This window comes from Monodelphis domestica, chromosome 1 (assembly GCF_027887165.1).
Source record: "Monodelphis domestica isolate mMonDom1 chromosome 1, mMonDom1.pri, whole genome shotgun sequence".
Lineage (NCBI taxonomy): Eukaryota > Metazoa > Chordata > Mammalia > Didelphimorphia > Didelphidae > Monodelphis > Monodelphis domestica.
In genome coordinates this window covers 399938092-400010180 of record NC_077227.1, presented here as the reverse complement: position 1 = coordinate 400010180, position 72089 = coordinate 399938092, and the positions used below count along the sequence as shown (strand labels likewise).

The 72089-nt window shown below is 37.9% G+C and overlaps 1 long non-coding RNA gene across 3 annotated transcripts; it reads left to right on the top strand.

Annotated features, from left to right (window-relative positions):
- The first annotated feature begins 25694 nt into the window (after positions 1 to 25694).
- Positions 25695 to 71573, top strand: LOC107650764 (uncharacterized). Of its 3 annotated transcripts, none has more exons than XR_008915222.1 (3): positions 25695 to 28823; positions 50193 to 50284; positions 70732 to 71573. It is a non-coding gene; the product is annotated as an uncharacterized LOC107650764 (long non-coding RNA). The 3 variants fall into 3 exon arrangements; XR_001626720.2 differs by lacking the exon at positions 50193 to 50284 and adding an exon at positions 49939 to 50013; XR_008915221.1 differs by lacking the exon at positions 50193 to 50284.
- Positions 71574 to 72089: the final 516 nt, after the last annotated feature.

The window sequence follows — 72089 nt, the reverse complement described above, 5'->3', positions numbered from 1 at the left end:
TTCTACAGAAGTGCCAGATTGGGCCATTTTACTTCATAGACTATACTCCTAAAGAGAGTACACCCTCGCTCTAAGGCAGAAGAATAGTAAGAAGAGCAGTAAGAAGAAAAATGGGGGTTAGGTGACTTGCCTAGGGCCACACATCTAGGAATTGTCTGAGGCCAGATTTAAATCTAGGATCTCCTGTCTCTAGGCCTGGCTCTCAATCCATTGAGCCAGCCACCTAGCTGCCCCATAGCATTGAAATTCTACTGTAACTTCTTTACATATTCTAAAAATCTGGGCAAGGTAAAAGATGTAATTGTAGGAACTACAATGGAAGAAGAAGCTGTGTCCAAAGCAATAATAACAATATTTTTATACTCATTACTATTTGCTAGACACTATACAAAGCATTTTATAATGATCACATTTGATTTTCTCATAACAACCCAGGAAAGTAGGTGTTATTATTATCCCCATTTTATAGATAAGGAAACTGAGGCAAATAGAGGTTATTATTTCCCCCTATAGCAGAGGAATGGGAATAGTCCCTTAGCTGCCCTCCAGAAAGATGAGACTTCTTTGTTCTTAGAAAAGATCCCTATTATTTTTAATAATCTGGTATTATATTTTTCAGCAGAGTTTAATGTATTGTTCATACCGTATTAATTTTGTCTGTTAATAATGTGATTTAAAGGGAAGTCTTATTGTCAGGGTTTTTAAAAAAAGGTGTCTTGGGATCAATTTTTCTAATTTATCTATGTCAATCAGAAGGAAAGAATGATTTTATTTATGCACAAGGCTTTGTAGGTCTGCTTCTACCTGTCTTCCATAAGAACAATGTATGTGAAAGATATGGTGTAATAAAAAGTGCCCCAGTCTTGGAGGAAGGAGAGATCTGGTTTGAGTTCTGCCCTCAGCTCTTACTATTTATGTGCCTATAGGCAACTTACTTAACTCCCCTGTCTGTTTCCTTATCTGTAAAAGAGGGATAATGATATCTGTACTTACCTCCAAAATGCTGTGGTGAGAATCAAATGAGATGTGCAAGCCACAGGTGGCACTGGCAAACAAGACAGGCTGAGCTATCAAATGATCTCTGAGCTAAAAGACCTATTTGATCAAGTATTTCTGGACAAATTGCTCTCTCCCTCCCTCCCTCCCTCTGTGTGGGTTGAATATCTCTAGCAGCTCACTCCTTTTTAGGGGTATGGCTTTCTTTCTCTTAAGCAATTCACTCTCTCTTGTCATGGGGGATGTGACTTTCTTTTTAAAAAACTGGTTTGCCATTTAGCAGCCCCTGGGGGAAAAGAGAAGTTAAAAAAACTCCTGTACTATAGCATTGGGTACTTACCAACCTGCAGCTTTTATTTCAAGGATATACCTGAAGTTGCCAGACTTATTCAGTCCCATTCTGGTTTTCCCATTTTGGTCTTCTACCTCTAACCCTAATCCTAACTGGCAGGCAATATAATTTCTCATGTCTGAAAATGTGAATCTCTGCCTCTCTCTCCCACCCAGGATCTAAAGTATGATCTGAGATGCAATGCACAGCTTTGAATTTGTGTTCACCAACAGTTTTATCACATTTACTAGCTTAAGAAACAAAGTAAATAATGTAGAACAAAGGTTAATGCTTCCCAAGCACAGAGAGAAGCAGGAAGTTTAAAGTAAGTCAATAACGAGTAATATATTTGACCCTCTCTAGTGAGATAGAAAGATGAGAGCCCCCAGTTTCTTTCCCTGTTTGGAGAAGGAACATCTGTTTAGGTTTTCCTCACCTCCCTGGCTCAGGACTTATTGCAGCCAGTTATCTCTGTCAGCTCTCAATGTCAGGTGCTGCATTTATGTCTCCTTCTCAAGATGATGCCAGCTTCCTCCTTCCACTTCAGTTGCCTCCCACACTCTCCTACTCATGAAGTCTTCATCCACAGATAGGTCACAGCTGTTCTGGGAAGTTGACCTTCAGGTCAAATCTGGTCCCATCAAAATTATCAAAGATTACTTAACTGCCAAATCAGAGGATCTGTTCTCAGGCCTCACCTTGTTGACCCATTTGTGGCATTTGATTCAACACTTTTCTCTTCTCTGGGATTTTGTGATACTACTCTCTCTTTATTCTTCTCCCAAATGACCATTCCTTCTCAGTCAACTTTTCAGGATCATTGTGCAGATCATAGGGTGTCCCCCAGGGTTCTGTCCTAGGCCCTCTTCTTTTTTCTCCATATAATCCTTCTCTTGGTGATGCCATCAGTTCAAATGGATTAACTATCATCTTTATCTAGATGACTCATAGATCTTAATATCTTGTCTCAATCTTTTCTCTCATCACCATTTCAAACTGGATAACCCTGATATACCTTAAACTCAGTAAGTTTAAAATAGAATTTTATTATTTTCTCCCATTCCCCGCTCCAAATCAGCCCTCCTTCCAAACTTTCTTCTTCAAAATAAAAAATCTTATTAAAAATTTTTATTTTCAGTTCCAAATGCTCGCTCTCTCCTCCCACCTCCCCTCCCATGGAGAATGTAAGAAATGCAATGTGCATTATACATATACTGTCTTGCAAAACGTATTTCCATATTATCCATGTTGTCAGGAAAAAAAGGCAAGAAAAGGAATCCTTCAATCTGCACTGAGTCCATCAGTTCTTTCACTGGAAATGGATAGCATTTTACATCAAACTCTTTGGAATTGTTGTGGTTTTAAACAGAGTAGCTTAGTCTTTCACAATTGATCATCATTATAATATTGCTGTTATTGTGTAAGTATTCTCCTAATTCTTCTTACTTCACTTGTATCAGTATTTATAAATTCTCTTAAGTTATTTGGAAACCATCCCCTTCATCATTCCTTACAGCATAATAGTATTTATTCCTTTACAAATCATATAGCACAGGGTGTTTAGCCATTCCCCAATTGATGGGCATTCTCACAGTTTCTAATTCTTTACCACCACAAAAAGAGCTGTTATATTTTTGAGCCTATGAATGCTTGAAACTTTCCTATTTCTATTGAAGATGGCACCATTTTTCCAGTCTGTCAGGTTTATAATGACCTTGGCATTCATCCTTAACTCCTCATTCTCTTTTATAAAGACCTTTAATCAGTTATCTAAATCTTTCTATTTCTTCCTCTAAAATATAATCCACATCTACCAGTCTTCTCTCAACCTCCCCACCCCAAACCATGATATTATCTTAAGCCTTTTATCTCTTGTCTGTGTTATTGCAATAGCCTCATAATTGGAAGTGTTTAAACTTTGGTTCTTTCTACATTTGTTCAGTAAATATCTTTTTATAAAAACTAATTGCTGTCAACAGAGTAAATGATATTGGGACAGTAGTAGCTGGTAATTGATATTTTGGAGAAGACACTGGAATGGGGGCACGAGTTAGAAAGACATCTTTGACATCTCAGAGTTATTCATAATGTTAAAGATAATAAACTCAGTATCTGATTGTTGTTAATCAGATACTCTAGATACAAGGGCCACAGGTAACAGTAATGGGCCCTGGTTTTAGGCCAGCACAATGGAAAACGGAGACAGATGAAAAAAAATTCCTAATTTATTAATACTTATAATGTTTTAAGAAGATGATAAATAAATAGGAAACCCTAAAAGACTAAGGGGTACTAAACTTTTACCAGCTACCAAACTAGACCTCACGGTCTGCCTTCTTCTGGAAAACCAGGCTACTCTATCACTTCCTATTTCTAACTAAAAACCCAAATTTCCTTATCAAAATAACCCATTTCTAATAACTTATAAATAATATATTTATCTTTCTTATACTAGGTCTCCAACAGTGATAAGTTCAGTGTTTTCCAGTCAGAGTTGCCCAGACTGAGGCTTGGCCTTAGGCCGTCCCCAATCTGGGTTAAAAGATAGAAGAAAGATCTTTTTCTTCTGTTAAGTTTAATACTGATCACGAAGTCACTTCTCTCTACAAAAGATGTTACTTCAAGTATTTCCAAAGATTTTAGAGGGAAAGTCTCAGAGAAGATTTGAAACAGCTCTGTCTTGAGCCAGACTCAGTTCAAAGACTAGACAGAGAACTGCTGCTTGGAATTTCCAGAGCTCAGTGTCAGTGAAAAAAAACAACCTTAACCTGAGGATTCTGACAGAATCCTCCTGCTTTCTGTTATGACTTCCACTCAACTTATCAATCAATAATATTATTGCTCATATTAGAAACTGAGGAGTCATATAGCGAGTCACCACCTGGATATCAGACTTATTAGTGTGTATACAAAATGACATAAGGACCCCCAGAGACTTACTACACACATTAAGCAAATTCAAGAACATCTTAGAGGTGATGACAGTAGTAGCATGAGGAAAGGCCTTATGAAGGAAGGTAATGATTGTCTTGAATCTTGAAAGAAACCAATATTCCAAGAAGGGGAAGTAAGGAGGTTATAGCCATCTAATGTATGGAATAGGAAACAGAGGAAGTCATACAGAGATGTAGCATAAACTTGCATTAAAAATAGATTTTTATTGATATATTTGATATCTTTGGGTATACATGGAGTCTTTCTTTTTTGAGCCAATCACCTTGGGGTTTTTTTCCTAGTAGTGGAATCTCTGGGTCAGAGGTTGTAGCCACTTTAGCCACTTCATTTGCATAATGCCTGGGCATTATTCTTACTTAACTCTTCATTTTCCTTTATCTTAATCTTTTATCATTTGTAATTACATAAACACTTTACAGTTAAAAATGTGCCACAGGCAAAGTCCACCCTTGCTGGAGACTCCAGGGTATCCCAGCTGGTGGCAAAGGCAACAGCTTAATCATTACAGCCATGGGATTGTTTTGCATCTGACAGCTGCTCCATTATCCCAATGTTTGATCTTTATTTTTTTATTTTATTTTTTTTAATAAACCCTTACCTTTCCGTCCTAGAGTCAATACTGTGTATTGGCTCCAAGGCAGAAGAGTGGTAAGGACTAGGCAATGGGGGTCAAGTGACTTGCCCAGGGTCACACAGCTGGGAAGTGTCTGAGGCCAGATTTGAACCTAGGTCCTCCCATCTCTAGGGCTAGCTCTCAATCCACTGAGCTACCCAGCTGCCCCCTGATCTTTATTTTTATACCCATTTTCTTGGCATGCAAGTATACAAAATCAAAGAGAGATAACTGGAAAAGTGATACATTAACTTTTAACAAATCACTTGATTAACATTCTATATTTTTGTATTGTGATTAGACAGAATACAAGATAAATGATTTCATCACAGGTGGCTTACTAGGGAGTTTGAGTTACTGATTTGTGTAATTGAGGCATATTGAGTCACTGAGGCACATTGAAGCTTAGTGTACCTGTACTGTACCTGTATGTATTGTATGCGCCTCTATGACTGATTTGTGTGCTGGCTTCATGAGAAAGTTTTGGGCTTGGCCTGTAGCTGCGGTTTTGCTGGGAATGTTGTATCTAAGTAAAAGTTAACCCATGATAGTCTTTTGGGATTGGGTTTAAAGATCTGACCTTTTGGTGATGTTTTGGGGAATAAGGGTGCACGCGTTTTGCTCTTGCATTATTTCTTTTGAGGCCAGGGGGAATAATAATCATGTCAATTTATAGGTAAGGGGCATTGATGAAAGAAGTCATGCAAGGGGGATAGAGTGGGCAGTCACATGTCGCCAAGGACCACTCTGTGGTCTCCCCAGCTACCATGCGTGACTCTGTCAAGGCATTGTGGTCTGATGGCCCCCAGCAAAAATGGATTTTCTACCCATAGCTATGAAAGGTATAGAATTTGTTTTTCCTCTATTTTTTTATAATGAATGATCTTTGATATTCAGATCATGTATCCATTTTAAATTTATTGTGGATGTGGTGTAAAATGTTAATCTAGGCCTAATTTTTTCCAGATTGCTTTCTAGTTTTTCTAGTAGTTCTTATCAAATAAAGAGTTCTTTTTGGGATTTATTGAACTGGAGTTATTGAGTATAATTATTCCCGAATCTTTCTTTTTATATTAGTTTTGTTGAACTACCTTTCTATTTCTTAATTAGCAATAAATGTTTTTTTCTGATGATTACTATTTTATATTATAGTTTAAAGTTGAGAAGTTTTAGTACTTCTTAATTCCTATCCTTTTTCATTTCCTCCCTTGATATTCTAGATATTTTGTTCCTTCACATGAATTTTGTTATTTATTTTTCTACCCTTTGCTGCTTTGATTGGTATATGATGGAAATGCTATCTATAAATATGTTTTGGTTATATTGTCATTTTTATTGTTTTCGTATGATCCAACAATGAACACTGAAAAGCCCTCCAACTATTTAAGTTGGTCTTTATTTCTTTAAGGAATATTTTGTAACTGAATCTATATAAGTATTAAGTGTGACTACAATAGATGCACTCTCAGTCTTTTATGTATTTTGTAGTTAATTGAAAGGTATTTCCCACATTCTTTTATTGTTTAGACTTTGTTATATAGAAATGTTATTGATTTTTTTATTTGTTTTATAGCCTCCTTTCCAAAGCTATTATCTCAAATAGCTATTTTGCTGATTACCTAAGATTTTCTAAGTAAAGCATCGTTATTGGCAAAAATGATAGTTTCCCTCCATTTTTTTTTGCCAATCTTTGTCCTTTTAAGTTCATTCCCTTTTAACTTTTACTTGCATTTCTAGTATCAAATAATGCCAGGGAGAGGGAATGTCCTTGATTTATTCGTTTATTTACTGAAAAGGCTTCTGGTGTATCCCCATTGCAAAATGATGCTTGCCTTTTTTTTTTAAACATACTTTAAAAAAATCATTAAAAAAAGATGCAAATGTGCTATACTTTGTAGTTTTCTTAAAGTTTAAGTAAGCATTGTACTTGTCAAAGGCTTTTTCTTTATGTATTGAGATAATCATGTCGCTTAAATATTTTTATCTTGAATATGATTGTTTGTTTTCCTAATGTTAAATCATCTTTGTATCTCTGGCACGAATCCAGTTTGGCCATAAACAATTATTTCTTGGATAAATTGCTATAATATGACAGGATTTTATTTAAAGATTTTGAATCAATATTCATTAATGTTATTGGTTTATGGTTCTTTATTTCTTCTTTTACTGCTTTAGAATTTATCTCATAAAATGAGTTTGGTAGAGTGCTTTCTTTCTCAATCTTTGAGAATAATTTTGTAGTATAGTTACAATCTGTGGATTTGCAGAGAAGTCCAATTAATCTGATTAGACGACTGCTTGGGCTCTGTAGCAATAATAGGCAATGATTTCTCCTGACCACAAAACTTCTAGTGACCTCCTGTTGACTCATCAGACTTTAGGTTTTTCTTAGTGATTGGCTGGGAAGTTAGTCACCTTCCTTTGTAAGTTTATCCACTTTGCAGAAAGACTGTATGGGGTGATTGTTGGTGTGTGAGTCCACATACCTCCTTTGACCTTTGAGCCTTCAAATGTTTGAAGGATGATCCCTCTACCAATAGAGTACCTGTGAGTGCATCTGTGAAAACACCAACCACAGATAATTATAGATAAAATATTTTCTGAAAATGCCTACTATGTGCCAGTCATTATGCTAAGTGTTCAAGATACAAATAAAAACAAGCAGTCTCAGCCCTCAAGTACCAGACACGCTAATGGGGAGAATAGGAGAATAAAGATATACACACCAAGAAGTGTGGTTTAGAAATGTCTGGGAACTAACAGGGAGGCGGTTCCAGCCAAGATAAGGGGAAAGTACACCAATCACAGCCCAGAATGGTTCCAGAGGTGGAACCCAAGGCGCCGCCTCCAGAAGCAGTTGAGGATGTTGGTCACAAATGACATGGTTGACTTACTAGGAGCAGTCAGATACTTCCATGAAAAAACAAACAAACAAACAAACAAACAAACAAACCAAAGCTAACCTTGTTTAAATTTATTTCTGCTTCAGTAAATTGACATTTAATCCATATGCAAATCTGTAGGTTTTCTCCTCAAGTAATACAATGTTGCGATTAGAAATTTAATGCACCTGGAGGCTCAAGCCATGTTGGTAAATTATGAATTATTGTTGGAAATGCTGAAGCTTCATATCTTTGATTAGTTGAGTCAGAAACTGAAGATCGGGAGACAGAGAGGAGCCAAGCAAGTCCCACTCACTCATGTGGAACTAACTCTAAGGGAGTTTAGCGGGGCAACGAGCCTAATGTACCACCTAGTGGCTAACTCAAATATAGCAACGTGAGTGTTACCTCAAGCCCCGCTCCTAGAGCTCTTCATAGATAAAACACTGCTCCTGCCTTTGTCAAAGTGAAGCACAATGTATTTTATATGAGTGTTTCATATAAAATAGGGGCAGTAATATCTGTAGTATATACCTCACAGTTTGCTGTGAGTTTGTAAGTTTTAGTGTGCTCTATAAATATATTGGTTATAGTTCTAATAATCATAATTTTGGTAATTATATTTATTTGTAGCCTGTTGTCCCAACAGGTTTGGACCCTCAGTGTCTCAGGTTCAAGTAATGGGGGACTTTGAGAGGACGTAGTTCTTCTGGTTCTTTGAGAGGTATCTAATGTCTAGGAATCACTTTTCTTCCGTAATAGTTAGAAAACTTATAATTTGTGAAGTTAGCTCAGGCCTAATATCCAGTTATTCATCATGCTAAATGACTCATGCAAAGACAGCATAATAAAAGAGTAAAGACATTTAATTGCTTATTAACCAGTAAAATAACAGAAATTGTGAAAGATTTAGGTACTCTGATTAATACATTGATTCAAGACAATTCCAAAGGACTCACGATGAAAATTGCTATTCACTTCTAAAGAACCAATGAACTCTGAGGGCAGATTAAAACATACTTTTTTCATTTCATTAATTTTTCTTGACTTTTTTGCAACTTGGCTAACATGGAAATATATTTTGAATGACTTCATATGTATAATGGGTATTATATTGCTTACCTTCTCAATGAATGGGGGAGATCAAGTGAGAGAATTTTAGAACTCAAAAATGTGAAAAATGTAAAAAAATGAATAAAACAGTTTTTAGAGTCTAAAAAAATAAAAATTGCAAAGCATTTAAAAAAGAAAAATATCAGCTCCTAAATTATTATTATAGTTTTATATTAATTGCATTAATATAATTTGTTATATGATATGTAATACATTAACTGTATATTTTCTCAATTTTAGTTATTTATTATTTTCTTTTAAAATATTTTTATTTATTTTGCTAAATGTTTCCCAATTACATGTTAAAAAAACTTTTGAGAATCATTTAAAAAAGATTCTAATTCTGCATTTTCTCCTCATACCTTCTCTCCTTAAGAAAGCAAGCAATTTGATTTTGATTATACATGAGAGGTCATGCAAAACATATTTCCATATTAGCTATGTTGCAAAAGAAAACACAAAAAAATCAGTCATTAAAAATAAAGTTTTAAAGTATACTGCATTCAGAGTTTATCAGGTCTCAGATCACTATCTTTTAAAAATTTATTTAATTTTTAAATTCAGCCTCTCTCTCTCTCTCTCTCTCTCTCTCTCTCTCTCTCTCTCTCTCTCTCTCTCTCTCTCTCAACTCTCCCTACACCATAGAAGGCAACATTTGGCAAAATATGTAGTTTATGTCTTTTGTGTTTCTTTTACTCAGTTCATTCTCTGGAGGTGAAAAATCACAAGTTCTTCTTCAAATATTAATCTGTCATTTGCCCTTTTATTATTTTAGCCAGTCTGATGGGTGTGAGATGATACATCAGAGTTGTTTTGGTTTGCATTTCCCTAATCAATAGTGACTTAAAGCACTTTTTTTTGTGTACCTATTTATGGCTTTGATTTCTCCAACTAAAGACCTTTTATATCTTTTCCCATTTATCAATGGGAGATAGCTCTTATTCCCATAAATTTGATAAAGTTCTCTCTCTCTCTCTCTCTCTCTCTCTCTCTCTCTCTCTCTCTCTCTCTCTCTCTCTCTCTCTCTCTCTCTCTCTCCCTCCCTCCCTCCCCCCAATCCTTACCTTCTGTCTTAGATTCAATTTTGTATATTGGTTCCAAAGCAGAAGAGCAATAAGGGCTAGGCAATGGGGGGTTAAATGACTTGCCCAGGGTCACACAGCTAGGAAGTGTCTGAAGACAAATTTGAAACTAGGGTCCCCTATTTCTAGGCCTGGCTCTCAATCTCTCTTCTCTTAGTGTAGTCCTCTTTTTCACTCTGATTTTTTTTTTTTGTGGATATCATGCATCATAGTCAACTTACTCCCACACCCTCTGTGTATATATACTCCTTCTAACTGTACTAATAATGATAAAATTGGGGGCAGCTGGGTGGCTCAATGGATTGAGAATTAGGCCTAGAGACAGTGTTACGGATCTTTGGCCTTGGAACCAATACATAGTATTGATTCTAAGACAGAAGATAAGGGTTTAAAAAATGATAAAATTCTTAAGAGTTTCAAGTACTATCTTCCCATATAGCAATGTAAATAGTTTGACCTCATTGAATCTCTTAAGTTTTCTCTTTCTTGTTTACCTTCATTTACCTCTCTTGATACCTGTATTTGAAACATCAAATTTTCAATTCAGGTCTGATCTTTTCATCAGGGATGCTTGGAAATCCTCAATTTCATTAAATGACCATCTCTCCTACCCCCATCCCCCCATAGGATATACTCAGTTTTGCTGGGTAAGCAATTCTTAGTTGAAAACCTAGCTCCTTTGTCTTCTGAAATATCATATTCCAAGTCCTCCAAACCTTTAATGGAGAAACTAAGCCCTATGTAATCCTGTGTCTCTACAATATTTGAATAGTTTTCTTTTCTGGCTGTTTGCAGTATTTTCTCCTTGGCCTGGGAGCTCTGGAACTTGACTATAATATTGCTGGGAGTTATTACAAGAGGTGATTTGTGGATTCTTTTCATTTCTATTTTACCTTCTAGTTTAAGAATGCCAGGATATTTTTCTTTGATATTTTCTTGTAATATAATGCCTAGGCTTTTTTTTTTTGTGTGTGATCATAGCTTTCAGGTAGTCCAATAATTCTTAAATCATGTTTTCTGCATTTCTTTTCCAGGTCAGTTGTTTTCCTAATGAATCATTTCATATTTTATTTTATTTTATTTAATTCTTTTTGAATTTGTTTTATTATTCTTGATGTCTCATGAAGTCATTAGCTTCCATTTTCCCAATTCTAATTTTTATGGAATTATTTTCTTTGGTGAGTTTTTGAACCTGTTTCTATTTGACTAATTCTACTTTTTTAAAAATTCTTCTCTTGAGTGGATTTTTGTGCCTCTTTTTCTATCTGGTCAAATTTGCTGTTTAAGGTGTTATTTTGATCATTGTTTTAATTTCTTTCCTTTTTTTTCTTTTTTGTCTCATTTGATTTTCAAAATCTTTCTTGAGACTAATTTTAATTTTTCTTTGAAGTTCTGCATGTAGCTGCTTTTATCTCATTGTCTCCTGTGTTTGTGCCTTGCTCTACCATATCTTCAAAATAATTTTCAATGGTTTCTATAATTTCTATGGTTTTTTATGTTTACTCATTTCCCTAGCATTTATCTTGACTTTTCCAGGGAAGAAGGAACATTCTCTTGAACTTCAGTATTTTTTTTCTATTACCCTGAGATCCAATTCTGGGTATCTGCACATTTCAATTCTTCCAGGATAGTATGATGGCCTGTGGGTTGAGAGCTCTGGGAGCTGCCTTCCACTGCAAATTCAGTCTTCCTCAGGGTCTGCTATTGCTTTGCAGGGCCTGATGCACTGTCAAGGTTCAGGGCCACACTATGGGCTTCACCTCAGGCTTGAACTGGGAAGTTGCTCTGTGAAGCAGCTATGGAATTGTTCTGGGGCTTGGAACTTGGAAGGGTAGGTATGGGTGTGCTCTGCTGTTGGTCTAGGCAAGGTGTTAGGGTTTTGTTGCTGGCCTGAACCCAGGTTCAGAACCTGAAGCAGTGGGAGAAGAGTTCCTTTCAATTAGTCTAAGCTATTGGTTCAGCTTTGTTGAGAACTAACTCCCCTCTCACTCCAGTAAAATAGACCTTGTTTCTCTATCTTCCAAGTGGTTTTCTGCAGAAAAAGTGCCTCATACCATCCCTTGTTGGTTCTGTCATTCTAATATTTATTTTAAAGTTTTATTTTAAGGTTGATTGAAGGAAGTTTTCTTGCCTCTACTCTGCCATCTTAACTCTGTCTCACCCAATTCTAATTTTTAAGGAATGACGAGAGAGCTTTTGTACTTCATTTTCCATTTGGCCAATTTAAGGTACCACTTCTTTAGTATTTTAAATGCCTCTTTTACCAAGCTGTTAACTGTCTTTTCATAATTAACAACTATCTTCCTTTATTTTTATTTCTTTACCTAATTTTTCTTCTATCTCTCTTATTTGATTTTGAAAAGCACTTTTTAGCTCTTCTAGAAATTCTTATTGGGCTTTTGTCCAATTCATGTTTTTCTTTGAGGCTTTCCTTGGGTGTTTTGACTTTCTTGTCTTTTTCTGAGTTTGTGTTTTAATCTTCCTTGTTGCCATAGTAAATTTTTATGGTCTTTTTTTGTTTGCTTGTTTGCTCATTTTCCCACAATATTACTTGGTTTGGAACTTAATGTTAATTGTGGGTTCTGTTCCTGACTTGTTATCAGAGATTCTGTCTTAGGCTTCAACCTTTTTCAAAACTGATTTTTTTAGAGTTATTTCTGGGGATTTGGACATTTTTGGTGCTTCCCAGGTATTGTGATCTGAGGAAAGGTATGGTCACTGCTCTCTCAGTTTGCACTCTGGTCCTCACCAAGGAAAAGTTGCTGATCCTTTAGGATTATAATGATACTACTCCTCATGGCCTTTCCTCCCTTGTCATTAGAAATATTACTCCTTCTTGGGGTTTCCACTCTCTCTTGTCTGAAAGTGCTCCTTGATACCCTTGAACCAGAAGTGAACCTTGATCCAGAAGTGGGCATAGGCTGTGGCGTTGGCAAACAGTATCTGGTCCTTTGTCTAGTGCTAGTACAGGGGGTACCTTGGGATCTCTTTCTGACCAGTTCCCAGGTTCCCTAACCATCTCTAGTTTGAGAACTCTCAAAGCTGCTGCTGCTGTTGCTGCTTTTGTAATTACAACCTAATCTCACCACTGGTGCTGCTCTCATGTGGGCTCCAGGTTAACCTTTACTTCCATGCCATATATATCTTTTTCTGACCTGCTAAGATGTCTTGGAAAGGAAAAATGTTTCACTCTGATATTTTGTTGACTCTGTCATTCCAGAATTCAATTTGAGGTCTATTATTTTCAATCAAAATGAGTTTCTATTGATGAATTGACTATTGAAGCCAATACAATTACTACACACACACACACACACACACACACACACACACACACACACACACACAGAGTAATGGAAAACAGTCAGCCACAATTAGAGTTTTTTTCTCCCCTTCACTTCCCCAGAGAATTTGGGACTCTTGGTTTTGATAGAGAAGGCATCAGTAAAATCTCAATAGGCTAAGAATTATCCTTGTCTGTCCTGAATTTAGTAGGTGTCTGAAGTCATTGATGTCTAGCCTGCTTTCAGGTCACAAATGTTTTGGTACAGCCCCCAATTTGACTAGCCTTGGGCACTGCTTGTCAGTTCTAATCATAATGACTCTTCCAGCTTTTCCCTAGCTGTTAAGTTCCTCCTTCTTGTTTTGTTTCAGTTAAGACTCTCTCTCTAGGGTTTAAAAACAACAACAACAACAATCTACTATTGTTGCTATTTATTCACTGAAGTCTTCATTGTTCTGCATGCTGGGTACCTGGTATTGACCACCATTCCTTATCCAGCTTTCCCTAAAAGTCTTTTGTATCAATCCTCTGATGTGTTATGGGCACATGGTCTCATGGGAAATAAAGTCTTAGTTCTCTTGCAAAGAGGATTTATGTGTTCTATTCTCAGGCATCCTAGAAAATGTAGTCCTTTTCCACCTCAGTCATGTTTACAACATCATATTACTAATATGATTTATGCTACATTAGTAATAATTGTGATAATAGTAATTTATATTACTATTTATATATCAACTAGTATTTAAACTATCTTATTTTAGATAGGCAATGTGGATGGAAAATTAGTCTTGGAAGCAGGAAGCTCTGTATTCGAATTCTGCCTTTTACATATTAGCTGTGTGATTATGGGCAAATTACTTTTATTGCCTTTGTGCAATTCTTTGAGTATACCTTATAGATGAGTTACTGATATGCATAAGTGGATGGAGTTATCACATTGGGAAGTTCTTACACTGATTAAATCACAGGTCTGGACCAAAAAATGTGATTAATTTTAATCAGAAATACTGATATTAGTAATAATGATGCTAATAATAATATAGATTATAATCTATCCATGCCTTAGTGGACGGTTTTGCAAATTCTGTGAATAAAATATTTCATTATGTGAAACAATTCTGTGATGAGCTTCTCTGACCTTGGGCCTCTGACAACAGACAACAAAACTGTTACCAGGCCTGTAGTGGAAGTGTTGACTGCCTGCTGGGACCTGCCAGTCACATTCTGTTGTCATGATTTTCAAGATGCCAAGGTCATCTCCATATACAGATGAACAAGGATTAATGAATTCTTTAAAGACCAATGTTCTTTCTTCTTCTCCATCTCCTACTTATCCTATTTATCAAAATTTTGGATAATCTAACCCTAGGAGGGATAGCTAAATCAAGAGAATCACTGAGAGGAAGCATCATCATCATTACCAATAATAATAATAATTTAGGCAGCATTTATAAGGTTCTAAACAAGATTTAAAAGTAATTTGCAAATATTATCTGTTTTGATCTTTGCAACAACTCTGGGAAGTAGATGCTCTGATTGTCCTTATTTTACAGTTGAGGAAACGGAAGTTAAAAAACGGGTTAAGTAAAGTGTTTAGTGTATTGCTTGGCTTGGATGCTTAGTAAATGCTTGTTTTCTTTTTCTTTTCCTCTTTTCTTGCAGTTCAGCTGAGGTGCTATTATCTTATACAACGTCTTTCCTGATCACAATATATTGGTTATATGATCATAAGTTTAGAGCAATAAGGGATTATAACTTAACTATGTCAACCTTCTTAGTTCAAAGACAAGGAAACAAGGAGACTCAGAAAGATCAAATGACTTACCTAAGTTACACAGGTAGTAAATGACAGCTGATCTGAACCTGTCTTATGACTCCAAATCCAAGCACTTTTACTATCGTACCAGGATCTCATTCTTCTCTTGATATTCTGAAATTATTTTACTTACTTCAGTATGTACATGTGGTATCTCTTCAGTTGAAGTCAGACTCATTGAAGACAAAAGATAATTTAATTTTCATTTTTGTATCCTCATTGCTGATGTCAGTGTCTAGCACAATATTAAAAAAAATTCTACTAAACACAGGAGAAAAACAACTACCTGATCACATAGGTTGATGGGGATATGATTGGGGATATAGACTCTAAGCAATCACCCAAGTACAAATATCAATGGTATGGAAATGGGTCTTGATCAATGACCATGTAAAACCCAGTGGAATTAAGCGTTGGCTACTGGGAGGGGAGAGGGGGGGAGGAAAAGAACATGAATCATGTAACCATGGAAAAATATTCTAAATTAATTACTTAAATAAAAATTTAAATAAAAAACAATTCTACTAAGTTAAGCAATTCAACCAAGAGTTAAATCTTGAGTGTATGCAGAATATTGTGGATGTAAAGGCAAAAATTTTCCCTCAATGAGTTTACATTCTAGTGGGGGAAGGGAAACACAATATTTACACAGGTAAGTAAAGGCAAAATATAATTTCAAGAAAAAGAGAATATTAATAACTGGAAGAGGAGTTAGGAAAAAAACCTTAATTAAGAGGTTGTTCTAAGCATTGTCTAGGGATTCCAAGAGTTAAAGGTAAGAACATTTCAGAAAAGGGAAATCATCAATGCAATGTCACAAGAGAGATAGATTTTCTTTTATAGAGAACAGATAATGGACCAATTTAGCTAGAAAAGAGCAATGGGGAATTATGTGAAATAGGACTGGTATGAGAAATAGGAAACTAAATATAGAGGGTTTTCAATGCCATCTTGAGAATTTTGTATTTTATCCATTATCACTCAGCTGGTATCTGACTTGAATTCAGCTCTGACTCCAGATCCAAAGCTTTATATGCTGTGCCACCTAATTGCCCCTAAACTTAGACTTGTGTAAAGGAAAAGGCTAATTTAAGACATAATTTATCAATAAAGTCTTGCTTCACGATCTCCTGTAAGTTTGAGATAACTAAATGGTCAAGGTATACATGTCTGAGTTCATGAGAATTCTTTCTAAACTCATAAAAACTTATTAGAGAAGCTAAGGCTTTACATCATTAAACTCCTTTAATAACCTTAGTTAGATATGGCGGTTATCTGGAATATGGCAGTGAAGCTAAGTCATCAGGCAGTTTTTCATAGATAGCCTAAGTATTGTACACACTCAATATTAAGCTTTGAGGGTAGCTGTTATCATAGGGATGGCCAACCTCCCCATTGCAGATGCTAATAATAATACTGAGACTAACCTAAGGGGCTGCTGCTGTTCCTTTTTGAAGGGTGGATAATAAAATTCAGTGAGCCTTCTTTCAAAAATTACAAAAGAGAGCAAAAAACTATTAAATGTTTATATGCAAACTGAATAAGAGATTGTATCTCAAAGAGAGCTATGTCAGCAAAAAGGGTTATGATTATACAAATATTTCTTCTATTTAGGAATGGAATCTTCCCAAATGAGAGTTACAGTGGAAGTCTCACTATAAACAAATAATAAATGGATCCAATCCCATATAAAGATTTGTTCTGTCCCTTAGTCTTACTTCTACAAGCAAAAATTAACATACTAGTGGCAATTTAAATCACTGAGTTGCAGCAGTAATAATGGTTGGCCAAAAAAAAAAGGGGGGGCTATTCAGATTTCAATGTCAAATTTGTTTTTTTGGGGAAAAAACAATTTGGCATCTGTGTGAAGAGTGGACTGGAGCAGGAAGAAACTGGAAACAATGATCTCTTGTTAGGTTAATAAATCTTCCCCTTACCTATAGCTGAGAAAGGTATGTGTTTTCTTTCTATTTTTTAAATGGTATAACCTCAGCCACAACATATTTAAATCACATATCCACCTAGAACGTATTGTGACATATGGTGTAAGATGCTGAATTAAACCTAACTTCTGTCAAACTGCTTTCTAGTTATATCAGAAGAGTTTTTCTCCAAGAAATTTATTTTGTTGAGTTTATTAACACTGAACTATTGAGTTCAGTTGTTTCTAATTCTTTCTTGTCTAGTTTGATCCACTGATGTTCTTTATTATTTTTAACCAATAGCAAATATTTGTTGCTTACTGCTTTATTGAATAGTATAAAGTCTAAAAGTGCCATTTCCCTTTCATTTTTACTTTTATTATTTCTCTTGAGATTAGAACTTTTGTCCTTCTGAATGAATTTCATGATTATTTTTGTCTAGTTCTATAAATACCATGATTGTCCTAGCACTAAATCTTTAAGTTAATTTAGATATTGTCATTTTTTATTATCTTGGTGTGGTTCAATAATAAGAAATAAATATAACTACAAATGGTTGCGATCATTTTTCCTTTTAAAAGAAGTTTTTTCCAATTACACAAAAACAGTTAAAATTTTTATTTAAATAATTTGAGTTCCAAAATTTCTACTTCCCTCTCATTTAAGAAGGCAAGCAATATGATACATGTTATATGTGTACAGTCATACAAAACACATTTTCATATTAGTCATGTTATGAAAGAAATCACAGACCAAATCCCCCCCCCCCAAAAAAAAAACAGAAAGAAAAGAAAGTTAAAAAAATATGCTTTAGTCTGCATTTAGGATCTATTGTTTTTTTTTGGTCTGGAGGTAGACAGCATTTTTCATCATAAATTCTTAGATTAATTATTGTAGTGCTGAGAACAAGTTAAGCATCCAAGCTGATGATTGTATAATATTGCTGTTACAATATACAATGCTCTCCTGGTTTGGTTTACTTCACATTGCATTAGTTCATATAGGTTTTGCCATGTTTGTTAGTTTGTTTTTTTCCCCTGAAACCACTTATCATTTCATTTTTCTTTTAGACCCTTACCTTCTATCTTGGAATCAATACTGTGTATCGGTTCTGTGTAATAGTGTGTAATATTATATATTAATATAATATATATTATATAATATAAGTAATATAAAACTGTGTAATAGTCAATCCTGTAGGCATGACATAGTACCTTAGTTATTTTAATTTATATTTCTCCAGTCAATAGTGATTTAGAACACTTTTTCATATGACTTTGATTTCTTAAATATATTGAGATTTCTTTTTCCTATTTGCCTTTTAATGCTTCTTTTGAGTCTTGTTTTTGAAAGTCAAAATTTTTGCTCAGTTCTGATCTTTTCACCAGGAATGCTTGAAAATCCTCTATTTCATTCAATATCTTTTCTCCACATCCCCTCTATCCCCCCGTTATGCTGTTTTGCTGGGAAGGCTATTCTTGGTGGAATTCCAGCTTCTTTGCCCTCTGGAATATTATATCTAAGCCCTCTGATCCTTTCATGAAGAAGGGGATAAACTTTGCCTTATCCTAACTGTGGCTCAACAACAGTGGGATTTTGTGTCTGCTTACAACATTTTCTCTTTTACCTGGGAGCTCTGGAATATAGTTATAAAAGACCTGAGAGTTTTCATTTTGGGATCTCTTAGAAGAGATGATTGGTGGATTCTTTTGAATTCTATTTTACTCTCTGATTCTAGGATATCAGAGTGGTTTTCCTTAACAATTTCTTGAAATATAATGTTTAGGCTTTTTCTTTGATCATGGCTTTTAAGTAAAGCAATAATTTTAAAATTCTCTCTCATTGCTCTATTTTGTAGGTCAGTTGTTTTTACAATGATATATTTCACATTTTTCTCTATTTTTTCATTGTTTTGATTTTGTTTGTTTCTTGATGTTTCATAAAGTCATTAACTTCCACTTGCCCAATTCTAATTTTTAAGAAATTATTATACTATATTATTATTATACTAAAATACTTCTTTTTTCATTTGGCCCTTCCTGCTTTTTTTTCTTTCTAGTGAATTTTAGTACATCGTTTTTTCACTGGGTTACTTCTTCTTTTTAAGGTATTATTTTCTTCAGTTTTTTTTTTTGTGTGTGTTTGTCTCTTTTACCACACTGTTGTCTCTTCTCTTATAGTTATCTTTTGTCACTCTCATATCTTTCCCTAATTTTTCTTTTACCTCTATTATTTGATTTAAAAAATCTTTTATGAGCTTTTTCAAGAAAGACAATGTAGGAGAAAATGTATTATGGGGAATAGGGATGAATTTTTCTCTATGTAGTTAAGAGGGCAGGATTAAGATGAGTGGGTTTGTTATAAAGCAATAAATAGATTTTGGCTTAATAAGAGGAAGTCTCTTCCTACCCTTGGTCACTAGCTTTCAGCTATGTCATATAGCATGCTGTCAATTACAACATTAGCAATTCCTGAGTCAATCTTTGCTTCATTCATATCAAGTCCAATGTGGTACACTGAATAAAATAAACATGAGATGTGTAAATATCTCTTCATAATGGTTACTCACAAGGCCAGAGAGTTACTTAATGCTATAGTATAACTATTACTTTTTTTGTTTGTTTGTTTTGTGATAGTGCACCATCATTACAATGTGAATTTTCTTGAAGGCAGAAACCATATATCTTATTTTATCTTTGTGATTCTACCTTCTAGCCTGGTACATAATAGGCACCTAATAAATGTTTAATTAATATTGCAAATATTTTTGAGTGTCATTGTTCTGGTCTTTTCAATTACAAATGGATTTTTAACATTTAAATTAATTTATTTAGTCAATTTAGAACATTATTCCTTGGTCTCAGGAATCATATTATTTCCCCTTCCTCCCCTCCCCCCACTCTTCCCATTGCTGATGCTCAATTCCACTGGGTATTACATGTGTCCTTGATCAAAACTTATTTCCATATTGTTGGTGTTTCCATTAGGATGTTCATTTAGAATCTACTGTGTATTTCACAGCATTTTGATTTTCACTCCTAGTCCTGCCCTTTCTTCTTTCACTGTTTCCTTCTACATCAATTTACACTGTTTTTAACCAGTCCCCCTAATTCTCACCCTTATTTTCCTTCCCTTTCTACCTCCTCCCTTCTTATTCCCCCCTTATTTTCTTTACAGTCTTTTTAAACTACATCCCCCCACCCTCTCCCTCCCTTGTACTGCTTCCTTCCCGACCAGTCCATTTGTTTACCCTTCTACTTCCCTATAGGGCACAAATCAATTCTCTGCCCCAATGGATTTGATTGTTCTTCCCTCTGTGAGTCAATTTCAATGCACATAAGAGTTGAGTATTTCCTATCTCCAACCTCTTTACCCTTCCAGCTACTTTGTGACATATAAATTTACCCCCTTTTGTTTCTTTTCCCATTTCTTCTAGTATTAACCTCTTTTTTAGCTCTAGTTGTATATATATATATATATGTATATATATATATTTATGCATACATATATCTATATATATATTTATGTCTTGGCATTTCATCCTATACAGTTTGTCATTGTTCCCTCCAAGTGCAATTTTTCTAGCTGCCCAGGTAATAATAACATTTTTTAAGAGTTATCAGTGACCTCTTTTCTTATAGGGATACATATCAATTTAAATTATTGGGTCTCTTAAAAATAAAGGTTTTTTGTGTGTTTTGTTTTTCTTTTTTCCCTCTTTCTTAATTACCTTTTGATGATTCTCAAGTTCTGTGCCTGGGCACCAAATTTTCTCTTCAGATCTGGTCTTTTCTTTACAAATGCTTGGAATTCTTCAGTTTTGATAGGTAATTGATTCTTGGTTGTAGACCTAGTTCCCTTGCTTTCCAGAATATCATATTCCATGCCTTTCAGTCCTTCAGTGTAGATTCAGCCAGATCCTGTGTTATCCTCACTGTGGTTCCATGGTATCTGAATTTCTTCTTAGCAGCTTGTTTTTCCTTGGTCTGATAGTTCTGGAATTTGGCTATAACATTCCTGGGTGTTATCAGTTGGGAATTAAGTACAGGAGGTGATCTGTGGATTCTTTCAATCTCCACTTTTTCCTCTTGTTATAGAATATCGGGGTAGTTTTCTTGGATAATTTCCTGTAGTATGATGTCCAGGCTTTTTCTTTTGTCATGGTCTTCTGGTAGACCAATGCTTCTTAAGTTGTTTCTCCTGGAATGATTTTCTAAATCTTCTGTTTTGTGAATGAGGCACTTTATATTTTCCTCAATTTTTTCATTCTTTTGATTTTGTTTTATAGTGTCCTACTGCCTTGTGAAGTCACTTGCTTCTAGTTGTTGTATTCTGGATTTTAAAGACTTGATTTCATCCCTGGCTTTTTGGTCATCCTTCGCCTTCATATCTTTCATTTCCTTTGCTTCATTTTCAAGCTGATTAATTTTGGTTTCCAAGACACTGTTTTCTGTTACCAGATGATTTATCTTACTTTTTAAGTTCTTTTCCCAGTTGTCTTCAGTCTTTCTTAATTGTGTTTTGAATTGTATTTTTGAGTTCTTCCAAAGCCTGTATCCAATTCTCTGGGGTTTCTGTTTTTTTTTTGCTTGGTGCTTCCTCATCCTTATCTGTTCCATTTGCTCTTTGTTCATTGCCTGTATAGAAGCTGTCGATTATAATTTCTTTTTTCTTTTTCTGTTGTTTGCTCATATTTACCCCTTCTTTACTCCCTGCAGTTGCCTGCGCTTTTGCTCCTCTCATTTTTTTGTGGTTTTGGGCTTTTCTGTCAGCTTTCACCATTGGAGCTTTGTCAGTACCTCTCGCAGCACAGTCTGTGGGGTAGGGGAGTTGGAATTTAAGCTTCTCTGCCCTCTGAAGGCTTTGATGGGATTATGTCCAGCTATGTTGAGCTGGAAGTGCCTTGAGGCCAAAACCTCGGGAAGGGGGGGGCTGCAATATGGAGTGTCTCTGCTGCTGCAACTAGGCTGCTTGCTCTGCGCTCTGCACTTCTTCTCTAACTGCTTCCCTACTGCCTGTGTTTGACACTCTGAGCCTGGCACAGCTTTGCCTACAAGGTACTCCATCCAGACCAGTACCCTTGTCTGTCCAGAGGTTCCAGCTGCTGCTGGAGGCTTAGTGCTTTAGGTGGGGGAGGGGTCCTGGGACCTTTTTTCTTCCTTCCCTTTAAGCCTGAGTGTTCTTGAATTCTGGCTTTTAGGGGTATACTTTTAAGTTGAGTTCAGCAGGAGGGTTCCTTTGCTCTGTCTTGTTGTTAGGTTTGATTTTCAGTCCCCTAGGAGCATTTAATTTATAATCTGTAAGGAAGGGTTTTCAGAGGTCTGAACTTTCACTGCCTCTATGCTGCCATCTTGACTCCACCCCCCCCCCAAATGGATTATTTTGCTTTAATAAGTCATTTTATTTTATTTATTTATTTTGAGTCAAACAAGATTAAATGGTTTGCCTAGGGTCATAGAGTTAGGAAGTATCTGAGGCTGGATTTGGACTCAGGTCTTGACTCTAATCATGGTACTCTATTCACTGCACCACTTAGCTGCCACTAGCAGGCAATTTTAAACAGTTTTTTTGCATTCTTAAATATCACCCAGAACAAATTTACTTCCCCCCTCAGAGCTTTAGCTTTTTTTCCTCTATAAGATGAGCAGGAGTTGATTCTCTGATAGAGGAAGTTTATTTTCTTCCCTATATGTATGATTTTACAATGGGTATGAATGGGGAGAAAATAATATTAATTTCCAGAAACTAGCTATTGATTCCATAAATCAAAAGAAACTTGAAAAGCTTTTCCTGATAAAGGTGGCCTCATGAATGCCTTCTTGTTCCAGACCATCATGGATTTTAATTTCTTGGGCACTAGATGGCAGCAGAGTCATTTGGTTTTCAGCTTTTTGTCTACTGGCCACACTTTCATAGCAGGAAAATCTGATGAGAGGGGATGGGAGAACCCAGAGGAAGAAATTAGATACAGGAAAAAAAAAAAAGGAGCTCTGTGGGCTGTAAAACAAAGGTTTATATGGAAGAGATCCAGAGAAAAAGAAAACTAATACAGGAACAGAATAATATGACAACTCACATCCTAAAAGAGGCCTCTTCATGTTATTATGATTTCCATTTTATAGATAAGGAAAATAATGTTCAGAGGGGTCGAATGACTTGTTAATAGTAATAGAATTAGTAACTTGTGGAGCTAGAATTTTAATGCATTTCTTCTAATAAAGTCTTCACTGATCATCCCAGTTTTAAATGATATAGAGCTTTTCAAACTTCTTAAGCCATTTGGTTTGGAGCTCTCCTATGCATTTATCAGATTAGAACTCCCAGATCTAACCTTGGACCCTATGATCTTCCTTTGAAGAAAAGAGGGAAGTCAGTAGGATGGATGAGTTCAGAGGGAAAGATGAATGCTGTTTTGGACATATTGTTTGAGATGCCAATAGCACATTTGTGTTGGGCTGAGCCTGTTTCCTGGTAGTTTATGTTTGAAATGGAAATGAAATTAGATATCTGTATGTCATTCTATTTTAATAAAAGGGGATTTGCTTAGTCATAGCAGAAGGATCTTCTATAAGCATATGCAATGAAAACACCTTTCAGTACAGTTGAGTAAAGCTTTCCTGCCAGAGTTGCCCACCATGGCCCTAAGCCAAGCATCAGACTATCTGGAGCATATCATGGTTCTTTGATACTCAGTAGCCAAAAAGTAATGTCATTAGCTTGAGCCTCAAGTTCCTTGAACCAACCAAATCTTAAAGATAGTTTTAAAACCATTTAGGGAAAAATTAACCTAATTTGCAAGGAGGCAGGATTAGGATATTTCTCCTACCATAAAATTCAGGTAGGGATGATTAGCTTATGTTAGAGAGAAGTACTAGAGAGTGATCAGTGATCAGAGCATATGATTTTGTATATCTTGACCATCTTGTTTTTCTTGTTATCTTGTTTTTCTAGGGCCTTCTATTGTGCCTTACTCCTAGGAACATCAATTCATGTAGGAGGTTGTATGGTGTAGTGGGAGTTTCTCTGTATCTTAAGTCATGAAGTCTGGTCCTACTACCTGCTATCATAAGGAAGAATTCAGGAAGGCTTCACCAGGTTCTTCCAGGCATATCCTATGCAAGTGAATAAATTAAAAAGTATTTACCAAACATATATTGTATAAAGCACTGTGCAAAGAGCTGGGGATACAAATGAAAAAGGAATAGTCCCTGTCCTGAAGGAGCTTATATTCTAACTGGGGAGACAACATATATAAGGAAAGGGCATATCTAGAAGTAAAGTTAGTTTTGATGGTAACTGTTTGCAGAGAAAATAGTTGAAAGTAGAAAGGGAGAATCTATATAAGGAATAGATTCAAATTATAGGAATAAACATTATAGAAATATAATGGTCAAGAGTATGAATAATCAGTTTCAAAGGAAGAAATTAAAGCTACCAATAGCCATGCAAAAAAGTCACAATCCCTAATAATTTGAGAAAAGCACATTAAAGTAGCTCTGAGGTGAAACACATTCAATACATGGTTGAAAGTCTTGGAAAGAATAAGAACTGCCATCTGGAAAGCAATTTGGAACTATACCCTCAAAAGTTACTAAACTGGGAATATCATTTGATCTATCAATACTATTACTAGGTCTATACCTCAAGGAAGCAAAAAAGAGGAGGAATCAAATGTACAAAATATTAATAGTAACTTTTTTTTTAAACCCTTACCTTCCATCTTGGAGTCAATACTGTGTATTGGCTCCAAGGCAGAAGAGTGGTAAGGGCTAGGCAATGGGAGTTAAGTGACTTGCCCAGGGTCACACAGCTGGGAAGTGTCTGAGGACAGATTTGAACCTAGGACCTCCCGTCTCTAGGCCTGGCTCTCAATTCACTGAGCTACCCAGCTGCCCCCTAGCTTTTTTTTTAAATAGCAAAGAACTGGAAACCAATCTATCTAATCTATCAATTTGAGGATGCCTGAACAAATTATGGTATATGAATGTAATGCAACACTATTATACTGAACAAATAATGAAATAAAATTTTAGAGAAACCAGGGAAAATTTGAATAAAAGAATGCAGAGTGAAGTGTGCAGAATCAGAGTAATTTAAACAATAACAACAACATTGTATATAAACAACATAGAAAGACAACAAAGAACTATGATCAGTGTAATGTCCAATCATGATTCCTAAGGACGGATGAAAAAATGTTACCCATAAACTGACAGAGAATTCAAGATTAACAGTGGGACATATATTTTTATCCAAGATCTGAAAGAGAAAACTACCTCCAAAAAGAGATAGTTTAATGGAAAGGACCTAGAGGGATTGGAAATGGAAAAAAAAAAACAAAAAAAAACACCAAACAACTGAACTAGGAACCCTCCAGGGCCAGTGAAACACAACCCTTGCAATTATTTAAAAAAAACAAGTTTATTGAGGATAGTGAAATGATAAAAACTTAAATCTACACAACTATAACTCATTTCACCAATCTACACTCCCCCTCGAGGGGTTTGCCCTTCTGGTCTTCTCAAGCCCTTTCTATTCACTCCTTGATCTTATCTGGACCCCCAAAAAGCTATTGGACTACCTATATACTACAGATTATCTTTAAAAGGCTGAGGATGCAGGACCCACAGATGTACTGAGTCCTTACCCAAAGCCTGGAGTTGGCTTCCTAGGTAAACCCAAAGTCCCAGGTGACAATAACCTCAACCAAATTGTTTCTGATAGGCTGATCTCTGACAGGTTGATCTTTGTACTTTAGGGAAAGGCAGATCTTCTTCAAGGCAGTTCTCCAACTCAGGAATTTCCTAATCTTTCCTCAAGATTAGTCTTTTTCCCAGAGGATGCCAGAGCAAAGATCCTCCTTGCTAGCTCAGAGGAAAGCCAGATCAGGAGAGACTGTTAAACCCAGTAAACTCCCAAGATCCTCCTCTCTTTTCAGAATCTTCTACTGGAGTTTGTGTCTAAATTCTCCTCCTTTCCTCTTAAAGCCAATTTGTGCATTTTTCTCTGTCCTTTATCACTTTTCCTTACAGACCAATCTGGGAATCTCTTTTGTTTGGTCATATATATTTGTTCCAAGTTTTTTCCCCTTTTTTCTTCTTTTAAATAAGGTGTGTGTGTGAAAGCAAATAAATACTTGGTAATTTAAAAAAGAAACTGAAAGAAAAGATTAATCTTGTTTGTTTGGCCCCTGAAGGCAGAAATAAGAGCAACAGAAAGTAGCAAATTTAGGCTTGTTATAAGGAAAAATCTCACAATTAGTGCTATTCAAAAGTGGAATGGGCTACTGGAGATAGTGTGATCCCCTTTACTTGAGGCCATTAAGAGAAAGCATTTTGGCTGGAAAGGTACTTGGATATGTTGTAGAGGTGGTTCTTTTAAAGGTATTTATTGTAGTACAAGGCTTTTGGGCATCTTTCCAACTCTGAAATTCTATGATTCTGCCTTTCCTTAATCCTGCTAATCATCCCTGTCACATAGTTTTCTAATCTCAGAATCATCTTTATCTTTTCCCTCTCTTTTGCTTTCTTTTTTTTATAAGCATTTAATATTTGCCAACTATTGTCAATTTTAATTCCACATCACTGCCATATCACTTTTCCCTACTGTACAGCTAGTTTAGGTCCTTATCACATCTTGCTTGATGCATTGGTACTGTTACCTAAGCTGTCTCCTGGCTTCAAGTATTTTCCTTCTTCATATAAAATCTTTCTGTGACATGGATTAGATCACATTACTTTCCTGCTCAAATGTCTTTAGTGGCTCTCTACTGTCTTTAGAATATAAATGGCTTGGCACTTAAGGTCCCCTGATTTTATTCCAACCTACTTATCTAGCCATATTTCACAATACTCCCATTCATGCAATTCATCCAGCCAAATTAGACTCCTACCATTTCTCCAAACTTGCCATTCATTTCCCAAATCCATGCATCTGAATAAGTTCATGCATGAAATAGGCTCGTTTGTCCTTGCTTCACGGAATCATTTTCTTCATTATGTGTAAAATTCAGATGCTATCTCCTCTATGAAGGTTTTCCTCTTTTCCTTGGTCATTAATGCCTTCTTCCTCTACAAATTATCTCGTAATTATTTATTGTGTATATGTTGTCAACATGGAATTTAGAAGACCCCAAACTTTTAGCCTAGAAAGATTTAGTGATTCCCCAGTTTTACTTAGCTCGGAGGTGAAAGCCTCAGGCTTGAGCCTGTTCCCGTGAGAATCCACAACCCATTTCAGATGGGGGCTAAGCCCAAAACGAAGTCTTCTAGTCTCCAGAAGCCTCTCCCACACCCTCCTTCCGAGGATCGAACTCGGGACCTTCAGCTTGCGAGACTTAGGAGACTGACGGGGTGCCTACTGTGCCAGAGTCACTCGACTTCAGCTTCAATGGTCACATACACCTAATGTCGTAAGAACCAAGAAGTCTCTGACTCTTACTGGCTGTTCAACACTCGTTAAAACACTTAACCTCTCAGGGCTCTAAGCAAGATACTAATCTGTTGTAGTAGAGAGAATTTTCCCCATCCGAAAGATACCTAGCCTGACTGTCATCTCGGGGTCCTAAACTACTCCCCAGCCCTGCTGCTCTGACTTTCTAGTTTGATCCTTTGCTCTAAAGCCTAATACCTATTCCTTCATCTCAGTCTCTTTGAGGGATGGTTTTAAAAAGATCACGAGTTTAATTGAATTTTGGAGTTGTCATGGAATCACATGACTGAGATCGCTACGTGATTCTCACATGACATTACTGAACTACAGCATCTGATTGGCTATAGTGTTTACACGCAAATTACTGGGGACCGGGAACTCATGGTACTCTGTTTCCCAGAGGGCCTCAGGGCTTTCGCTAGTAACGTTACTTCATTTCCCAAAGGCTTCTAGGCTTTTCTGTTCTTTATCTGTGGAATGGCTGGGGCGGGGGTGTAGTTCGATTTATTCTCAGGCTCCTAGGTGATTGGATTTCAAATGGTAATTTTTTTTCAATGTCTGCCTAGTTTGCCTTCCTAGACTTCAGCTCTTCCCTATCCACCCCAAACAGCAATTCCTTTTTGAGTTCCTCAGCCCCACCTACTGAGGTCTGAGGCCGGAAGCTTTGCAGTCCTTTGTGGGAAACGTAGTCTTGAGACAAGATTACGGTCATGGTATTCTAGGGTTTCTGGGAAACGTAATCCTGGAAGTAGGGGCTGGCTAGGGCCAATCAATCCCAATCACGTGGTGTTCCCAGTCATATGATTCAAGTTTGAAATGAATTATCGCGGGCTGAGGTGGGACCTTTATATCGCGGGTGGGACCTGATCTCAGTTTTTCTTTAAAGGGGCGTGTAGAAAAGTCAGGTAATGGAATGGCGATTCAGATTGCAATAGAACTTGAGGTTTTGCAGGACGTTTTCCCGCCCAATAACCCCGTTGAGTGGGACAGATAAAATTGGGCGCCTCTGCTTCAGAATATGGGGTAAGCCAGATATTTTACTTCGAGAATCACACACTTAATTCCATCTCATTCACCATGATAGAAGCACTCTACTTAAAGGTACAGTCACTTCCCAGTATGGGTGAAATTTACTTCTTTTGATTTAGTGGGTAGCCCGGTGATGAGGGTTAGCTAGACTGGTCAAATCAAGACCACAAGAATTTATCAAACATCTGTTATATGCCAGGCACTGTAGTAAGTGTAAAGCCAGTCTCCGATCTCAAACAGATGACAGTCTAATGGAAGAGACAACTTGCAACAACTATATACAGATAGGATATCTACCGGATAATTGTACATATTCAACAGAGAGAAGGCACAAGCATTAACCGGAATGAAGAAAAGCTTCTTGAAGAAGGTGGGATTTTAACTGCGACTTTAAGTTTGGAAATCTAGGAGGTAAAGATGGAGGAGAGAATTCCAGACATGGGGGAGAGCCAAGGAAAATGCCCAGAGTGTAGTGTTCTAGGAATAGCAAGGAGGCCAATGTCCCAGGCTCCTTGGATGACTAGTTTATACTAAAGGCTTTTTGGGTTTGGTAGGATCTTCCAGAGCTTTCACTCTGCTATATAGCCTCTGAGCACTCAGCAATTTTCTGATTGCAAGAAGCCTACAACAGTATACTTGGTACAGGTATGCAAATATAAATGTCAATTCGTCAACAAGTGTTTATTAAATATGCTCTTACCATGTGCCAGCCACTGTGAAAGACTCTGGAGATACCAATACAATGAAATGATTGCTATACCTAATGAATGAGTTTAAGAAATTGGGACTCATTGGGAATGGGATTAGGGGAGCAGTGACTGTCCAAAGGTGGCAGCAAGATGGAGAAGTGAAAAGAGGGTTGGGCCTGGAATCAGGAAGACTTGAGTTCAAATTTGACCTCAGACTTACTAGCTGTGTGTCCCTAAGGCAAATAACTTAACCTCTGTTTGCCTCAGTTTCCATATCTGTAAAAAGGTAGTAATATCCTCATCTGCTTTGTGAGGATCAAATGAAATAATATTTGTAAATTCCTAAGCATAGTGCCTGGTATATACTCTTTAGTAGCTTTAGTGGTTTCCTCCTCTTCATGATCCCATTTGGGGTTTTCTTGGCAAAGATACTGGAGTGGTTTACCATTTACTCTAGTTCATTTTAATGCGCCCTGTATTTATTTCCCTGGCATATAGGAAACACTATCCAAATGCTTATTTCCTTGTCTCCTATTCCCTAAGGTTACACCAAAGGGTTGGTGTTAACTGTAATTGCAATTCTGGCTCTCTCATTCCATCAAATTACTTCAAGTGGTAATAATAACAACAAGAATAATGATAATAAAGAATGCCTTGCATTTATATAGCACTCAGGGTTTGCACAAAGTGTTTTACTTATATTATCTCATTTGATCCCCACAATCTTGTGGCATAGGTGCTGTAATTCCTAGTGTAAAGATGGGAAAAACCAGGCACAATTAAGGTGTATTTGACAGCCAGTGGCACACAGCTAGGTGTCTGTAGCAGAATTTGAACCTAGGTCTTCTTGACTCCTATCCAACACTCTAAACTACCTAGTGCACTACCCAGCTATATCAGGTCAGGAAAGTGGAATGACCTCGGGGAAATGTTCAGATGTGTTAGTGTGGAAAAGAGCCTTTCTAACAAATATTCTAACAAATTTCTAACAAAAATTCTAACCTTCACCAAAAGAATAAATTTATTAAAATAAAACAATTTCTTTTTGTTGTTATATTCATTTCTGAATGTTTATTTCTCAATTCCCTACATAGTGAACCATCTCCTTTAATAAAGAATGTTTTAAAAAGGGGAGAAAAGCAGGTCAGCCAAACCAATCAATCTGTCAGCTGTGTTGGATAGCATATATATTAATCCAAACCTTTTTTGCACCCTTTGCAAAGAGAGAGTTGTTCTTTTTCCATTTTTTTTTCAGGGTCCGGCTCAGATATCTTAATTACATACATTCACTTTGTTGTTGTGTTTTCCATTTGGATTGTATATATTATTTTTCTGGTTCTGCTTCTTACATTTGCATCAGTTCATGTCTTCCCATGCTTGTCAGAATTCTTTATCTTTGTCCTTTTTTTATGGTTTATATTCCTTTATATTCAGTGCAATTGAATGTTTAACCATTTCTTATCCAATGATCATCTATTTGGTTTCTATTTTTTGATACTTCAAAAAAAGCATTATTCTAAATATTTGTGTGTATGTACATATGTGTGTGTGTGTGTGTGTGTGAGAGAGAGAAAGAGAGAGAGAGAGAGAGAGAGAGAGAGAGAGAGAGAGAGAGAGAGACACCTTTTTTGTCTTTGACCTCTTTGGGACAATATGCCCAGCAATGAGATTTCTAGGTAAAAGCATGGCTATTTATATAACTTTTTAACAATATTTTAAATGTTTTCTAGGATGATTAGATCAATTATGGCACCACCAAAATGGTTGCATCAATTCCCAACTCCAACAATAGGGTATTCATGTACCTGTTTTCTTCCAATCATACAACATTGAATGTTTCTATCTTTTATCATCTTTTTATCTATTAGCTGAATTAGAAGTTAAAATCTGAATTGTTTTGATTTGTATTTTTTTTTTGTTATTAGTGACTTGGATCAGTCTCTCAAAGTGTTAGTAATAGTCTACAGTTCTCCTTTTGGGAACTGATTGTTCATTTGATCAGCATCTTTTGAGAGATGGCTTCTGGGTTCATATATCTGTGTTAGTTCCATATATATATATATTTATGTATATATATATATATAAGATATCAGACAGAAATTAATGGAAATGTTTGGTGCAGTTCCCCCCCCCTTCCCCCCTGCCATTGACAATTTTCCTTCTTATTCTAGCTCCATTGATTTTGTTCCTACCAAAGCTCTTCAATTTTATGGAATTGCATTTGTTTTATTTTTTGAAATCAACTTGATTCTTTGGTTAAGAATTCTCCCCTTCCAATAATTGTGAAAAATAACTATTTTCAATTTTTTTTTCTTTATTCCTTTTGCCTTTAGATTGTGAACTTATTGTGACATTACATAAATGTTAGTTAAAATCCAATTTCTACCAAACTGCCTTCTGGTTTTCCCAGCAGGTTTTATAAATTTAGGGAACTGACAGTTATGTCAAATAGTCGTTTATATTCTTGAAGTTATTGAACATTGGATTATTGATGGATAGATGGTTTTTGATCCTTGCTTATGTAGTTTGTTCTTCTGATCTACTTTTGTGTTTTTTAACCAGTACCAAATAGTTTTGTGATTACTACTTCAGCCATCCTCCTTCATTTTTAATGGATTCTTTTCCAAATATGTTAGGCATCATTAATAAGTTTATATTCACTTTGGGAAGTAGGTAGAAGCCATATCTAATATATATATATATATATGGAACTAACACAGATATTTGAACCCAGAAGCCATCTCTCAAAAGATGCTGATCAAATGAACAATCAGTTCCCAAAAGGAGAACTGTAGACTATTACTAACACTTTGAGAGACTGATCCAAGTCACTAGTAACAAGAAAAATACAAATCAAAACAAGTGATTGTAGGGATTTTGTTAAATAAAACTTAGCTAAGCTACTTTGATTACTATGTTTAAGAGAAATCTGATCGAAACATTTTTACTCTTGTATCCTCTCAGAGATGGTATACATCTGAAACTAATGGATTCTTAGAAAAATCAGAATTATAAGCAACCCAGAGGGCAGACTACATGTGGGTGAAAGTGAGATGCATTATTTTCAGTGATTATTTTGTGTTTAAGTAGTGTTGTAAAAGATATCAAGATTGTACAAAACTAGATTTACATGGACCTACTTGTACAAAAATAGGGCTCTTTTTGTGGTGGTAAAGAACTGGAAAATGAAGAGATATCCATTAATGGGGGAATGGATGAACAAATTGTGGTATATGATTATAATAGAATTAATTGTGCCATAACAAATGACAAATAAGATGATTGCCAAAAAAAAACCCTGGAAAGACTTACATGAAATAATGCAAAATGAAGTGAGCAGAACCAGAAAAATGTTGTGCACAGTAACAGTAATAATGTATGATGATCAATTTTGAATGACAATTATTATCAGCAATGCAAGGATCCAAGACAACTCCAAGGGACTTGTGACAAAAAAGGCTATCTACCACTGTAAAAGGAACCAATGGAGTCTGAATGCAGTTTGAAGCGTACCATTCTTCACTTTATTTCTTCCATGAATTTTTCTTCAGTGTAAGCAACATGTCTTATTTTATAAAACATGGAAATATGTATTTCATTATAGCACAAGTACAACCTATATCATATTACCGACTGTTTTGTGGAGGGGGAGGGATGGCAGGGAAAGAGGAAGAGAACATAGATCACAAAATGTCAGAAAGTGATTATTGAAAATTGTACTAACATGTAATTTGGAAAATAAAAATGAATGAAAAGACATGCCCCTCCCAAACTAGATGCACATCATTCCCTTATCTATTCTGGAGTTCTAGCATTCCTGTACATACTATATCATGTCTATCCTCTTTGACTGTGCTTAGACTATTCCCTATGCTTGGTGTGTTCTCCCATTTCTACCTTTTAGAATCCCTCGTTTCTTTCAAAAGCATAGCTTGGGTATTGTCTCTTACAAAAGAGGTTTCCAGATCCTTCGAGTTCTTATTTTCCTTACCCCAAAATTATTTTTTATTTGCCTAATATAGATTTTTGTATATACTTATTAGCAGTTATATTTGTGTTTATGGCTTTTTATCCTTATTGTCTAAGTTGATTTTGAAAAGGAGATTGATAAGTTCTTTATAGAGAATTATGCACAGATACAAAGACCCCAAACCCTGAGCACTTGCCCTTTAAGGAGCTAACATCCTACCAGAGCAAATAGCATGTATACAGATAAAATATACAAAATATATAAGGAATAATTCAAACTAATTTCAGAGCAAGGGAAATACTAAAAGTATAAGGACTACCTTGAAGATATTAAGAGAAGCAGAGCAAGGACCCTAGCAAATTAAATTGGTTTTCCTGGAGGATTTCTAGGAAGTGGTAGATAAGACTCAGGGAAGATGAGAAAGTGTGAAAGAATCATGATCTTCCCTGGGACAGGGAGTAGCATATCAACCATTAAAACATTAAGAGTTAATTAATTAAGCAATTGGGTAGCTCAGTGGATGGAGAGCCAGGCCTAGAGATGGGAGGTCCTAGGTTCAGATCTGATCTCAGACACTTCCCAGCTATGTGACCCTGGGCAAGTCACTTAACCCCCATTTCCTAGCCCTTACCACTCTTTTGCTTTGGAATCAATACAGGTAAGGGTTATTAAAACAAAAACAAAAACCAAACCACTTAGGGTATTCCACAAAATGAATTTGAACTTTTCATTAGTTTTGACATTGGAGCCAAATCTAGATTAAATTCTTAAGTCTGTCACCTTGATCAAATAACTTCCCTTTTCTTAGACTCAGTTTCCTTATCTATAAAATGGGTATAACAGTTTCTGTATTACCTACTTTTTAAGATTGTTGTGGAGAAAGTTTCTAAACTAGTATTATGGAAACCTAAGAAAATTTACTATAGTCCATTAGTAGTAGTAGTAATAATAATTAGAGTTACATTAACACCACCAAGTTTAATTTTGAAAAATACCAAAATAATAAAAATCTGACATTTATATAGTGTTTATAGTTTATAAAAGTCTGTACAATAAGAAAATGTATGAGTCTGATTTGACAGTTTCATCATATAATTAAGATTTTGCAGCTAGAGCTTTAGCACTTTAAAAAGTATTTACTGATTTTTTGCTTGCTGAATAGAATCCAGTTCATTATTGGTATTCAAGGCCTCCTCCAGTCTTACCCAAACTTAGCTCTCTAACCACTATACCCCTACTCAAACTTCAGCCAAGCCATCTGTTCATACTTTTCAAATGTGCATAAATGCCTCTTAACCTTGAGTCATAGTGTCTTCTTGTTTCTTCCTATGTAAAATGAAATTGGATTAGAGGTTCTCTTAAGCCTCTCTCCATTTTGAAATTTTCTCTTCACCAGCTTTCTAGTTATATGGGAAACTTTCTGAGGAGATGAGCTTTGTCTCATACCTTTATATCTGTAGTGCCTTGAAAACATCAGGTAGGTATTCATTGTTTTTTTTTAATTGGATAAATGGCAGATATAATAAAGTCTTGTTTCTTTTGTGTATTGTCCCTAGAGTATTAAAAAAAAAAGTAGGGTAAGTAATGAGCTCCATTGTATACCTGGGGAGATCAGTCAGTACTTTTTGTAGCAAGGGGCATGGGGTTAAGTTTTTTTTTTTAAACCCCTTATCTTCTGTTATAGAATTGATATTAAATATTGATTCCAAGGCAGAAGACTGGAAAGGGTTAGGCAATAGGGGTTAAATGACTTGCCCAGAGTCACAGACCTAGGAAGTGTGAGGCCAGATTGGAACCCAGCACCTCCCCATCTCTAGGCCTTGCCCTCTATCTACTGAGCCAGCCAGTTGCCCCTAGGATTAGGATTTCAACAATACAGGAATTCAGCTGACCTTGAGTGTGATTTGATGACTGCCTTGCCCTTTAGAGATAGCCATCAGTTCAACTCCTTTATTCTCTCTTGTTTTTATCAACATTCCCCATTGTAGGGGACCTAGGTACCTCTGCTCTTCTCCTGAGAATAACTTTTCCTCCCCATTAACACTGAATATTTTATATTGACCTCACATAATCAAGCACATTAATTAAAAAAAAGAATAGGGATTTTAATAAACTCCACCTCCTTTAAAATTTATAATTGTCACTTTTTCAAGGCCTTAGAGAAGCAGTAAGAAGACAAAATATGTAGAGGACAGTTTTGGTGCATTGATAATTTATTAGCCAATAATCTCTTGGCTTTCTTTCTAGTCCCAGTTTTCTCATTACTCATCTTGTGCTGATGCCCTGTTGCTAGCAGCAGGTTGCAATGTTATTGCAGATTTCCTACTGCTTTTTGCTGTTGGTATTTAGGATAGTGGTAGTGGGTGGGGGTAGCCATGTTGGGGAAGAAAAAAGAGGAAGTCTGATTATTTCAACAGTTATAACCTGCTTGTGCCTAAACAGGTTACAAATATACAGACCGAAAAAGCTGTGAATAACCTGAACATCTTGGGAAATTGTGTGGCAGTAATTCTAAAGGAATTGAAAATTGCTACAGATGCTAAGAATGGGGAGTAGAGCTAGGACTAGGAGATAAGGTGGAGAAGGCATAGCAGGCAGCATAGGGACCACGCATAAAACATGGAATATTTTAAAGTACCACTTTTTATAAATGCACATATTTTTAATGTTTGAAAATCTCAGTCTGTGGTATGTAGGCATTTGTTTTGTGACGTCACATGTTTTAGAGTGGAGGTTCTAAGCATCCAGGGGACAGTCACACAGATGCTTTTATGGGCACAGTTTTTGAAACCTGCTTAGGGTCAGGGTTAGAGTCTTGTTGAAGTTCTTATTCTTAAGTAATTTCTTAAATTTTTAAAAAGGCCTGATTACTTCAAGGATCTCAGTTTCCTTATTTGTAAAATTAGGATATTTGACCAACTAATCCCTAAATTACTATTTCTGAGATTCCATGATTTTTTGAAGTCACCAAAGTTTAATTTTGGAAAAATTACTTTCTAATTTGAGGACTCTTATTTAAAGGAGTGCTTCCTGCACTGAGTGAATCATGGCCCTTTCCCCCTCTTTAAACTTTAGTAAGTGACATTTGGGAATCTCTATTGGAAAACTCTCTCCATTGAATTAGGCTAGCCCTGGAATAATCTCTCCAGCTTGGCAGGACCTTATAGAATCTGAGATCCATTGGCATACCCTTCTAGAACCCAGTCACATCCTTGTTACAAGGAAATTTAGTTCTAAAACAAGGTTGAGAAAATTTTTTTCCCTTTAAGAACTCTTTCTCCTACGAGAAAATGCTTAATAATTTGTTTAATAATTGTTTGATAACTTAATAAGGGTCTAATTATTGCAGAGCATCAGAGCCTCTGTAAAAATGAAGTGCAGTTGAAAAAATTCTGGATTTTGAATCAATAAACCTGGGTTTGAATCTTGCTTCTCCCATTTCATAACTCTATGTCCTTAAGTAATCTGTCTAACTTCTTTAAGCCTTAGTTTCCTCATTTGTTTAGTGAGGGAACTGGACTGGATGACTTTTGAATTCTATTTCAACTTTAAATCTATGATTCTATAAAAAGTTAAATGTTAGGAATTTGATTTCCAACTTAAAATAACAGTGCTAAAGTTGGAAGAGATTTTAGAGATTTAGATTTAGATTTTACCTAGACTTTTTCAAAGTCTCTGAAGGTGATGGCTATCCTTTTCTTTAAAACAATTTTATTAATAGTATTTTGTTTTTACCTCACCTCCATTTCCAAATATGTCCTCTCTCCCCCATTCTGAGAGTCATTTCTTATAACAAAGAGTTTTTATTTAAAATTAAGAGAAGAAAAAAAAAAGGTTAGCAAAATTAACTTCTGTATCAACTGAATGACTGTACATGCAATGTTCCTTATCATAGCCTTCATGACTGTAAAGAGGAGGGATCAAGTATATTTTCTTATCTCTTCAGAGCCAATCTTGATCATTATGTAGTGTCTTTTTTTGGTTATTGTTGTTTTCTTCAATTTACATTGTTGTAATCATTCATGTTTATGCTTATTTCATTTTGTTTCAGTTCATAAAAATCTTCCCATGCTTTTCCATGGTCTTCATTTTCATACTTTCTAATTCTTTAGCTAGTCCATAGTTTCTCGTTGTCCATGTTAGATTTCAGATTTAAGTCCTAGTTTGATATTCAAGGCTTTTCACAGTGTAATCCCAATTTAACCTTTCCAGTCTGACATTCCACTACTTCCTTTCTCCATTATATGCCCTAGCTGGACTTCTTACTGTACCCCAAACACGCGCTACATTCCTTTATTAATGCTTTTCTTCTACTTGGAATTCACTTTCCCTGAGCTTAATCTTAAAATCAACATATCCAAAACCTCTTTTTCTTAACCTCTGTATTACTATGGTGGGTACTACCACCATTCTTCCAGTTACCCAGATTCAAAACCTAGATGTCATCCTCAACTCGCTCTTTTATATCCTCCACTACCACTGCCATTGCCACCACCTTGGGGCAGGCCCTCGCCTCAGGCCTGCATTATAGTTGGTCTTCCTGCAGTAAGTCTTTGTCCACTCCAGTCCCGCTTCCCTTTGGCTGTCAAATTAATCTTCCTAAAGCACAGATCTGACTGTTACCCTCTTCCCTTGCACTTTTCAATAAATTTCATTGGATCCTTATTACTTCCAGAATCATTTGAAACCCGCTGTGTGGGATTCAAAGTCCTTCACAATCTGGTTCTCTCCTTCATTCCCAATCTTCTTGCATCTTCTCACTTCTTCCCCTCATGTCCACCTTATCCCTGAAATCCCTGAACACACTCTGATGCACTGACACTTGTCTACTTGCTCTTCCTTGAACAAGACACTCTATAGGCAGGCTCTGGGCATTTTCACTGGGGCATTTCACCCTACATTCTCCTCCTCATCTCTGCTGCCTGAATTCTCTAGCCTCTTTAAAGCCCCAGCACTTAGCACAGTGCCCAGCACATATTAGGCACTCAATACATGCTTACCTACCATTCTTTCGAGGCCAAACTCATGTAACCTTCAGGAAGTCTTCTTTGAGTCTCTCAGCTAAGATACCTCATCTTTCTCTAGATTTTCCCTTTAATATTTTGTGTAGTCACATGTTCCCTTGTATTACGGTCACATGTACATATAGTTTTTCAATGAAGGTGATCCTTCATGTCCTTTAGGACTCTAAAATGCTATGATTTTACTATTAAATGGTTACTGACTTAACTATGATGAGGGTGATGTAAGAGTTAAAATTTAGGGAAACTGAGGCAGGTAGAAATTAGTTTCTCTCTGCAAGGAGTATTATATTTTTAGAGGTTTACTAAAGGTTAAGGATTAAAGAAAATGCAGAATAAGAAAAGCACACGTCTAGGCCCAGAGAGGCCTAGACACAACCTCACCTACATTATGAAAAGAGCCACATCTGCTTGCAAGTGGAAACAGGAAAGAAAAAAGAGCCTGCCTATGGCAAAGACCTTTTAAATCATAATTTGCTCTCGGCCCAGGTGAGAATTCAGTGAGATTACAAAGCATTCTGGGGAAGTGGAGTAAGGACTTCTGGGGATTGAAGTCCTGGATTCAAGTCTCCATTTTTACATCGATGAATTTAAGGTGATTTTTTTCTCTTGACTTGTAAGCAACATATAAGGAGGACTGAGAATTGAGGCTTTTTAAAGAATTAATTCAAAGCAAATCTGTTTTCCCCTTATGTTCTTTATTGCTCCAGCCTTTTAGTTTGTATACCCAGTTTCTTGTCGTGACTCCATTTTTGTCACATTCTTCATCATCTTTAGCATCCTTTTCCCACTTACAGTCTTTGTCTTTGAAATTAGACCATTAAAAAATTTTTTTCCCATCATGGACTTAGAAAAGCAGCATTAAAAAAAAATAATCCTTACCTTATGTCTTGGAATCAATACTGTGTATTAGCTCTAAGGCAGAAGAGTGGTAAGGGCTAGGCAATGGGGGGGGGGGGGTTACACAGCTAGGAAGTGTCTGAGGTCAGATTTGAACCCAGCATCTCCCGTCTCTAGGCCTGGTTCTCAATTCATTGAGCTACCTAGCTGCACCCCCACCCTCCAAAACAGCATTTAAAAATACATTTTAGTTATAGTTCAGTCAATTCAACAGATTTATTATATTTCTTCTATATGCAGATCCTTGTGCTGAAGGAAATTTAGATAAGAGGTGGTCCCTTCCCTTGAGGAGTTTACAAAATCTAGGAGGGGTAGGGGTGGGAAGAAGTCAGAAAGACATAGGAGAGCAATACATCGTAATGTATCAGTGCATTAGAGAGATGCCAAATGGAGAGCTGGGTGAGGCTTGGGAAGGAAAAGATTTTTACTGAATACCACTGAAGATGTAACCATGAAGAAAACCATAGGCTTTCTAACTCTTGTTCCTCATTTTGTGAATTGACCATTTGTCAGCCACTAAATGACTTACAACTTTTGTGCCTTCAGTATTTTGGTGTGGAAATTGGAAGTGATGATAATCTCATTTGAGGTACTTTTAATAAAAGATGTTAAACCAAATGAAAAAACAAAACAAAACAAAACAAAAAAACCAAGATGTTGAACAATTTGTAGACTCAGGGACAGCTAGGTGTCTCAGTGAATGATACCATGCCTACAGTCAAGAGGTCCTGAGGTCAAATTTGACCCCAGATACTGCCTACTTCTGTAATCCTGGGTAAGTCACTTAACCCTAAATGCTTCAATTCCACTTTGGAACAGATATTTGTATTGATTCTAAGAGAGAAGGTAAGGATTTAAGAAAAAACTTGTGGGTACTATTGCAGTACTGGAGCAATCTATTTGTTATTCTCTGGCCCACCTTATTTTCTGGTCATTTCCATCCTTGATTATGTCTGTTATGTTACCTCTCTAGCAGAAATTACTATTTGTAATATTCTGCCACTATTTGTGGTCCTATTGTGTCGCCAGGAGAGTGTTTGTATTAAAGAGATGGGCTTTGTGGCTAGGTGCAGCTTGGGATTAATGAAAGCCCTCTGCAATTTCAAAAATGAGACTGGTCTATAAGATTCTGTTGAATTCAGCTCATTGTACATCTACACCACTTGTCCAAGATATGGTGCATATACTCCATGGGTTGCCTGTCCAAGTGAAGGAGTGATCTGGGCAATGTGCTGCCTTTTTTTCCCCACCTTTTTTTTTCCTAGTGAAGGTGGCAAGGCTTAATGCTTGAATGACCACATATCCCACTGTATCTTCTCATCTTTATGACTTATGTTAATTTGGTATTCATTTTGAACTTGGCTCTACCCAGTTGATGATCTGACATAGAGAGCTGATTCAGAAATGAGCACCACAATAGTATCCATTTGTTTTCTTTCTGTTACGATATAATCAACCTTAGTTTTTGTGATATTCAGTATTCGCCATATCCAGTGCCTTATACTATCTTCTAGAAGAAAGTATTCATGACATAGAGATGAGGCCTTTTATATTTCTTGATTTCACTGTTTACTCTATGCTCATCTAAGTACTAAGGGGATGCTGAGTTTGTTCTGGGATTCTTGTCAAGTTCTTCCCAGGATTGCCTTCCTTTTTCATTTCCTATTTTCTGCCCCTCTTCATTTTTTTTAAACCATTAATTTCTGTCCTAGAACTGATATTGAGCATTGGTTCTAAGGCAGAAGAACAGTAAGAGATAGGCAATTGGAGTTAATCTGCTCAGGGTTGTAGAGCTAGGAGGTCATATTTGAATCCAGGACTTCTCATCTCCAGGCCTGGTGCTTTCTCCACTGAGCCACCCAGCTGCCCTTGCCCTCCCTTCATTGATCACGTGGGACACTCAGGACTGAAGGCTAACTTGTAAATAATTAATATGCTCATGACTGCTCTGCTGGTGACAACTCTTTGTCCTCAGCTTGACTATTATAGGGCCCATAAAGCCAGCCAAAGCCTGGCCCAATCATACTGGCACTGCCCAATTGCCCTTGGCAGCTGGTCTGCCCAGGGTTATGCTCGTGCTACAAGGAGGAAACAGATGGGGGAGACTCATCAAATGAAGGCATTGGACTAGATAACCAGTGGTGTGTCTTCTTGTTCTAAGATCCTATAGTTCTTGGAAGAGAATGTTCACCTTCCCTTCTAAACTTTTTCCCCTGCTTTGGGGTAGAAAGATGGATAGCCCTGCAGTCATCTACTTTTTCCACTAGATGGCAGTTGCGCTTCAGTAAAATGAAATTTCCCAATGTTCATTGTTCTGGACAAAATGGGGAATCAGTGGATCAATGCAGAAGGCCACCTCTAAAATTCCCTGGAGAGGTTAGGTGGATGTGCCTTTGGGACCTCTATAAGCTATTAAATGCACAATCCTCCCTTGCTTTACCCTAACTCACCCTGCTTCCTTCCCCTTGTTCCTTTACTAAATTTCATTCTAAAAAGGGCAACTCAGGAGCAGCTAGATGGTGCAGTGAATAGAGTGTTGAGCTTGGAATCAGGAACACTCATCTTCGTGAGTTCAAAACTGGCCTCAGACACTTATCAGTTGTGTGACCCTGGGCAAGTCACCTAACCCTGCCTGCCTCAGTTCCTGTAGCTATAAAATGAAGTGGAAAAGGAAATGGCAAACCACTCTAGTATCTTCATCAAGAAAACACTAAATGGGATCATGAAGATTTAGATACAGCTTAAAATGACTGAACAACAAAAGTCCAGCTCAGATGGTACATCTGACATGAAGCTTTTCCTGGTACCCTCAAGTAGGCACTGAATCTCACATAACACTTTGCTCTTATTTTTAAAAAATGCAATTATCAGTTAAGAATGTAAGCTTCATGGAGACAGAGTCCCATGCTTTATGTATGCTCTATCTATCTATCCACAGTATCTAGCAAAGAATCTTTAAGGCCTCTTCCAACTTCAGTGTTTAATGGTTTATGTTCAAATTATCCTTCTGTAAGAGAGTAGATATTTCCCAAGTAAAACTACCCTAGCTACATGATTCCTACATGGCTGGACTCTAGAATTAAGTTAGAGCCTGGGTGTTAGCTGTTATGCCCCCCCCTTCCCCCCATTCCCAAAGGAGGAAGTGGAATGCTTGACCATTGAGTCTCATGACCTGTGTTCAAGTACCACTTCTGACAATTACCACCTTTAAGACTTTGGGGAATTGCTTAATCTCTCCAGCTTCAATTTCCACACCTATGAGAGGGTTGGACTGGACAGGATAACCTCTGACATCCTTTCAGGAGAGTTTACCCATTGAAAGATGAAGATTTGAGGGTTGATGCCCCCTGAAAAAGTTTTAGGGTCATGTGGCCTCTCTGCCCTTTTGAGTTTTTACACTTGTCCTATTCACATTGTCTTCTTATGCTGTTTTAGGATACAAATGTGTTGTATTTTCATCATACTTACTTTTAGTTTTTATCTGGCTACAGCCCAATAATGATCATGAGTCTGCTGAAGAGATTAGAATGTCTATTCTGGAAAAGAGAAGACTTGGAAAGGAAGATATGACAGCTGTTTTAAAGTCATACAATAGGGAGATTACAGATTTAAAGCTAAAAGCCCTCAGATGGCACCCAGTCCAATTTTCTTATTTTTAGATTAGACCGAGGTTCACTGAGGTTAAATGACCTGTCCAATGTCACAGCAGTAGTAAGCATGAATGAGGGTATTTGATCCCAGGTTCTCTAATTCCAGAGCTGGAGTTATTTTTACTGAATGGTGGAATTGCTGTCATGGAAAAAGTGTAAACTTGTTCTGCTTGACCTTGGAGAGAAGAACTAGAATGAATGGTTGGAAATTATAAGTAGTGAGATTTAAGCTCAGTACAAGGAAGAACCCCTTAACAATGAAAGCTGTCCCAAAATGGAAAGGGCAGCCTTGAAAGGCAGTGAGTTCTTTTTTTTTAATTTTATAATATTTTATTTCATCATTTCCAAGCATTATTCATTAAAGATCTTTTTCTTTTCCTCCCCCCCACCCCCCATAGCTGACACGTGATTCCACTGGGTATCACATGTGTTCTTGATTCGAACCCATTGCCATGTTGTTAGTATTTGCATTAGAGTGTTCGTTTAGAGTCTCTCCTCTGTCATGTCCCCTAAACTGCTGTAGTCAGGCAGTTGCTTTTCCTCGGTGTTTCTACTCCCACAGTTTGTCCTCTGCTTATGGATAGTGTTTTTTCTCCTAGATCCCTGCAGATTGTTCAGGGACATTACACCACCACTAATGGAGAAGTTCATGATGTTCTCTTGTACCACAGTGTGTCAGTCTCTGTGTACAATGTTCTCCTGGTTCTGCTCCTCTCGCTCTGCATCACTTCCTGGAGGTTGTTCCAGTCTCCATGGAATTCCTCCACTTTATTATTCCTTTTTGCACAATGATTTTGGAGTATCATATTGTTTAATTTCCAATTAGTTTTTGATTTGGTTTTCCATGTACCATTACTGATCATTATTTTTATTGCCTTGTGGTCTGAAAAGGCTGCATTTATTATTTCTGCTTTTCTGCATTTGTGTGCCATGTTTCTGTGACCTAATGTATGGTCAATCTTTGTGAATGTGCCATGTGGTGATGAGAAGAAGGTGTATTCCTTTTTATCCCTATTTATTTTTCTCCATATGTCTATTAATTCTAATTTTTCTAAGATTTCATTCACTTCTTTTATCTCTTTCTTATTTATTTTTTGATTTGATTTATCTAAATTTGATAATGGTTGGTTCAAGTCTCCCACTAATATGGTTTTACTGTCTATTTCTTCCTTCAATTCTCCTAGTTTCTCCATTAGAAATTTGGGTGCTATATTATTTGGTGCATACATGTTGATTAATGATATTTCCTCATTATCTAAAGTCGCGTTTAACAAAATATAATTACCTTCCCTATCCCTTTTGATCTGGTCTATTTTTGCTTTAGCTTTATTAGATATCATGATTGCCACTCCTGCCTTCTTTCTGTCAGTTGAGGCCCAGAAGGTCTTACTCCATCCTTTAATTCTGACCTTGTGGGTGTCTACCTGCCTCATGTGTGTTTCTTGAAGACAACATATGGTAGGGTTTTGGATTCTAATCCATTCTGCTATTCGTCTAGGTTTTATGGGTGAGTTCATCCCATTCACGTTCAAAGTTATGACTGTCATTTGTGGACTCCCTGGCATTTTGATATCCTTCCCTAACTCTAACCTTTCTTCTTCAGCTCTACCTTTTAGTCCAGTGATTTACTTTAAAGCAGTCCCCCTTGTCCCCTCCCTTGATATGTTTCCCTTTCTAGTCCCTCCCTTTTTGTTCCCTCCCCCGCCCCCCTCTTCTTCCTTCCCTTTTTTGTGTTTCCTCTCCCCTACCCCCCTTGGTTTTCCCTTCTCCTTTCCCTTGTTGGGTAAGATAGAATTCAAGATCCCAATGGATCTGGATGTTCTTCCCTCTCAGAGTTGATTTCCCTGAGAGTAAGGTTTAAGTAAAAACTCTCTTCCTCTCCGTCTTATAGGAGTTTTCTTCCCCTCCCCTTGCTGTGTGAATCTTTGTGTGAGAAAGATTATTCTATTTGGTCTTTCTTTTCCCCCTATTTACACATTACATTTCCCCCACATGTTAATATACATAGATTGATATAAATGTAGTCCTTATAGAAGAGAGTTTGGGAAAAAGAAAAAGATAACATTTTTCTCCTTATCCCTTTCCTTCATATTTACCTTTTCAGGTATTCCATGCTCTTTGTTTTTCGATATCTAACTTTCCACAGAGCTCTGGTCTTTTCTTTGCAAAAACTTGGAAATCTTCTATTTTGTTGAATGCCCATACTTTCCCTTGGAAGTATATAGTCAGTCTTGATGGATAGCTGATTCTTGGTTGAAGGCCCAGCTCTCTTGCCTTTCTGAAAATTGTGTTCCATGCCTTACGGTCATTCAGAGTGGAACTTGCAAGGTCTTGTGTGACCCTGATTGGCAATCCTTTATATCTAAATTGTCTTTTTCTGGCTTCTTGTAAGATTTTTTCTTTTGCTTGAAAGCTTTGGAATTTGGCAATTACATTCCTGGGAGTTGTCTTTTGGGGATTTAGTGTAGAGGGTGTTCTGTGAACTCTTTCAGTGTCTGTATTGCCCTCTTGTTCTAGGATCTCTGGGCAATTTTCTTTGATTATATCTTGTATTACAATGTCAAGTTTGCTGTTTATTTCTGGCTTTTCTGGTAGTCCAATTATTCTTAAATTGTCTCTTCTCCCTCTATTTTCCAAGTCCATGACCTTGTCAGTGAGATATTTTATGTTCTTTTCTAAGTTCTTGGTCTTTTGGTTTTGCTTTATTAATTCTTGCTCGTTGTCTTCGAGTTGCCTAATTCTGACCTTTAAAGCCTGGTTTTCCTTTTCACTTTGGTCAAACTGGTTTTGTAGATGCATGAATTTCTTTTGCATTATTTCCCACTTTTCCTCCCAGAAGGCTTCCATGTTTTTGATCCTTTCCGATTCAAATTCTTCATGGGTTTGTGGAGAGTTTCCATTTCCTTTGGAAGGTTTCTGAGCATTTGCTTGTGTTTCCTCTTCTATTTCCTCTGTATTTTGTATTTTTGCTCCATAAAATGTGTCCAAAGTCACCCCCTTCTTCTTGTTTTTCTTGGAGTTTTGAGGCTTTTGTGCTTCTGTGGAGTTTGCCATCTCTATCTGAGTGGGGAGGACTAGCTTTTCTTATCTCTGTCTGGTGTTCAGAGGCTTTAGCCCTAGGCAAATTGTCCGTTCTATGCAGTTGTTGTTCTGTCTTCCCGGGGAAGCCAGGAATTGCTGGTGTTTCAGTGTTTCTGCCCTCCTCAGTTCCCTCCCGGTGCTTCTCCGTTGCCTTACTTTCACGCTCTGAGCCTGGCTTCGTCCTTTCCGCGAGTTGTTTGTTTCAATGACTTAGCCGGCCAGAAGAGCCTGCACTCTGAGGGGGGAGGGGCCGCAGCTTCCCAGAGCTCCGAGGGCTCCTGATAGGATTAACTTTCTATGGGTTGAACTGAGTATGCCCTGAGGCAGGGACCTTCCGTGAGACTCGGATGGAAGGATCCAGCTAGGGGTTTACAGGCTCCCCCCACCTCTCTCTCTTTCCTTGCTGTCAGTGTTGGGTGCCCCCTTGACTGAGTCAGGTTGTTTTCAGGAAGTGGCCTTCAGAATAGCCGGCCCTGAGGCTCTGAGGTTCCCTCTGCTGCCTCGGACTCAGTGCTCTGGGTTGGGGGGATGGGTCCTGGGACCTTCCCTCTGCCTATCCCTTAGATCCGTGTGATCTTGGGTTCTGGCTTTTGGGGGGGGGGTGTACCTTTTGATCCAGGTCCAGGAGGAGGATTCCTGGGGTCTATGCTATTGTTTGTTTTGAATTTCGGTGCCCTAGGAGCATATAGTTTGAGATCGGTAAGGAAGGGTTTCCGGAGATCTGAACTTTAGCTTTCTTAAGCCGCCATCTTGGCCAGAAGTCGAGTTCTTGATCATTAAAGGTATTTATGTAGAATGGATGACTGTATCAGAGACTATATCTATTAGACTACTTGATTTCTGAGATCTCTCCCAACTTAAAAGATTCTGTATTATTTACTAATTAGTGCTTTTCATGATTTGTTCTGAAAAAGATGATAAGGAAATTTAAAAACACTATTCTGTATTTCTATTACCATACATTCTTTAGATTATAGTTACTTTTCTAGTGACCTGTCTGATTTTCTCCTCAATTATCCCCTGAAATCGTTGTCTCTCTCTATATTCTTACCCCCCTTCCTTCCTGAACTGATTTTAGGGTGCATGTTCTTGCATTTCCTTATTGCTTTTCTCTTTCTATTCCTCATCCTTTTGCCTCAAATGATACATTTGAAAGCCATATCACCGGGCCGTTCCCACACCCTTTCATCACCATTAGTGCTCTGCATATGGGAATCACTTAATATATACTTTTCAATTAATTCCATTCATTTATTTATCCCACAACATATACCAAGAATATGTTATGGATTGGCTAAGACTGAATCCAGGTCAACTATGTAGAAAGAATGTATGCTTATCAAAAGATAGTGTCAGCTCTGAAGGAGCTTATAGTCTAATGAAGGAGAAAATATATAGACAAATATGTATAAAGTATACTATTATACAGGATAAATATAAAAAATAAAAAGAGGGAAAGGTCTAGAATTAATTGGGGTTGTGGAAGGCTTCCTATAAAAGATGAGATTTTAGTTGGGACTTAAAGGAAGTGGGGAGGTTAGAAGAATGAAGGAAAGAAAACATTCTAGGCATGAAGGTCAGCCAGAAAGTGCGTAGAACTGAGAGATGGAGTGCTTGTTTGTGAAGAGGCCTGGAGGCCAGTGTCACTGGATCAAAGAGTATGTGTTAGGGAATAAGGTGGAAGAAGACTGCAAAGGTAGGAAGGTCTGCATTTTGAAGGGCTATGAATAGTAGAACAGCATCCCAAACAAGAGCAGAAATAAGTGGTAACTACCTATTCATACACTCAAGATGACTTGAATCTCAAAAGTAAACAATTTAGGAGAAAACATCTTCTTTCTGGTAAATGTGATTCTGTGAAATCCATTAATGTAATGCAGGAAATATACCCATAATTTCATGCTAGTGGTCAATTTCTGAGCACAAATCATGCCAGTAGTAATAGGAAGACATTTTAAACCATGAAACAAAGATGAATAAAGAAAAAAAACAAGTATTTTGCCAATAAAAACCATTCTATTATCTAAATCACTAATTTTTTTCATCATTCCATTATGAATGAACATTGTTGGGGTCCATCAAATTTCATGGAAGTCTTATTCAGGTGAATGACAGAAAGTACGTTGAGTTTGCGGATTCTGAAATCTGTCCATCTTATATAACCATTTGCATGCAACATCAGGGAACAGTTGAAGTGAGGGATTTGAATATGCCACCTTATTAAAGACTGGAGGCCCCTACTGAAACTGTATAAACACAGGGTGACCTCAGGGTACCATCTTCATTAATATAATAGCTCTGATTCCAAAGTTAGAACAACTAGTTCCAGACACTGATCTGTAACATATTCAGTCATTTCAGTTGTATTTGACTCTTTGTGACCCCATTTTTTTTGTTGTTGTTGTTTTTGGTAAACTGAGTGATTTGCCATTTCCTTCTCTAGCTTATTTTACAGATAAGGAAACTGAAACTAACAGGGTTAAGTGACTTGTCCAAAGTCAGCTAGTATGTGTCTGAGGCCAAATTTGAACCTAGGAAAATGAATCTTCTGGACTCCAGGCCTGGTGTTCAAATACTATGCCACCTAGTTGCCTAATTTATTGCATACCATTGCCTTAAAAGGTATAGGTCAGGATGTAATATAGAGAGTCTGAGTTTTTGGATGAAATTGTGACAAAAGTCATGTGCGGTCATCCCTCAGTTCAAACTCATTAAACTTGTCTGAACTAGGAGTAGATGATATTAAAACTCACTCATTTCCACATCATCAACATTCAGATTTAAAGGAAGGTGATGAACAATTTGAACTGAGAGGTTTCTGTTGATCAAGGTTAGGAACCCAATATATTCTGCACAATCCCACTAGTGATGAAACTGAGTTTTCTCATTTCCCACCTGATTGCCTTCCTTTGGGCTTCTTCATGACATTCTGGTGACATCTTCATCCCTTAAGATCACATTTACTGGGGGCAGCTGGGTAGCTCAGTGGATTGAGAGTCAGGCCTGAAGACAGAAGTCCTAGGTTCAAATCTGGCCTCAGACACTGTGTAACCCTGGGTAAGTCACTTAACCCCCATTGCCTAGCTTTTACCACTTTTCTGCTAATACATTGTACTGACTCCAAGACAGAAGGTAAGGGCTTAAAAAAAATAAGATCACATCTACTGCTCTTGAGACCCCTATGGATTGGGGGGCAGAGCACAGAGCTCCTCCTAGAACCTTCATTAAAAGAGGGCACCCAGCCTAGGCACCTCTTCATTTATCCCACCTGGCTGCACTCCTTTGGGCTCCTTCACACCTTTTCAACTATCTTTGGTGCATTGTTTTCCTTGAGGACAAGGACTATTCGTATCTCTACTACTTAGCACAGTGCCTTTCACATGGTCAGTGATTAATAAATGTTTATTGACTAGGACTGACTCAGGTCTAATGGGGAAGCAGGAGAGGGGAGGTACTATAAAAATCAAACCAAAAAATCTGAAGTCCCATTCTGCTTCTTGGGTGTGAGTTTGGAGGAGGTGCTCAGTGAAATGGTCTTTAATGATCTTTAATGATCTTTAGGAATAATAATCTCTTCCTTACTTCCCCTGCATGTATCTCTGCCATTGGATTATAAGCTTCTGGAGGGCAATGACTATCTTTTGCCTCTTTTGGTACCCCCAGAACTTAGTATGGTTCATGGCACATTATAGTTACTAAATAAATTTAATTGCTTGACCTTGGACAAATCACTTAGCCTGTTGGCTTTAGTTTCCTCAACTGTAAAATGAGGATAATAACAGCATCGCCCTTCCAGGGTTGTTGTGAAGATTAAATGAGATAATATTTACAAAGTGCTGAGCACAGTGCCTGGCATGTAGTAGGTGCTATATAAATGCACATTCCCTTCTCTTTCCTTCTCTAGAGTTACAAAATCTTGGCAGGACAAAAATGGCTTCTGCGGGCAGTACAACCCCCCTCCTCAAAAGACTTGGCAATCAAAGACTTAGAAATGAATGTTCTCAACATTAAAGTTTTTGTCACTATCAAATTAGTCAACAAATGGATGTGCTTATGTGTTTTTATTAATGGAAATGACTCTAAAGAAACTACAGGATCATTTGACTTGTTCCACTGAGCCTGTCCACCCTACCTGTAGGTGAACTCTCTGCTATGTGTTCGCTCTCTCTACTAGGATGTGAGCTTCTTGAGGACACTCACTTTTCTTTATCTATCCCTAGCAGTTGGGGTATGTATGGCTTGGCACAGAGTAAGTACTTATTGCTTTTTTTATTATTTCTTTTAATATCATTTGTGTTTAGATTTGTAGGAAAAGATGATGGTGACTTATAGATCAAAATAAAAATAAAAATGGGGATAATGGCAGTTGCCATGACATACCATTCTATTTATATATATATATATATATTTTTTTTTTTATGACAAAAGGGTTTTGTTTTTGGACAAAGGGTGCTGGCTTTGTAATCAGAAGATCTGGTTTCCTATCCCAGCTCTGGCTCCTTTGATATGGGTCACCTTGGGTAAGTCTTTTGATATCCCTTCCAGCTCTAAATGTATGAATCATAGATTTCAACTTTAGTATTTTGATGCTCTTTGGATTTTTCACTTTATAGATATTCTGATACTTTAAAAATTTCATACTAAATATCTTTCTTTGGGGCAAGAACTCTGGAGATATATGCAAGAAGCGAATTTTTGGTTGTGATCTTTCCAAGGTAGTAGTCAAGTTCTGAAATAATTCTGAGAATGAGGGACAGGTAGCTAGCACAATGGATAGAATGCCAGGCCTGGAGTTGGGAGGATCTGGGTTAAAATCTGACCTCAGACACTTTCTAGCTGTATGATCCTGGGAATTTAAAAGATAAGTGTGATAATATAGATTTTACTTAGTACAATCTCTATAACTGATAATCATGTACTAACATCCTTTGGAAATCTGCTCCACAAGTTTATTTTTGAATAGGCGATATCTTAGGACTCGGTTGTTTTTACAACTCATGATTGGGAACACCAGAAGAGTTATGAGGGTCAAGATTGGAACTGGAAGATTTCAGGTGGCTCTTTGGATACTGGAGAATCTCAATAGAAGCATGTTTTGTTTTGTTTTGTTTTTTGTCCTTTTTGTTGAAGGAAACTAAAAAGATAAATAATCCAGAAAAACTCAGATCTGGAAGAAATGTGATTGAACTTTAGTAGGGGCCAAGGGACAGCTCTCTTTGCTTTGGGATGGATTCCATTGTCCAGATTTCCATTAGAGTTTGCTGTTGTAAAGACAAATCCCCTATTTTGAAGATGCCTACTTTATCATCTCCTTAGATAAAGGAACAAATCGAATTTAAATGTCAGATACAATTATTGACCATTTTCAGTTATACTTCTGCATGTGACAGAACCCAGGAAAGGTCTTTCCTGTGGAACTAGCATTTCCTGGGAGCTGTCTTTAGTTAGATGATCAACTTTTGTTTTAATGTAAAGTGGAAAGAACACTGGACTGGGAGTCAGGAGACCTTAGCCCTACCCCTGCAACTAATTTACTAGGCAAGCCAGTTAACCCTTCTGTGTTACTATTTACTGCTTCATTTGTCAATCCCAGGGTATTGGACTAGATGACTGCTAAGATCTTGCTTGGCTCTGAGAGTCTAAAATTCCATGAATTATAAATATAATTAATTACAGAACTCATGATTTAAAATAGAGCCTATGTTTCTGGGAGGATAAAATTCCTGTTTTCATCTTAATCTAAATTAAGTGAATATAGCAGACAGCTCTATTCTTCCTAGAATCATTTTCTGGAGAAAGATTCATGAGAAGTCATTTCTGGATCTCAGGATTATTAATGGAGAAAGAATGTGGGTCAGATTGCTGATTACTGCTATAATTTGCAATTATATAGTGCTTTTCACATCACTCATAAAACACTCAGTTCATCAATGTTTGGGATAGATAGTTGGATGGATTTGATTTGATTGAAGTTGTACAGACTTTGATTAAAATAAAAACCTGGCATATTAATTGGAAATATCATAGGATGGGAAGCAAATGTAAATTACTTATCAAAGAAATCTTTCATACTTTCATTCCTCATTCTTTATGTTCATATATATACATGTAAATGTAAATGTTTCATATATATTTAAATGTTTGTTCATTACATAGTGAAAATGAAAAGATATAAACTTATATCTTTGAAACAGTGGGAAATATGAGCTTCTATTGCAGAAGCATGAGCAAGGCTAAAGTCCAGACCAGAAATAATAATCTTTGAACTTGAAAGGCCCATTAAAACAACCCAGTCAAAATCCTCTGAATGTAATACTTGGGGAACTCTCATTGACCTGTTTATGGAGCAGCTGGTGCTGTAGGGGATAGTGCTTGGCCTGTAATCCAGCCTTGGCTACTTTCTAGCTGTGTGATCCTGAGAAAGCCATTTAACTTCTTTTTGCTACAGTTTCCTCAACTGTAAAATGGGGATAATAACAGCAACTACCTTGCAAAGTTGTCAGGATCAAATGAGATAATATTTTTTTTTTAAGTTCTTAGTATGATGCCTGGAACATAGTAAACTGTGTAAATTCTTATCTCCTTCCCCTCTCTAGTTAGCTGGAGTATGCAATTGGTTTAAAGTGAAGGCATTCAATAAAATAATTAGTATCAATTCTAAGAAAGAAGAACAAAAGGAGCTAGGTAAGTTAAGTGACTTGCCCAGGGTGACACAGCTGGGAAGTGTCTGAAATCAGATTTGAAACCAAGTCTTTCTGACTCTGCCCCTATCCAGTGTGCCATCTCACTGCCTCAATCCTAGGCTTTGCTTCTTGTGAGCCTGGGTCAGTGTTCTCCAATTATTCAGTATACATTTCTATTTTTCTTAAGCATATCTTTGTCTCAAACAGAGCCTGGCAGCTTTGGTATTGTATTTTGGACTAGCTGAAAACCCTCGGTTTCCCTACTTGCCCTTGGTTTCTCTACTTGGAAAACAGGCTCTGAGATGGGGGGTAACTTGCCCAAAGTCACTTTGTGGGAGTCAGCGGCAGAATGGGGTTTAGATCTCAGAGTTCTTGAGTCTCTTGGTCAGGGCAGTGTCCACTTCAACATGCAGAGTGTGTTTGAGGTATTGTGAATAGGCTGGCCTGCTGGAGGATAAAGTTGGGGTTGCAGTACCTTTCATCAAAAACCTAGATACTCAAGACATGTTGAAATGAATAGGCAGGATAAATTGTGGAGACCCTTGAATGCCAAATTAAGGAATTTAAATTTTATTCACTAACCAGGGAAGAATCATTAAAAAATTTTTGTCTAAAGGGGTGACAGACATGGTCAGAAGTATGTGTTAGGAACATTAACATATTAATATTAATAATATATTAGAACATATATAGCATGACTTGGAAGGGAGAAGACTAGAGAAAGAGACCTGTTAGAAGGTGCCAAGACATGCAAGGCTGAAATCCTAGACAAGTGTGGTGACTGGGAGTGGGAAGGAAGGTACAAATATGAGGAATTTTTGAGCTTGGGCCTACTCTTTCAGGGTATTGCTCCACTTCACAGTGTCCTCACCTCTCAATAATCTCTTCTTATGCTTAGCTGGCCTCTTATGGTAAATATTTTTTTCTCCTAATGAGGCACATCTGGGTACCTAACTCATGAGGCCATTTTCTCTAGTTTTGTCTCAGGCAACCAACTATGGATTGTACAATTTCAAGAAGATTCACCAGGGAATTATGCTCCTTTGGATTAAATAGTTTGCTAGAAAAGATAGCATGTAATAGTGAAAATGCAATATAGAAATACAACAACTGGCACATAGGTGTAATTATTTAGACTTAGACTGTAAATGGCTACATGCTGAAAAAGGAGCTGAAGTTAAGGACAATTCAAGTATTTATTGAGTTCCTACTGTATGCTCAGCTTTATAGTTTGGGGATATGGAGAACTGTTCTCTAACCTCAAGAGGGACAGTAAAAAATATGACCGTGAAACAGAGAGCCATAAGTGATTGCAGAAATGAATGGAACAAATACAATTTACTGACTAGGGAGAAACATACCACTCTCCACTAGGGCTAATCAGAATTTCAAAGGACACATGTAACCCTGCAAATGTAAGAGAATTATACCTCTAGCCCTCTCTTTGTTCTCCTTTACGTGAAATAAAAGAGTGTGGTGTATGGTAGGAGCCCAGACTTTAGAAATCCATGGAAAATATTTTCTTTCAAAACAGTTCCTATTTTTATACTTCTTGAGAGAGAAGAACAACCATTTCCTCTACATTTCCATCATATCTAAAACCGGCTAAGTTCAGGCAGCCAACTGTATCAGTCCCAGGGAAGGACCATGGATATGCAAATACAGTCATTTGGATTAGAATGTCACACCCCAGAAAGCCTCTCAATAAAAATCAAAGCCAATTCACATTAAAACATGAATTTCTGAAACTTAAAATCATACTCCAAAGAAGACAGACTGAATGGAAAATAAGACTTTAAAAAATTGAATCTTGAAAATAAAGCATCGGGTAATTGTTGTTGCTTCAGTTCTGAAGGTCTATGGAGAGCTAACTGACCTTTGGCATTCAGGTTCTAATTATAAAATGAATGAAAGAATCTCCATAGAGAATCATAGAGTATGAAGTTTAGTGATTCAAACCCTTTACTCTGCAGACAAAGATACCAAGCCCTTGGGAGGGGAAGCAATTTCTGCTAAGTTGATATATGTAAGGAAATGCCCCCAAAACCATCTGAATGAATGAATGAAAAAGCCATAATCAGTATTTGCTATGTGTCTAGCACTGTGCTAATTGTTGGTGATATAAAAATAAGCAAAGGGACTTTATGCCAACTTCAAGGAACTTACTAATTTTAATATGGCAAATGACTCAAAAGGGAGTTAGAGGTGAAAAGTAGGGAGGTCCCGGCTTTGGGCAGTCTGTGTAAAATGGGAGAATGAATGGTTTTGAAAAAACTAGGGAACTTCAATACCCCCCAGAGCTGTTTAGTCATTATTGGCTCAATAATTATTATTTGACTCAGAGATGAAAATTGGAAAGCATATGGAATATTTACTATAAGCTAGAGTGAAGTTTCTGAGCCAGGGACCCAAGCCCTGGCCTAGAAAGGGCAAGCCAAAGAAACGACCAAACCTCAGGGAGCTAGCTTAGGGACCATCTTGCTTTTGGTTCTAAAGAATTTTGGTGCCCAGGTGAATCTATGGTTTCCAGTTGTCAAGACTGAGGGAAGAAGAAGGGGAAAAGCTTTCTGCCAGTGTTAGAATAAAGTTTCTTTTCTCTCTTTTCTGAAAGACCTGGAAAAAGCCTATAGAAAAGACTTTTAGCTAAGAAAGCAACATTTGCTTTTGCCTGAGTTAGGCAGAGCCAAGGATTTCAGCAGTGCCAGAAGCTAAAAAGCAGTAAAGACCCTGGGTCCAGCAGAGCACACAATCTAGTAGAGACCATGAGAACAATAGGAAGGACTGACATTACAAGAAGACTTGAGTGGCTTGTTGCATGAGAGTGTGAGCTGCCCCTCCATGTGAAGGAAATGGGGATTTTCATTGGAGACATCTACCATCAAATTGGGCTGTTTCACACCTATTTCACCCTCCAAACCTCAACCTGGATCCCTTGGCCAATCAGAAAGAGCCCTGTGGTCAAAATTGTGGTCCCAGTAGGAGCAAACCTAGCAGAAAGCCAATTTAGCTAGTTCTGTATCAGAGCTCAACTGTGTTTCATGGTCAAGGAGCAGAGGGAGACCATATAAGGAGAGATAATTCTCAAGTTATCTTCTTCAGATAGACTGTAACCTTTGGATTTTCTCAGCCACTGAGGAAGCAGGGGAGGGCTTCCCACACTGGGCTTAGGAACTATATCTTTCAGTGCTTGCCCTCAAGGTATGCCTGTTACTAAACTCCCATGGGGCACGAGCTCTTGCAAGGATGCTAATAAAGGGCTTTTCTACTTCACAATTGAGTAAGAATTTTCTTTTTAGGTAAGGCCATGTACTTGCATTCCTAGGTGTAGGTGTTCCCTACATGAGTAATTTTCCACAAAACTGTCTCAGCAGGCAGGCTAAACCAGATTGAAGGTGGTTTATAGGCTTCAAACCTGTCAGTGAGTTAGGGGGATGTCTACCCCATGCAAGGGAAGCCTTCCCCAATAGAATGGTGAGAGGAGAACAGTTTGTTCTAATGGTCATGATGAGGGCTGAAGCAAGTGCTAAGAGCTTGATCAGATATGGAGATGCTAGGGTCACCTGCTGCATCTTAGGCCATTGCCAGTTGCCCTGACTTTTGTTATCACTGGACTTGGATGTCTGGAAGAGAGACATATGACTTCATGCAGCTCTATTTCACTGAAATCCAGTTCATGAGCAAGTCAAGACAATATCTCACAATATCATTGATCCCCTTGAAATGAAGGATAAAGAACAATTTTCCATGTGTGTACCTTGACTGTGTGCTGCTTAACAGGCATGTGTGCCTTCATGCATGTTCCTTGGCCATGTGTCTGCTCTTCCTATAGATGCTGTGTAGATTTGTGGGAAAGTGTGTCTCAGGGTTATGGGGATTATATTTTGTTGCCATTTCATTAAATGCCTTTTCTTTGAACCAATTTGACCTCTGCCTGTCTAGTGAAGTAATAAGCACACCCACAGGATACTGTGAACCATAATTTCAGGGGATGCAGATCCATAGAGCACCTTAAATCTGGGATAGCTGTCCATTAGGAATGGGGTTATAGGATGCCCCTAGCTACCACACATACAAAGTAAGTGGCAGTTAAATTCGGGGCTTTTGAATCCAAGTCCAGTATTTGATCTATTATGCCATGTTAGGATTCTTTTTTCTTTTCCTTAGAATGTATTTAGGGAATGTTACCCAAGATTACTGCTTGTGAACACTTGCTAGCCTAAACCCATGTAGGAGATAACTAGGTTTTTGAGAATTGATTTTTATCCTCGTAAAAGAAAGAAGAAAGAGATTGTTTACAACAAGAATATAACTGACCACTCTACCTGTCTGTCTGTCTAAAATTGATTTGACAGGTAAGCAGAGGACATAGAAGCATAACTTTAAGGTTATAATTCTAAATCTATGCTCCTATGGCTTCCAGTTTTATCCGTTCTTTATAAGGGATATTAGGTGTCATCCAGACTGACTCTATTTTTTACAGGAGGAAACTAAAACTCCTAGAGGTAAAGGACTTATCTAGAGTCACAAGCTACTAAATATCTGAAGTGAGGCTTGACCCCAGAAATTCCTGACTCCAAGTCCAGTTTGATTTGAAACCATGTCATACCAAGATTGGTTGAAGGAACTAGGATGTTTAGCTGGGAGAAGACTTGGAAATGGAGGGGAAAAGGGAGACATAATATTTGTCTTAAAATATTTAAGAGGCTGTCATAGAGAAAGATTAGTTCTGCTTGGCCCTAGAGGGAAGAACTAGGAACAATGAATAGAGGTACCCATCAGATCTATGTAAGAAAACAACTTAATTGAGATCTGTCCAAGCGGTATAGGATTCCTTAGTTGGTGATGGGTTTCTTATCCCTATAGGCCTTTTGTAAAGGGCTTTGCTGTTTAGAAGGGGTTGAACTGTACATTTTCTTAGATTCTTTTTAACTCTGATAATCTGTGAAAACAACAGAAACCTAGGCAAAATAACTATAATTCATAAACTCTCCCCCTGTGTAAGATGGACATCCCAGCTTCTTGAAAGCACTCTGATATCCCACCAGAGGTTCACTTATCAAATTTCTTTCCTCTCAGGATGTGTGGCACCTGATAGTAGCAGGGTTGATGTTTAAAGAGTGGGATGGTTCTACAGACACAGATAACAGAGTCGGGGAGAACAGACATAGGAAATGGATGTGGATTTTTGGAAGGAGAAAGGACAGAGACTTGGGACTTTGGCAGCTGGAGTAACAGCATAGACATACTAGCTTTCTTGCCACTGTTTATCATTATACTAGTAATAGCAGCCCTCTTGGTGTCTTTAAGCAGTGCTGTCTTCTAGTGAGCAAAGGGCTTTGAGGGCAGATAGATGCATAATGGAGCTGACAATTCAGTAAATCTAAGATTTGATTTGTGCTTTGGAGAAGATGTAGAGAATCACACCCATTACAATTCTTGGCTGAGAGATTGGATGAAAGAGACTTATCAGTTTCTAAAAGCTCTCTTAGGAATAGGAACTTCAGTAAGAAGGTAGAATTCTACTAAGAAATCTTGGCAATCAGGGAATAAATAAGGCAGTGGATTGAAAATTTTTTTAAAAAGAAGCTATTCCATATCAAGTAGTTGAAATATCAGGCAATTTTCTAATCAATAAATAACCCCAGACAGTGTCCAGGGACTCTTCAAAGATAGTATTTCAGAGCCATCCATTGTCTGTTGGGAAATTGGTAGGATCCTTTGGTAAGTAGGAAGAAAAGAGTGATGAAGAATTAGCCAAACAGGCTTCAAGAAGGGCCTGACCAACTACAGATAGACTGTTATAGTTGGACTAAGTAATTTGAAAACAGTTTCAGAGGAGGAAAAAACTTGATGTACCATGGGAGGAAGAATGAGAGGCTAATCTCAACTTTGTCACTGGCACTGTGACTTTACTTTTTGGTCCTCTGTTTTATAAGGCTATTGGACTAGATGGTTCTTAAGATCCTCCAGACTCTGAAAGGTTATGAATCTAAGTCATAGAGTCATGGAATGTTAGCTTTTGAGGGAACCCTAAAGATCCAGTTCCCTCTTTTAACAGAGAAGGAAAAAAGCTCATAGAGATGAAGAGCTAGGGCTTAAACCTACACCTCCTGTTTTTTTACATCTGGATATAACCCTGGGAGACGGAAGAAGGAAAAGAAACAGATATTGCTTCTCCCTCCCCTCCCCCCAACTACTAGAGAATTGGGACCCTTCTCCTCATCTGTTATTTAGGTTCAAGGTCATTCCAAGGTGGGCCCAAACTAATCCTGCCATGTTCTCTCCCTGGCTGAAGAGGGCACACGCTAACTTGTATTCTCCTTCTGATTTCTGTTTGCCATGTTGACTTGCTTCAGCTGTAGTCATCTCCTCCTGCTCACTCCCCTGGATCTGAAATGAAAGTGGTGTAATTGGATGCACTACGACAGCATTCAAGGACAAAAAACATTTTTCTGAAAGCATTTCCCCCCCTGTTGCTGGAAGATTACATCTGATGTGATAATCCAGCCAGGCTCCCAGTGGGTACCACAGCTAAGTAATTTACCCTTCCTGAAAAACTGCCTGTGACTCTGCTGTGGTCACTGGAGCCATTGAGGTGAAATTATTTCTTTCAGAAAAGAAAACAATAGGAATTCTGTCTTCATACTATCCAATAATCGAAGCCCCTTAGAAAAAAGAGAGACCTAGGAGAGAGAGGTGGCCAATGCTCATGCTTGAGTATATATAGACATACCTTGTTTTATTGTGCTTCACTTTATTGCACTTCATAAATATCGTTTTTTACAAATTGAAGGTTTGTGGCAGCCCTATGTGGAACAAATCTATTGACTCTGTTTTTCCAATGGCATGTGCACACATCTTGTCTCTGTCACATTTTGGCAATGCTCAAAATATTTCAAACTTTTTCATTACTATTACATCAATTTTGGTGACCTGTGATCCATGATCTTTGATGTTCTTATTGTAATTGGTTTGTGGCATCAGGAACCACACCCATAAGAGGCCATTAACTTCATGGATGTATTAATGTGTGTGTTCTGACTGAACCACCTCCTGGCATTCCCTGTCTCTCTCTCTCCCTATTCCTTGAGACAACGATATTGAAATTAGACCAATTATAAGTCTACAATAGCCTCTGTGTTCAAGTGAGAGGAAGAGTCACTAAATGGGGCAAATTTCATTATTGTCTTATTTTAAGAGATTGCCACAGCCACCCCAACTTTCAGGAACTCCCACTCTGATCAGTCAGCAGCCAGCAACACTGAGGCAAGACCTTCCATCACCAAAAAAATTATGATTTGCTAAAGGCATAGATGATGGTTAGCATTTTTTGGCAATAAAGTATTTTTTAATTAAGGTATGTACATTGTTTTTTCCCCAACATAATACGATTGCACACTTAATAGACTGCAGTGTAGTGTAAACATAACTTTTATATGCACTGGGAAACCAAAAAATTCATGCGACTCATTTTATTGAGAAATTTGCTTTATTGCAGTGATCTGGAACTGAACTCATAATATCTCTGAGGTATTCTTCTAATTAGAGAAGGAAACGGGGAGTCATGGGCTTTCAGAGCTAGAAGACACCTGCCTTGTTCATGAATTTCTTCTACAGTACCCAACAAGTGGTCTTCTACATCTGCTTGGACACCTCCAGATAGCAAATCCACTAAAGAGCACTAAACTGACAGGAAGAAATAACAGTCAGCCACCAAGTACTTACCAAGCTCCTTCTCTGCCCAGGCCCAGGCTAGACAGTCGAGGAATATAGAATAATGATAAGAAATAGTAATTCAAGTGGTAAATAGGAGCTGCACATATCCAAAACAACTAAAGTCACCAGTCTAGAAGGAATTGGAAATAATCTAGTTCAACCATTTTAATTTTAAAGTCCAATAGAGGCAAGTAGGTGACTCAGTGGATAGAGAGCCAGGCCTAGAGATGGGGGAATCTTGGGTTGAAATTTGGCCTCAGACACTTCCTAACTGTGTGACCCTGGGCAAGTCACTTAACCCCAATTGTCCTAGCCTTTACCATTCTTCTGTCTTAGAACCAATATACAGTGATAATTGTAAGGGAGAAGGTGAGGGTTTAAAAAAAAAGTAGAAGAGAGGGAAAATTACTTTCTTTGTTAAATGAAATTTAATTTTTAAAAGTATGAAAATGGATTTGATTAATATAATTATGACAATAGTAACAACTTATAGTTAAATATCAGCTTGAAGGCTTGTGAAATTATTTCCACATGAGATACATGTAAAGCATTTAGTATAGTTCCTTGCATATAGTAGGCACTTAATAAATGCTTGTTCTGTTAGTATTCCCTTAGCATATAAGGAAGTTAGGTAGCATAGTGGATAGAGTGCTGGGCTTGGAGTCAGGAAGACCTGAGTTCAAATCCAGTCTCAGATATTTATTAGCTGTGTGACTGTTTACCTCAGTTTCCTCATCTATAAAATGAGCTGGAGAAGGAAATGGCAAATTACTCTAGGATCTTTGCCAAGAAAACCCCAAATCGGTAATGAAGAGTCAGACATGCCTGAAATACTTAGGAGGCAGTCTTGTACTTTGGAAAAAGCACCAGTTCTGGAGCCTGAGGACCTCGATTCAAATCCTACTTCTGTGGTTTAGTACTCAGGTGATCTTGGGCAAATCTCTTAAACCAGAGTAAGTTAGGGAGAAAATTAGGGAGTGGGGACTTTACTCTCTCTCGCTGGGGACACTTAAAAGTATTTATATTGAAGGACTAGAGGAGCCAGAGTGGTAGGTGGAATGGACCTTGAGCCAGGGTAGCAGATTTTGGGGAAGGAAGTGTTCCTGGGATGTGATGGTCTTTGTCGAGGATGGGGCTGAATGGGAAGAAGCTCACTTTGGATGTATCCACTGGTAGTGAGGAAACACACCCTCTGATGGTACTGTTATGCTCCCTAAATTTTGGTGACCCGGGACAAAGCACTGATAACCCTACCTTAGTTATATACGCTTTGCTTGTTCGTATTCCTAGAAATGAGTTTATCCAGAAATAAATCCCGTTGTTATTGGGGGCAGTAAGAGGATGAACATTCTTAATTACATTGAACTTTCCATGTGAATCTGTGAGCATTTCTGTGGAATTCATGACACCCCAAGAGCATTTCACCACCAGTCATGAGGGGAAGCATGACTCCCCAGTTTCTAGGAGACATCCCTCTCTTTAGGCTGCTTTCTAGGGTTCCACACTGCCCTCTTCCAAGGTTGCTGGGAAGACAGCCTCAGAGGGGCCAGGATGCTGAGGGCAGGTGGTCAAGGAACAGGGGACAGAAATGGAAGTTGGGAACTTCTGTAGAGAGGATTTAGGGGTAAATGAAGAAGGGAGAAAATTCGGTGTCCCTCTGATAAAGAGAGACACAGAAATCATTCTCTCTCCAGGTGGAGAGGAGCTAATCAGGCAGGGATTGATGTGGGGAAGCTGCTGCTAGGAAGTGCATGCAGCCTCCTGTTGAAAACAACAATGTTTGCAGCCCTGGAGGCACTGCCTTGTGAGGGATGTTCCTGCCTTAGAACAAAGTTGGCCTGCCTGCCTGAGTCTTGGGGGAAAGCTTTGTACAGGCTCTTCCCTCATTCCCCCTCCCCCGTGCTTCCTCCAGTCTTTTCCTTTATTAATTTATTCCTTTATTTATCTATTTATTTATTTATTTATTTATTTATTTATTTATTTTTCATTTACTTATTTATTTATTCATTCATTCATTCATTTATTCATTCATTCATTTATTTATTTTTCTGAAAAGAGGGGGAATATACTGGTTTATTTTGCCAATGCGGGGGTTCCCTTCAGCCCCCCCCAACCTGAAGCCACTGGGCCTACCTTGTCATTGGCTCTTGTCCTGAGGGGGGTGGGGCAAGAGAGTGAGACTGCTGCTCCCCCAGCCTGTGGCCACATCTTTGTATGGAACCACTTTTGTGTAATTTACAGCCTGAAGCTCAGAGAAGATGATGGTAATAACAATAATGTAACTAGCACTTCAAGGTTTGCAAAGAACCATTTTTTCTTCCTTCCTTTACCTTCTCTCTTATATTGGTTCCAATGTGGAAAAATGATAAGGGTTAGGCAATGGGGGTTAAATCACTTCTAGGGTCACAGAGCTAGAAAGTATCTGAGGTCAGGTTTGAACTCAGGTCCTCCCCTCTCTAGGCCTGGTTCTCAATCCCGGGAGCCACCTAAGTGCACCCCACCCCATGTGTAAAGAACTTTAAAAATATTATTTTAATCTTGCAACAACCCTATGAGGAAACTGCTATTATTATCCCTATTTTACAGATGAGGATATCTGAGGCACAGAGAGGTTAAATGACTTACCCAGGATCACACAATAAGTACTAAAAGATGTGACTTATAGAATCTTTGTAAAGAAATTCAGGTTGATCCTAGCTCATCAAATACTTTGACTAGAAATTGGGCAATACTTTTGGCAAACATAGGCTCTTGGGTCCCAACTTTAAGGAAGAGCTAAGAATGACTTTTTAAATCAGAAAGTCAATTTTTTTTTTCACTAAGGTTTTCCTCCAAAGCTCTTTTGTGGCATAACAATGAACCTGGGCTTTAGAGGTCTGTGCCAAAAAAAGTCCAGGTTCTGGTAGGCTTTGCCTAGTTGGCAGAGCTTCAAGTGCTGACCTAGCATCAGATTCTGTGTCTGATCTGAAGACAGTTAAGGTCAGAGAGGTGGACAGAGGGGGTGGCTGGGTGATTCAGTGGAGAGAGCAGAGGGAAACCAGAGTTCAAATCATACCTCAGACACTCAATAGGTGTGTAATTCTGGGCAAGTCCCTTTCCCCTATCTGCCTCAGTTTCCTCATCTGTCAAATGAGATGGAGAAGGAAATAGCAAATCTCTCCAGTATCTCTGCCAAGAAATGCTCAAATGGGGTCACCAAGAGTTGGACATACCTGAAACAAATGAACAACCACCACCACAAGGTCAGAGAGGCTCAACAACAGGTGGGCTGGAGTTTGATGAATTGGGGCCACAGTAACTCCTAACTGCTCACTTGTCAGGAGGTCTTGATAGGAGGAACTTGAATATTCCCACCTTGAAGGAATCAGAGCCCTTCAAGGACTGAATTAGGTATAATTTGCTTCTATTTAAATGTTTGTTAAGTAGCTTCAGTGAAAGCCATTTAAGAGCATAGAGCTGGATTAGGATTCCAACAACCCTTCCAGATCCCAGGTATTGCCCCTTATTGCCTAGGTGGCTTTGGGCAAGCCATTTAACCTCTGTGGGCTTCAGTTTTGTCATCTGTAAGATGAAGTGACCTTAGAGTTCCCTTCTAGCTCTAACTGTGTGATCCCATCATTCTCTACAGAAGAGAAGCTCTGCTTGCAACATATACAATCAGGATGAGAGGAATATGGCTAGGGAGGGGGAAAGAATGAACTTGCTTCCTAGCCTTAGCTTTTGGGCTTGCTCAGATTTATTTGCATGGCAGAGACAAGGCATTTTGGGTCTCCTGAAAAGACACTAGCAGGTCAGTTCCATAGCTCTGTGGTATTTCTTTGGTAGAGCCCCTCTGAAATGGGCCAAAGGCCCTCATGGGAAAATTAAGCAACCAATTATTAATGTGAAATTTCTGACCCTGTCAGAGGTGTAATAGTAAAATTAGGACTCTGGTCCTCAGAATTATAAAAAAGTTTATTAGAATTACTTGGATAGGTAAAAGATGAGAAATAGATAGATAGAAACATTTAAAGTAGCCTAATCTAGTTTCCACATGGGAGTTCTAGCAGCCACCCCAGCAACAAGTTTCTTCCCCTACCCCAGAAACAGAGAGCAAGAACTTCCCTGTTTGCCCCTTTTATCCCCTCTTTTACATCTGGTTCAAATTCAGTCATGTCTGTTTCAAGTTTAGAGTCACATAGCCTACACCAGGATGTAGGGATGCAGAAATGCAGAGATGCAGGAACTTCGTGACACAGGGATGCAGGCAGGGCAGCATCCTATGCCCAACCCCAGGAGAGGGGTATAGATTCCCTTCAAACAGAGTGAGGTCTCTAACAAAGAGGTATCCTTGGTGATTTAGAAATTAAGGTGACCTAGAGATGGGAGGTCCTGTATACACATCTGACCTCAGATACTTCTAGCAGGGTGACCCCAGGGTCACATAACCCCCATTGCCCACTCTTCTGCTTTGGAACCAATAAACAGTATTGATTTTCTAAGATGAAGGTGGTAAGGGTTAAAAAAAAGTAGTTAAGGTGAAGAAAATAGACATATCTAAGGGGACTTTTTTAGCTGGGGGTAGCTCTGGCTCTTTGTTCCAAACAGCTTACCTCCCAGGGGAAGGAATACTTTTTTTTTTCCTGGGGAGAAAGTTCCTATTCTAGCCAAAGCTCAGAGAAATAGGCCCCACAGAAAGGAGACAGACTTTGAAAGTTAGTCTCTTTCCAGTCTGATACCTGGGTATGAGGGTTTTGCTCCAAAGGAGGTGTCACAGAAGAACCTTTATGCTTTAAGTTAAAATAGTCATAGCAGAGGAGCCCACTCCTTCAGTTAGGAGTGGTGGAGCCATGCCCTCAGCCTTGCAGAGTCTACCTGTCCTGGGGGCACCACAACCTTGGAGCATTGGAGGAGTGGTTGACCTCTTTGTGAATGTGACTTGGCCACATGTATGTGTGCCCTGGTGTGGGACCTTTCAGGAGACCACTTTTGTCCCATGCATTTGCTACCTGTTTGCCTTTTCATACAAATTACTTACATGTCTCCATTCTTCCTCTGATGGAGTATGTGTATGTGGGAGTCATTCCTGGGCTCTTGGAAGGAATGCTTTATTGCTATTTGTTTTACTATGCCATTTCATTAAATGACTAGTTTTGAATTAATTGTATATTCTGGTTGACTAGCAAAAGTAAGTACATCAGTGAGGGTTTGTGGGCTATGGTTTTGGGTGGATGTGGATCAAAAGAATTCTTTAAATCCTGGGGTAGCCTTGTGTAGAGGACTCATGTGAAATGGAAACTCTAAGTCACATTTACTCTACTTTTTTTCCTTCAGTTTTTAACCTTAATTTAAAAAAATTTGAGCCAAATATATCTCCTCCCTCCCTACTTTGTGCCTTTCCACCTCCCTGAGACACCAAGCAATCTGATATAGATTGTCACATTTGTACTTGTGCCCTATGTCCCATCCTATAGATGGTAGGAAGGAAGAAAAGTGTTTGTTCTGGCCTCCAGCAGAGTCAGCTGGTACCTGCTATTTTTCTAAAAAGTCCCCTGCTTCCTGACACCCCTAGCCTGCCCTCCTAGCCTTGTTCACAAGAATAGGAGCAATAGGAGCAATCTTCTCTTTCCCCAACTTATCCTCTCTAGGCACGGACTGACCAGATAATGACAGACAAATCCCCAAATCGCAATGGAAAATGTTGTGAAGGAGCTGCCTCACTCTACTAACTTTCCATAATTGGTGGAGCATCAGCAATAGAATTTGTGCAATGCAGTGGAAGAGATCTATTAAGAGCGTCTTCCAAGGCTCTGCTGCTGAGGAGAACAGTTAATTGAAAGCACCGTACTCACTCTAATTGTGTCTTTCCATAAGCTTTACTTGAATCGATGTGTAAAATGGACTTCACCTTGAAGATAGTTTTTCTGATGTGCTGAGCCACTAGAGCTCTGAATGGGGGTAAGCATAGAGAGACCCCTCTTCGGTCTACCTCATCACTATATACAGACTATCTTCTCTTTTATGATCATACCACTTTTTATTTTGGGTTGGATTTAATTTCTTTTTGCTCTTTAAGAAAAATATCCTTGGGGCAGCTAGGTGGCTCAGTGAATAGAGAACCAGGCCTGGAGATAGGAGGTCCTGGGTTCAAATTAGGCCTTAGACACTTCCTAGCTGTCTGTGTGACTCTGGGCAAGTCACTTAATCGCAGTGGTCAAACTCTTGTCATTCTTTTGCCTTGTAACTAATGTTCAGTATTGATTCCAAGATAGAAGATAAGGGTTTTAAGAAATAAAAATAAAAAAAGAAAAATATCCTCTAATGAATCTTCTATTCATGGAGAGGAGAGTTCAGAGGCAGAGACTGAGGACTGTTTAGCATGTAGCTATCTCTTTCTCCCCTGGAAGCTTACAGCTCCTAAATAAAATGATTAGAAGGCAAGGGAGGAGACTGCCTGGAAAAATCATCTTATTCTTACAGACTTTTCAACTCCCTGACCTCGCCTTTTAAACTTACTGTTATTCTTGTATGTCCTTGCCTCTATGTCCAGAAAAGAAATAGGAAGAGTGTGAAGAATGCATGAATCAGATGGTTTCCAAGTAGACTCCTCCCTCACCTTCTAATCATTTTGGCTGAGATCTGTGTGCTTTCTGGGGGAGAAGGAGCTAGTGCTAAGCAGGCCTCAACCACTTTACATTCCGTAAATAGACTATTCAGTCAATGATACTATTCTTAAAGAGAAAAAATATGTATCAAATCCAGCTTAAAAAAAAAGCTTGGTGTGATCACAAAAGAGAAAATGAACTATTTTGACTATCTAAAATTAAAATGCTTTTGCACAAACAAAATCAATTGAGCTAGGATAAAAAGGCAAAGTGCCAACTGAGAGAAAAAAATATTGCATCAAATATCTCTAGTCAAAGTCTGGTATCCACATATCCAGGGAATTAACACAAATACATGACCAAGACTCATTCCCTAATAGATAAGTAGTCAACATATGACTGTAAGAAGGTCTGCAAATATCAACAATCATAAGAAAGATTTTACTAAATCACTAATAATAAGATAAATTTGGCATAACAACTTTTGGGGTTTCATCTTACGTCCAGCAAATTGACAAAGATGACAAAAACAAGAAATAGTCAATATTGAAGGTGTTATGGGAAGATAGGTACACTGAAACTTAATTGGTGGAATTGTGAATTGGTAGAGCCCTGGTGGGAAAGAATCTGAAATTTTGTGAGAAAAGTCATTATAGTATTCATAGCTTTTGACCTGGAGATAGCACTATGGGCATGCATCCCAAAGAGATCAAAGACAGAAAAAAAAAGGCCCTATGTGCTACAACAAAATATTCAGAGAAAACTCATTTGGTAGTGCAAAAAGTTGGCTATAGAGTCAGAAGATCTGGGTTGGAATGTTGCCTTTCATGCTTCCTCTCTGTGTAACTGGGCAAATCATTTAATTTCCATTGGTTTTGTCAATGTGGAATCTAGGAATCCCAAACTTGTAGCCTAGTGGGAATCTCAGGCTAGCAGTTTCAGGCTGGTTGGGAGACCCTCAGGGGAAAGACAATCCACATCAGGTGGGAGCTAAGCCCAAGCTGAAGTTGAGTGACTCTGGCACTATAGGCATCAGTCTGGCAAAGCTGAAGGTCCTGAGTTCGATCCTCAGAAGGAGGGTGTGATATCTGGAGACCAAGAGTCACTCAACTTCAGCTTGGGCTTAGCTCCCACCTGAAGTGGATTGTCTTTCCCCTGAGGGTCTCCCAACCAGCCTGAAACTGCTAGCCTGAGATTCCCACTAGGCTACAAGTTTGGGATTCCTAGATTCCATGTTGACAGTTTCAATTCTCTTATCTGTAAAATGAGACATTCATGTTAGATGATGTCTAACATCTAGATCTATGAACCTTTGAATTGTAATGCTATGACTGCCCATTGATGAGGGTACGACTGGAAACATTTTGCTATATGAATATAATGTAATCATATTATTATTAAAAACAAATAATGAGGAATTCAGAGAAACATCAGGAAATTTTCTGATTTGATGTAGAATAAAATAAATAGAACCAAAGAAACAATATGCACAATGACTGTAATAATGTAAATGGAAAGAATAAAAGGAAGATGAATGAATACTAAGTAACTGGGAGGTCTAATCTTGTCTCCTGAAGAAGTGGTGCAGAGGTGAGGGATACAAGTGTGGAATGTTTGTCTGTACTTCCAGAATATTGTCAACACTGCCTCTGTGTTGTTTGGTTTCCCCTTACATTTTTGTTTGCTTTTTTTGTTACAAAGGTAACAAAACCTCTTTTTGGGGTAGGATGACCTAGCCTCATATGTCTGTGATGTTAAAACAAAAGGCATTGGTGCAGCTATGTATCACAATGGATAGACAACCAGGCCTGGAGACAGGAGGACCTGGGTTCAAATTTGACTTCAGACACTTCCTAGCTATGTGACTCTGGGCAAATAAATTGTTTAACCCTTACTGCTTTTATTCATTGGAACTGATATTTAGTATAAATTCTAAGAGAATGTAAGGGTTTATGAAAAAAAGGCGTTAATAAACCTTGGCTTAAAAGGAAAAAATTGGTACAGAAGAAAAAATATTAGATTCAGAGCAAGAATACCTGAGTTCCAGTCTTGGCTTTGTGACAGGGATGGCCATTCATTAGAATGAATTTTGTATCTGAAGTCTAAGGAACATGGGTGTGAATCCTATAACTTCCCCCTTTTCCCCTCTTTGACTGTGAGTGGTTTCCGGACTAACCATCCGTTAAGTACCCTTCCAGGTACATATCCAGTGTATAGAGGACTAGAATCTGGAACACCTGAATTCAAATTCAGTCTCAGATCCTTATGTGATCCTATTTGCCTTAGTTTCCTCATTTGTAAAATGAACTGGAGAAGGAAATAGCAAGCGACTCCAGTATCTTTGCTAAGAAAACCCCAAATGGGGTCATGAAGAATCAGACATGACTGAAATGACTGGACAAATAGAGTTAACAAGGTCCTAGATGTTCTTTGGATCAACCTTTGCTCCAGTGCATCATCCTCAACTGTAGAGTTCCTAACAATCACTGTTGTTGTCAGTGCTTTGATGCATAATAAGGATCTTAGAAATTAGAACTAGAGGAGACCATATAGGCTTAAATCCCTTCTCTTTAGAGATAAGGCAACTAGAGTGTCAAGAATGGAAATGATTTAGTCAAAGTCACAGAGGTAAGAAGTAGCAGAATTAGGATTTGAATCCATTGTATTTGATGCGAATGCAGTATATTTTACATTTACATGAGATCATATTGCCTTTCTGATATCATCATACATGTTTAATGGGTAGGAAATGGAGCTGTAAACAGGGGAGACAATTTAATCTGGTTCATACAGCTAGTAAGTATCATATTTGGAGCCTTAGAGTTATTCATCTGTGCCCTTCCTGCTCATTTGCTGGTCTGAATTCCTACCCATTTCTCTAAGATGACTGAAAGACCTATTCTTTGCTATCTGAGAGAGTACCAGGTTACGTGTTAGAGGTTCTTCTTCTGACCTGAATTCTGCAGAGACCCGCTCACAAGATAAGATATTTGATTGTCTTTTAAGGTACCATTACTAGAGACTTTCAGGATGAGCCAAAAAAGAGAAAGGATTTGTGGTTATTTGTAGATATGGCTGTGGATAGAATTATATAGGGCGTGCATCTTTGAGATGGAAAAGTGTGGGCTTCTGTGCTGTTCTTTCTGTTGGTCCTAATACATGGTCAGAGACCCTGGTGGCATTAGTTATATTATTATTATCAATAATACCAGTTCATAGTTATAGAGTACTATATAGTTTATAAAGTATTTTTTCTAGGGGAATGGTAATAAACTTGTACTTGTTATAATACCCATGCCATCTCTGGACTTTTCTTTCTTTCTGGATTCTTGAGATTTGATTGATTCCAGGACCTTGGATAGCCTCTTCTCTCATACATTCAGTGACAGCAAGTTAACCACCTCATGGAGCAGTCCATTTCATTATAGGATGGCATCAATTATAAAATCTTCTTTAAAAAAAAAAAGAATGTGAGCTTCTTCTTTTTCTTCAACTTTTACCTTTCATCTTAGAACCAATACTGTATATTGGTTTCAAGGCAGAATAGTAGTAAGGGCTAGTAGGCAGTGGGGGTTAAAGGACTTGCCCAGGGTCACATAGCTAGGAAGTGTCTGAGGTCAAATTTGAACCCAGAACCTTCCATCTCTAGGGCTAGTTCTCAATCCACTGGGCCACCTAGTTGCCTTCAAGAATGTAAGCTTTTTGAAGGAGACTTATCTATTTGTATTGTGTTATGACACAGGGAGAAATGGGTTGGAAAAATAAGTGAGAGATGGGTTTTGCAGAAGAAGATCTAGTCTCATGCCAGGAACTGAATGACAACAGGACAACATGACAGGAACTCAGAGGAAAGATTTGAAGGGGCATCAACTGCTCTTGGGGGCTTTTTGCTTCCTGTCCCTGGAGCTGAGTGGAAGCTTTTGAACTTCCTGTCCCTGGAGTTGAGTAGAGATAAGATATCTGATCTCTGTTGTTCCTCCCTAGGTAAAAGCTGCAGTGAAGTTGAAGTGAAGTGTTCCTTCCTGCTGAGAAGTACCTTCCTTACTGAGAAGATTAAATTGAAGGAGATCCATGTAACAACTAGCCTGATCAAGAGACAGTATTGGTCTAAAGGCCTGAGACAAATATCTGTGCCTGGCCTAGCTGGGTTGGACTTGAAGGACCAGCCCTGGAACCTATTTTCTCTGACCCCCTTGCCCCTAGAGCCCCTGCAGTAAAGTTAATGAAGAACCAGTTACTGGAATGTGCTAGGAACTGATAAGGACCCTGACCCCAGGAGTTCCTGTCACTCCCCCTCCTGACATATGCCAGGAGCCATAATGACCCCTAACCCCAGGAGTTCCTGTTCACTCCCCCCCACCCCAGGAATTCCTGTGCACTCCCTCTACAACAAAAGTGTATAAAAAGCCTGCAAGCCCCAGACTCAGGCCTAGTCATTTTTAGAGTGCTGAGCCCAAACTGTAATTTGTTTAATAAACTCCCTCCTGTGTGTTACATTGTTGGTCTTTGTTTCATCCTTGGGATGGATAACTGGGCACTTCAGACTCAGTCATCAAGAGTTCAGTCCTTGGCCAGATAAAGATTGTTTTATCTTATAAAACAACCTGGAGGATTAATTAGATCTAGGTGTAGTCAGTGAGGTGTGGGGAATCTTAGCCAGAGATCCAGGGCTTAGGGAGCATCAAGCAAATGAAGAATTTCCCATGAGGGAAATTTAGAAGGGGGAGGCTAGTGAGATTGATTAGAGCTAGGGAAACCCTGTTCCTTAATCCTCCCTTCCTAATCCTTTGTTTATGATGAATAAATCCATTTTACCTGTTCATCAACACTGTCTTGGAGAACTTATCAAGCACTGGTCCCAGGGAGTGAGGCCATCAGCCTTACTTCACTGAAGTGTATGTACTGAGGGTTCAAATATACCTTAGTATACTATCATTATTTCAATTTCCAGGACTTAGCATGTTGCTTTGTACATAGTATTCAGTAAATACTTTATCATTTTCTATATTGAGCTGACATATCCCTCCTCATTTTCATCCATTGCTCTTAATTCTCTTCAATGGACACAGAACAAAGTTCCTGGCTCTTTCCCACAGCAGTCCTTCAGACATTTGAAGGCAGTTCTCATGTCTTTCCTGAGTCGTGTCTTTAGCCAAACCCTCCACAATTCTCTGAACCTTTCTTCCATTGGACATCGGCTTTCTTGCACTCCCAGAATTGGAGTTACAAGGGAGTCTGCCAGGCTTGCAGATGGAAATTTTGGAATAAAATTCTTTCTGGCCTGTCAGCCAAATTCAGTGAATGGTGTGATTCATGGAGGTGTCAGGACTTGAAATCACTTT